The sequence below is a fragment of the Caretta caretta genome, chromosome 3, assembly GCF_965140235.1.
Source record: "Caretta caretta isolate rCarCar2 chromosome 3, rCarCar1.hap1, whole genome shotgun sequence".
Classification (NCBI taxonomy): Eukaryota; Metazoa; Chordata; order Testudines; family Cheloniidae; genus Caretta; species Caretta caretta.
This window is the reverse complement of record NC_134208.1, coordinates 76,554,610-76,626,698: the sequence shown is the minus strand read 5'-3', so window position 1 is coordinate 76,626,698 and position 72,089 is coordinate 76,554,610.

The following is a 72,089-nucleotide window of genomic DNA, read 5'->3' as shown; positions in this document are numbered from 1 at the left end:
ATTTATCTAGTTCTCTTTTAAACCCTGTTATAGTCCCAGCTTTCACAACCTCCTCAGGCCAGGAGCTCCACAGGTTGATTATGCTCTGTGTGAAGAAGAACTTCCTTTTATTTCTTTTAAACCTGCTACCCATTAGTTTCATTTGGTGGCCCCTAGTTCTTTATTATGGGAACAAGTAAAAAACTTTTCCTTATTCACTTTCTCCACACCACTCATGATTTTATATACCTCTATCATATCCCCCCTTAGTCTCCTTTTTTCCAAGCTGAAAAGTCCTAGCCTCTTTAATCTCTCCTCATATGGGACCTGTTCCAAATCCCTAATCATTTTAGTTGCCCTTCTCTGAACCTGTTCTAATGCCAGTATATCTTTTTTGAGATGAGGAGACCACATCTGTACGCAGTATTCAAGATGTGGGCATACCATGGACTTATATAAAGGCAATAAGATATTCTCTGTCTTATTCTCTATCACTTTTTTAATGATTCCTAACATCCTGTTCGCTTTTTTGACTGCCGCTGCACACTGCGTGGATGTCTTCAGAGAACTATCCATGATGACTCCAAGATCTCTTTCCTGATTAGTTGTGGCTAAATTAGCCCCCATCATATTGTATGTATAGTTGGGGTTATTTTTTCCAATGTGCATTACTTTACATTTATCCACATTAAATTTCATTTGCCATTTTGTTGCCCAATCACTTAGTTTTGTGAGATCTTTTGAAGTTCTTCACAGTCTGCTTTGGTCTTAACTATCTTGAGCAATTTAGTATCATCTGCAAACTTTGCCACCTCACTTTTTAGCCCCTTCTCCAGATCATTTATGAATAAGTTGAATAGGATTGGTCCTAGGACTGACCCTTGGGGAACACCACTAGTTACCCCTCTCTATTCTGAAAATTTACCATTTATTCCTACCCTTTGTTCCCTGTCTTTTAATTAGTTCTCAATCCATGAAAGGATCTTCCCTCTTATCCCATGACAACTTAATTTACATAAGAGCTTTTGGTGAGAGACTTGTCAAAGGCTTTCTGGAAATCTAAATATAGTATGTCCACTGGATCCCCCTTGTCCACATGTTTGTTGACCCCTTCAGAGAACTCTAATAGATTAGTAAGACATGATTTCCCTTTACATAAACCATGTTGACTTTTGCCCAACAATTTATGTTCTATGTGTCTGACAATTTTATTCTTTACTATTGTTTCAACTAATTTGCCCGGTACTGATGTTAGACTTACCGGTCTGTAATTGCCGGGATCAGCTCTAGAGCTCTTTTTAAATATTGGCATTACATTAGCTATCTTCCAGTCATTGGGTACAGAAGCTGATTTAAAGGACAGGTTACAAACCATAGTTAATAGTTCCGCAATTTCACATTTGAGTTATTTCAGAACTCTTGGGTGAATGCCATCTGGTCCCGGTGACTTGTTACTGTTAAGTTTATCAATTAATTCCAAAACCTCCTCTAACGACACTTCAATCTGTTTTACATGGCTGCTAAAGTTTAGGATGAAGGAACTTTATTTGTCCCAAATCCAATGGTAAATATGTCATGAACCTGTTCTGATCAGCGCTTGTTCCCTCTGATATGTAATGCTGATAAACTAGTAGAGAAGGTTATTAGTGGCCCCAAAAATAAATATTTGTCTTTGGCCATGACACAATTGAAAATGTCACTGGAGATAACTTTGAAGTTTAAAAAGTCTTTTAAAAATACCAAAAAAACCCACAATTAATAAATAAGAGATGACTATTAAATCATATAAAATAAATAACAAAATATTTCTGCTAAAATGACACACATACAGTCAGGCCCCTCTTCTGAAACACTTTTGCCAGCAGTTAGACAACACAAGAAAACTATGACATATATATAATCTTATACACAAAAATATGTTAAAAGGACATTACGTTTGCAAAGTCAAGCACTCAAAAGTTAGGAAAAGCCACAATTAAGGTTTCAGGTGCAACCTTAGTTCAACCCCCTGGTATGTATGCATTATGATACTGTCTTTAATTATGTGATCACATACTATTTGTTCCACAGTATCCCCTCCTCATTTAGTGCACAAAGCTCATCGAATGAGCAGCTATTCAATATTTTGTTTTCTCCTTATTGTTCAATTTGTGGCCCAGAGCTTATTTACTGCACAGTATACAATACCTGCTGTGAAGACAGAATTATTAATTACTTCATGGGCTTTTCTATGCCATTCATCCCTACAGTATCTGAGTGCTTCACAAATATTAATTTGCTTTCACAGAATCCTGGGTAGGTGACGGGGGATATTACCCCATTTTACAGATGGGGAGCTGAGGCATTGGGATATTAAGATCAAAAGTGTATGCTAACAGTACTTAGCATTATATAGCACTTTCTATGTTCAAACAGAGCTCTCATTTACTTCATTTTCAGCTGTGAGTGCTCAGCATTTCTGAAAGTCAGACCCCAAGGTCTCAAGTTGGGCATCTGAAAATGAAGAACACACAATTAATGACCACGTGTGAAAAGTTTGGTTTAAGTGATTTGTCTAGTATCACATCGGAACTCTGTGGCAGAGACAGAACCGAGTTAGCTCTCCAGGATGCATTCAACTGCCTTAACCACAAGAACATCTTTTCTCCTCCTGCAAAAAAGGCTAATGTAGTGCCCATCTTTAAAAAAGGGAAGAAGGAGGATCCTGGGAACTACAGGCCAGTCAGCCTTACCTCAGTCCCTGGAAAAATCATGGAGCAGGTCCTCAAGGAATCAATTCTGAAGCACTTAGAGGAGAGGAAAGTGATCAGGAACAGTCAGCATGGATTCACCAAGGGCAAGTCATGCCTGACTAATCTAATTTCCTTCTATGATGAGATAACTGGCTCTGTGGATAAGGGGAAAGCAGTGGACATGTTGTTCCTTGACTTTAGCAAAGCTTTTGACACGGTTTCCCACAGTATTCTTGCCAGCAAGTTAAAGAAGTATGAGCTGGATGAATGGACTATAAGATGGATAGCAAGCTGGCTAGACTGTCGGGCTCAACAGGTAGTGATCAATGGCTCCATGTCTAGTTGGCAGCCAGTATCAAGTGGAGTCCCCCAAGGGTCAGTCCTGGGGCCGGTTTTGTTCAATATCTTCTTTAATGATCTGGAGGATGGCGTGGATTGCACCCTCAGCAAGTTTGCAGATGACACTAAACTGGGAGGAGAGGTAGATACACTGGAGGGTAGGCATAGGATACAGAGAGACCTAGACAAATTAGAGGATTGGGCCAAAAGAAATCTGATGAGGTTCAACAAGGACAAGTGCAGAGTCCTGCAGTTAGGACGGAAGAATTCCATGCACCGCTACAGACTAGGGACCGAATGGCTAGGCAGCAGTTCTGCAGAAAAGGTCCTAGGGGTTACAGTGGATGAGAAGCTGGATATGAGTCAACAGTGTGCCGTTGTTGCCAAGAAGGCCAAGTAGGGGCATTGCCAGCAGATTGAGAGACGTGATCATTCCCCTCTATTCGACATTGGTGAGGCCTCATCTAGAGTACTATGTCCAGTTTTGGACCCCACACTACAAGAAGGATGTAGAAAAATTGGAAAACATCCAGCGGAGGGCAACAAAAATGATTAGGGGACTGGAACACATGACTTATGAGGAGAGGCTGAGGGAACTGGGATTGTTTAGTCTGCAGAAGAGAAGAATGAGGGGGGATTTGATAGCTGCTTTCAACTACCTGAAAGGGGGTTACAAAGAGGATGGATCTAGACTGATCTCAGTGGTAGCAGATGACAGAACGAGAAGTAATGGTCTCAAGTTGCAGTGGGGGAGGTTTAGGTTGGATATTAGGAAAAACGTTTTCACTAGGAGGGTGGTGAAGCACTGGAATGGGTTACCTAGGGAGGTGGTGAAATCTCCTTCCTTAGAAGTTTTTAAGGTCAGGCTTGACAAAGCCCTGACTGGGATGATTTAGTTGGGGACTGGTCCTGCTTTGAGCGGGGGGTTGGACTAGATGACCTCCTAAGGTCCCTTCCAACCCTGATATTCTATGATTCTATGATCCTGGCACATCCTATCTGTGTTCCCACACAGTTGTGGGACCTCCTCATCAACGTTCTTCTGGCACTGGCCAATATGGCCATCGATCGTACCAAGAGGACGAAACTGAATTGGGGGCTGCCCTGCGACTGTAGGGCCTATTTCCAGTCCCTTCTCAGATCATGTCTCTGGGCAGCATCCACTGACTCGTTAGACACATTTGAGGAGCAGTGGATGCTGTTGTGGATTCTCTGTTCGGTGTCCCCTTCTTGTTCCCTATTATTCGCCCCCTTGGACCTTCATTCCCATCCCCGTTTTTTCATTTGTTGTCCCCCGCAATTACTTGTGGCCTGGGTTCACTGGCACCTCCCACACAGTTGAGGAGGAAGTTCCATTAGCTCTGGGTAGGCTTAGGGCCATCATTTTCCCAAGACCTACTATAGGTACTACAGCAAACAAGACAGGAGTCCCACAGACAACAGCCTCCTTCACTACACAACCCTGCTCAATCCCCAGAACAGGTCCATCCTGTGCACTGAAGGAGACGGGGTCCTGTGGAAAAAATAGCATGTGGTTATGTAATTAAAGAGATTGGGGCATACTTGAGGCTTCAAGGGATTTTTTCAAGACTGCCTCCAAACTCTCAAGACACTGAATTACTTCGCAATTGCAGATGACTGTCCCTAGGCACTGAAACTATGTGTAACACCGACAGACCCCCGGTTGTAGGCAGGATCAAACCTGGGACCTCATGAGCCTCTATTGCATGAGCTAAAAGCCATATGCTCCTTAGCTAAGGCTGTAGAGCAGACTCATTATAATCTCTCTCTCTCTCTCTAAGTGGTCTCGGTGCCACTAAATGGGACAGAACACCACACCCAGGAGGTGTATGGGTTATATATGGAAGTGTTCTATAAAAGTAAGAGTGGGAATAGAGAAATTGGTTCTAACCAAGTAGGCAACAAAAAATATGTGTTTAGAATTTTTGAGGCCCCACATTGTCCAAATACACCTTATTTATAGGGAGAGTTTTATGTTTCGTTTTAGCTTCTTTTTTTCTTCAAATGGAACAGGATATAGTATATGTGAACTTGCAGGATATTTTTCAGCCACTAGATGTCTCTGCAGTGATTAGAGTTCCAAACAGGGTGTGCTCCCTGGTAAACAAGAGAGGCAAAGTTCGAGTTCAAGCTGTGTGAAAATCTGTTTATTTGTGGGTGTAGTTATAACTATTTCCTTTAATAAACACCTCCTGTTTATGAAAGACTGTGATTCTATATGTTATGGTGGATGGAAACCCAGAAAAAGGAAGTCAGTGGAGAGGAAAATCTCAGCCTTTTCCCTTGCCTATTGAAAGTACACAGACTGAGGCAGCAGGAGTTCAGAAGAGGCAGAAAGTAAACTAAAGGGGCCTCCATGATGAGAGACCTCTGTGGTGTTCCAATAAAGTAGACGAGTAAGTCTGTCTAAGAAAGGAGCATTTGGCAGACATGACACTGAGAGCATTTCCAAATATTTTCCATCATATGGACTACAACGCAGCAGAAAATAGAATGTAGGAAACAGAGGGGAGATATGACTCCACTCGGTGTCATGACAGGGAAAACAACAGAGATTACTTTTCAAACGAATAGAGAGGCTGAGTATCCTGAGCTTTGTGTTCACAGCTGCATTGGAGGGAGAGAGTGTGACAAAGGGGACCACTGGTACTAGCTGACAAAGGGTTCAGTACTCTGGGTCAGCATTTCTTTTTAGGCCTGACAAACTAACTATACCTAACACACCACTTTCATGGTATTTATCCCTGAACAGTGTCTTGTAAGATATCAAATGAAAGCTTGTGTCACACTGGCCATTACTATCATTGTGACTTGTATTCACTGACAATAATTTAAAAGTTTTGTGTATATACTGAAAATATAACCTGTATCCTTTATATCCCCTCCGAATCAAGATATGAGTCACCAGCAGAGACAGATTTTCTCTTAGATCAGGAGTGTTTGTTCATCTAGCTGACATGTAAATTAAGTATTGTATTGCTTCACAATAGGCCTTCAATTCCCAAGTAGCTGAAGTTCCAAACTCTCTTCATCAGAGGGGAAAAAACCTGACTGTTATCCAGAAAAAAAGTGAGGTGTGATTTCTTAAAACCCTGTATTCCCCTGTAGGCAGGAAAGGCAGCTGAAAGGATAGAGAAAAGAACCATGATCCTTTGTGTCCAGTACTTACACACAGAGCCATCATCTTTCAGATAAACATCAGAAAGCATTAATTTCTGTTGTAGAGGCTCAGTACAGAGGGGACATTAATGATTTTCTATTTTGTATTTTAAAGTCTATAAATCCAGGATTTTATGTGTAATGACTTCTAGGAGGCAAACTGGCTATCATGATTGAACTTGTGTGACTCTGCCAGATTACCACTAGGTCAGAGACTTCACCTGCCAATCAAATACTGAACTTATTTTCATGATATCCACATTTGTACAATTATTCCACAATGCAAATACACTGAAAGTAAACAAAGGTATCATAATTAAAAGCCATATGACATAATATTTCACTTCTACATAAATACATGTATTTATGTGTGTATTTTCTTTTCTGCATATGGTGTATATTGTTGGTACTAAAAGTCACGGTGTTGTTTTTATGAATTTGGATTTTAAACAATATTATTTCAAGCCCTGTGTAAAATGTTAAAATCTTTTTACATGCACTGTGTCCAACTGTATTTTAATGAAATATCACTGAGGACAAAACAGAATAAATATAAAGAAATCAGAAATTACTCTCTGGGAGAATGAAGTCTACAGCAAATATTTTTACTCAACTTTTAAGTTATTTACCTCAGCTGAACATAATAAGACTTAGCATAGCTCCAACTGCCATTTTGATCATTTTTTAATAAAATAAAATAATAAAAATAATTAATAAATTCCTTAGAGATGCTCTTTCAGGAATGTATTAAATGGTCAGTCAGAGTCAATGATTTTCTGTGCTCTGGAATTGAGTACGGCATATCTGCCAAAAGTCATCGCAACATATTCTAAAGCATGTTATTATGTTCCTGTTAGGTCTTGAGGACAGACTAGTGTTCAGCTGGTTTTATCTAGTCCATCTTTCTATTTATATTATATTAGTATCTAAAACTTCTATCTCAGTAAGTTTGTTTTTCATCATCTGAAATTGTGGAATGAAAGTAATCCAAATCCTTTTGAGGCTCATTATTTTCTAACATTTCATGTTGATTTTTGTTAGGCCAGAAATGTTTCAAATAAATTCAAGTCTACATCTTTGCTTGGTTGAAACAAAAGTCTTAAATTGACTTATAATGTTTGGACCTCACATTGCAGACTAAAATAAAACACAAGTAGGCATAAGTCCTTGCTGGTTGGTTTTAGACTTGTCAGTAACAGAGGATGTGATTTATTGGAATTCATGGACTTGACTAAAAATATATTCTTATTTCCATCAGTTTATTGTATTATAGCTATGTCACAGTTCTGGGTTAACTGGTCTTCCTTGAGGGCACCCACTTAAGGATTTAGTCTTCCCAGCTGTCATAAATATAAAGGGAAGGGTAACCACCTTTCTGTATACAGTGCTGTAAAATCCCTCCTGGCCACAGGCAACATCCTGTTACCTGTAAAGGGTTAAGAAGCTCAGCTAACCTGGTTGGCACCTGACCCAAAGGACCAATAAGGGAACAAGATACTTTCAAATCTTGCAGGGGAGGGGAAGCTTTTGTTGTGCTCTTTGTTTACGTGGTTGTTCTCTCTTGGGACTGAGAGAGGCCAGACAGAAATCCATCTTCTCCAACCCCTCCTAATCCAAGTCTCCAATATTGCAACCAGCACAGGTAAGCCAGGCAAGGCGGATTAGTTTATCTTTTGTTTTATGTGAATTTTCCCTGTGTTAAGAGGGAGGCTTATTCCTGTTTTTTGTAATTTCAAGGTTTTGCCCAGAGGGGGATCCTCTGTGTTTTGAATCTGAATACCCTGTAAAGTATTTTCCATCCTGATTTTACAGAGATGATTTTTACCTTTCTTTTTTTTTTAAATAAAATCCTTCTCTTAAGAACCTGACTGATTTTTCCATTGTTCCAAGATCCAGGGGTTTGGGTCTTTGATGATTTTGTAACCAATTGGTTAGGATATTATTCTCAAGCCTCCCCAGGAAAGGGGGTGTGTAAGGCTTGGGGGGATATTTTGGGGGAAGACGTCTCCAAGTGGTCTCTTTCCGTGTTCTTCGTTTAAAACGCTTGGTGGTGGCAGCATACTGTTCACGGACAAGGCAAAGTTTGTACCTTGGGGAAGTTTTTAACCTAAGCTGGTAAGAATAAGCTTAGGGGTCTTTCATGCACATCTCCACATCTGTACCCTAGAGTTCAGAGTGGGGAAGGAACCCTGACACCAGCTATCACTTCTCTTGGGGCAGAGGACTGCAGCTGTCTCTCTTCAGAGCAGGGATTTAGACTCACAGTCCCTCTGCACCTTGCTGCAATTTCCCAGCAGATCTGACTGGGGGCCAGCATCTGTGGTTAACTCTTTCTCCAGGGGCGATAACAGCGTACACCAGTATAACTGGATGGCTTGCCCCTTAATGGCTGTAGGGCCTGGGACTAGCCAACTCTGATTACTAAAGGAGGCAGACCTGTGTGAGAGTAGCTGATTCTCCATAAAGAGAAGAAAGTGGGAGTAGGGGGATGCTCAGAAAACATAAGCCTGAAAAGCTGTAGCTGGCTTGAAGAAGCAGTTGCAGCTGCAAGGAGCAAGAGTGGTTCTTGCAGAGACATTGAACCATGCCCTGGTTTGGGGAAAGAGGGCAGGAACCCTCCCCCACCCCAATTACAGGGAGAGAGAGAAAGACACTGAACTGGTGTTGGGGACTGGAGGACCAATGTGTATTTGAGGACTGAATAAAGTGGACCCCAGGTAGGGAAATGTTTTAATTTCCTTTGAACTGTGTTGAGTTTGGACTGTAAACACCGAAGAAGTGGAAAACAGAGGCAGGGGGCTGTAGAGTGACCTCTGGCCATGAGGGAGTGCTTGGCAGAGCAGCCAACCCTGCTACAATCAGTAACCAACCAGTCTTCACAAAGCAAACTGCAGTTTTTCTTAGGGAGAAAGCATTACAGAGAAAATAAAAAATAAGGGAACCTACATACATTCTGAAACCTTACCAGAGGTCACCCCTATCTCCAACATAGGGCTCCTGTAGGTTTCAGTCTTTCAAACAGCACAGCTGGGTTTTCCTCCTTCGGTACAAGTTCATGTCAGTTTTTAGCTCAGGAACAAGACCCCAACTGGACAGATCAGCTGTTTCTTTATACAGTTTGGGCCTTTGATCTCCCATTTCTGGGAACAGGTTAATGGCCCTCTCCTCAGGGCACAGGTTCAAAAGGTTGGGGTTTTGTATAATTGGCTTTGTGGAATTTGCATTAACCACTGTTCAGGAAACCCACTGAACATTTAATGTCCCAAAAGTCCACATCTTTCTGACACAGTTCAGTAGAGTCTTTTGAACTCCTTACATTTCTTGAGTCTAACATCTATCACAGGCTACTATCAGTTTAATAGTTCATTCTTTGGTGTTTAATCAATCGGGCGATCAAGATAATTGAAGGTTTTAAACCATGATCACAGATAGCCTTGTGCATTTTTTTTTTTTTTACTTTTATAGTGATCTGTGCTCAGCATTCAACATACACTAGGGCCTTATTTCTGTTCTATCTTCTTATCACACAGTGATCATCATCTATAGGCCTGGAGTGACTCAAAACTAAGCAATTGGTGCTGCAGTGCATTAATGAACTAGCATCTTCCCTTTGGGCTTATGAGTTCAGGAACCTATTTAAGTCACAAAGGAGGTGATGTTTTTAATCACAAACTAACCCATCAGAAATCATTTTCCATTATAAACTACCACAACATTTGACTGGATGGGCAAATTCTGGTTTGGGAAAATTTAAAACAGAAATAAATGTGCTACCAGACCAAGAATGGGATACATTTTTAGAGTTGAGGGAAGTTTGCCTACATCATGTGTGGAGCTTGTCACTTTATTTTCATGAGATGGTGGAACACATGAGATGGAGGAAACTAGCCCCTCAAAGGAAGCAATTGCTTCCATTAGTATGGTTCTAAGACTCGTGTGGGAAGTCATGATAGGGGCATTATGGGGCATATTTGGGAATGGGCCTGAGACCCATGTTTGTACAGATCCAGGGACTGTAGTACCCCACCAGCGTCTGCCAGTATTCCATCCTATAGGGACAGCAGCTCCACACACCCTGGTCCTTGCTTGGGTAGGTGGATACTGTAACAGATTGGAGGAAAGACTGTCTCAAACTGTGAACTCCATTTTGTGTTCTGAATGCCATTTTGTATTGTAACCCCCATGTTGGATTAAGTCATCCAGGTTGCGTTGAAAAAAAATCTAAATATTGACAAGGTTCATTTATTGTAGACGGTGCATTGCACATGCTTGGTTGTGGGACACTCAGGAGTGGACTAATGATGAGGTTAATCAAGCTCCATAACCTTGAACCTCCCCTATGGGATCAATGGGTTTTTTACCAGAGGGCCATTGATTTTGAATAACTCTCTTCATAGAAGCTGATGAGGAGAGATGGAAGGAAGAGCCAGACCCTGGAATACCCCCAGCTGAAGCACCTGTGCAAAAGAGGGACAGGGATTGTTTTAAAAGGTAGCTGTTTCTCTGAGCAAAAGCCCAGTCCACCAGCAGACCAGACTAAAGAGAAAGACCTCAGGCTCACAATGGGTTAGATCAGACTGGGGAGGGTGGGATGCAGTTAGAATTTTGTTGTTTTTAAAAAAATCTCTGGCTCTCTAGTGCTTTCAAAAGTAAAAATGACAGTGGTTAATAAATTCCTTTACTAAGCCTGTGTTCTTTGCTTTTCTACCAGGTTGTCCCTGAATGGTTTGACTTGAAACCTGAGTTCCCACAGACTGGTGGGCTCTGGGAAAATGTGTGTAAGCAAGTAGGGGCTCAGGAGCGCTGAGGCACTGGTTTTGGGGTCTGAGGCAGCTGGATACTGGGGTCCCACTGCCAACGAAGGGTGTCAGAATTCGGGTCTGTACCTGGGAGTCTGAGGGGGACAGAATTAGGAACAGTGATTCTCCCATCCCAAGATGCATAAAAGCATGTGGATCCAGGATTTGGGTCCTATGATGGAGCAGAGAAACGCCACATCATCAGAGAAGGTTTTAAAGACAGCCTATGGGCCCACTTAGCCTAGCCCCACTATACCTGCAGCCAATGCCAGGCCTGCAGAGCAAAGAAAAGGACAGAACCTGGCTCAGTTCATGGCTCACTGATGAAGAAGCAGGATGTAGCTCTGCCTCTCTGAATGAGGGGAGAATTATTACAAGCCTGGCAGCTGGGATAGCCACAGTGGGAAAAGCACTGCATCCCTGACTGGAAACAACTGTTGAGGAGACTGGGGAACACCCAGTAGTGAACAGACTCCACTATTTCCTTGAAGGACCTTGTGGGGCCAAGCCCTTCCAGCTTCACCCCGTTCCCCTGTGCCAAAGAGGTGAAGGTTATAGAAGCAGCCAATGAACACAGAGGATAAAGACTTCCTTCTGCCCCCTCCCCCATTGCGAGATACCTGTGGCTGCAACAGAATGTTGGAAAAGTCCACAAAGTGGCACTAGTCTAGGCAAGCTATTTACAGGTCCATTTACTACAGATTAGTGACCACCCAAAAGGAAGAGGGGGCCAGGTTGTAACCGATTCCACCTCCCTCATATACTCCTCACTACTCATTTACAGCCCAAATGCTCAGGTTTTACATGAAGGAATTAATTTCACAAAAAAGTGATCCAGTTTTTCAATATAGCCTATGATTCCTGTTCCACAGGGGATTTGTTGTATGGGACTGTTATGTGTGGAACCAGGAAGATCTGAAATGCTGACAAAACCAGAGTTTCAAAAATTAATATCTTGCTGGTGGGCGGGGGGATAATCTGGCCAAAAGATATCCAGAGAAGCACATCTTTGTCACTGGTTTACCGTCTTTTTACCCCTTTGAGGTGACATACAGAGAGCCATTTTTAACTAACTTTATCACCAGGTGGTAAGAACTTTTCCACAAATTAATTCCTATGTTATTAGAAGCATCATACAAATATTCAAGATTCCTGCTTTTCACATCAGAACATGGTTCTTCCTCAGGGGAATGATGGTTTTGTGGTTAAGGCACCAGACCTGGTCATCAGAAGACCTATGTTCTATTGCCAGATTTATCATAGACTTCTTGTGACCATGGGCAAATCATGTAACCTCTTTGGATGAAATCCTGGCCCCACCGACTTCACTGGAGACAGAATTTCACTTTTTGTGTCTCAATTTCCCTAATTATAGAATGGAGTTAAATAATACTACCCTACAACATAGGATGTTGCAAGGCTAAATTCATTAATGTATGTGAAGTGCTCAGATACTCGGTGATGAGAGTGATCACCTGGATCACCTGGATCGATCGGTCTTCAGCTGTTAAGACTGTGCACAACACGTCCGCCATTCTTCTCGCACTCTTGCCTTTCTTCTCCACGTTCGTCCAAAACGTTTAACAATGTCATCTTCCCATCCTCCCATCTTCTTGGAGGCCGACCAGGCGGTCTTTTCTGTTCTCGTGGGTACCACTCAGCAATGATTGTGGTCCACCTATTGTCCGTGAGCTGTGCTGTGTGGCCCGCCCATTGCACCTTGTTATGCCTGCTTCCCACGATAATATCTTTCACACTTCTGCGTTCTCTGGTCATTTCATTTGGGATGCGATCCGGAAGGGAAATTCCCAACATAGCTCGTTCCATTGCCCTTTCAGCTATCAACAGCCGCTGTTTTTCTCTCTTAGTCAGTGCCCACGTTTCACTGCCATACAGCATGGCTGGCAGCACTGCTGAATTGAAGATATTTGTACGTGTGGTCTTGTCAATTTTTCCTTTGAGGACATCCTTGATGGAATTAAATACACACCATCCTGCCCGAATCCATCAAGCTGGAAGGAGTCAAATACCATCTTGATGCACAAGAAGGGCGATCGAGGAAAATCTTAAGAACTACGCCCTATGTGCCTGCTCTCTCACATCTACAAGCTTTTTACAAAAGTGATAATGAACCGACTCTCGCAGAGTCCCGATGAACAGCAGCCGAGACAGCAGGCAGGGTTTCAAAGAAATTTCCACACGATCGACCATATATTTACCCTTAGCCAGCTCCTAGAAAGAGAGAGGGAATACAAACTCCTGCTGTGCATTGCTTTCATCAACTATGAAAAGGCCTTCGATAGTGTCGAGTTTAAGGCAATATTAAAGGCGCTCGCAGAGCAGAGCATTAACATGCAGCACATCAGTTTGTTGAAGGAAGCAAATACTGGATGTACATTACTCTCCTTGAAACTCCCCTCTGCATCCCAATCGAGAAAGGCATAACGCAAGGAGATACAATTTCACCGAAAGTATTCACCGCCTGCCTCAAAATGGTTATGAACAAGATCAATTGGAGGAGTGGTGTCAACATAAACAGAGAATGATTATCCCATCTCAGATTTGCAGACGACATCATAGTAATTGCTGAAAGCACCAACCAACTGCAGAGCATGCTACGAAGACTCGACAAGAAAAGTAGTCAGGTCGGCCTGAAAATGAACAGCTGCAAAATGAAATACATGAGATCAGACGTCTTACAAAAAGACCAAATAACTGTAACAGGAGAAGAAATTGAAGAAGTGGAACAGTACATATATTTGGGCCAAGAAGTCAATATGTGCCAAGACCTGAACGGAGAACTCTTGCGAAGGATGAGAATAGTAAAAACCCTATAAATAAATTATCACCATCACCAAAGGTTAATTACCCACCCTTTTCTTGTCAATAATAGTGTGCCTATAGTAGTAATAACCTGAGCTGAACAAACAATATATTTTGAAAAGCTTGTGCTATTAAATTTGCCCTTTTGGAATTTGTGAAGCTTCTACAAAAACAGAGCTCTTTTTGCATTTATTGGATATCGCATGTGAAATGTGCTTAACAATTTGGGTTAAAGAGCCATTTTTTGTTAAAAAAAAAAATTCACACCAGTAATTCTTGAAAAACATGGCCCTTGTACTGTCCTCTCTCTTTATTCTAAGCCCTGACCACACTGATGCAGGGGATGTGTAATGATACACATGTAACTTTGATGAATGCCAACTGAGACATGGAAAGCAGTCTTAATTTGCCATTTCAGTTTTCCAGGGCTATTGTTCTGGGTTCCTCTTTATCCACAGACTTGTTGCTCTTTGTGCACTCTGGAATACCAACCACCCAGAGATTATTTTGTCTTTCATGATTTGGAAGATCCTCCATTTTGTAACTTCACCAGCTAACCTCTTTTTGTTGGTCATACAGCTGTAGAGGAAGAAAGATGACAGTGCCTCCATGGAAAAGAATTTCTGCTTCATTGAACCATTGTGTTCCTTATGTTTTGCAAGTCCCTAATGAAGTTCTCTGCTGTGCCTGAAATTCCATTTATCCTGGGGGTAAGGGCTTAACTGCTTTGTCTGCGATAGCTTGGGCCCACTCCTCTGACAGGGTGAAGCCTTGGTTGCTGTCTCCATGTCTCAATTCCCTTCTTTAGCATGGTGGCTTGTAATCTTATTAGTTTTCTCAATAGTTTGGTCCAACAATCTTCTAGGGACTTTCCCTGAGGCCCCTGAATCAAATTTAGCCCTAGTCAGTTATATTAAAAATCACTGAAAACCATGGCCTTTATTCGTAGCTGGTAGAGAGATAAAATTCAGCTCCCTACCAATTTGATGCAAAATATACGCACACAGTCTTCTTTGTAGTCTTGTGGACTTTTGGGGGGAGAAAAAAAATCATAGACAATAAAATGCTGGTTTAGACTAATATTTTCAAAGAATAGTTGCTGAATTTCACTGGGAGTTGTGAATGCTCAGCACCTCTCAGAATCAAACCACATGTCTAAATATGGACTTAGGTGCCTACATTTAGGATTCCACATTTAAAAACAGATTTTTTCACATGCACTTTTATACAGTGCACTCTCAAACTGGGAGTTAAACATGCAGTCTGATAAAGCTAGCCCTCAGGTTGCTATATTTTTGTATTACTATTACATGTACTTTTCCTGCACTTTAAACTCTGTGGTATACAAGAGTTAATGCACGCTTGAAGTCTGTAAAATTCAACTTAATATATGTATGTATATATCCTGATATTTTTACGATAAACATTTACCCACAATTAATACACACTGATATCTGAGATGTCAGTTATTTTCTGTATTTATAACAGTGACTACTGTATGCAACTGTGCTGGAAGTATATTCCCATTCATTCAATACTGACAGTTGAGAGATGTATTTCAATGGTTTCATATAGTATCTTTCAGGCTGTTTGGAATTTTAAAAGCATGCTTAGAAATATGCAATAGATCTGCATATTAATAACATGAATTCCATCATAATTTTATATAATCAAATACATGCTACTATTGTGTTCTTCCATTTTAAATCTTAGACGCTGGAACCCCTGAAAATGCTAGTACAACCTTTGGCAACATATTGTCAAATATGCTATACCTTAGAATGACTGCAAAATGACTAAGCAGCTCTATGTATATTTCTCCTTGTTAAATACAAAAAAAACAAACAAACCTGGCAGTTAAACATAATATTGTCCATCATATGAAATACATTATCTAAATATATGCATGCTCAATATAGAGTACAGTAAATAATTCCTTGACCCTGAATTGGTGTACATTTACACTTCAAAACTGTGAAGAATAAATCTGACAGAGCTATTTGATCTCTGCATGAAAATGGACTTCAAAGCCCACAGTGTATTTCTGTTCATTTTACAGCTACAGATATCTAGCAGAAAGTGATTATACCTCTGATTGCCTATGTCTATTGTTGTAGCAGTTTCATCTAAAGCTTTTTTAGAATTTAATCATTGTCTTTTGTTGACCAGCGCAATGGTACAGAGGGCTTTGCAGTACATGTGTAAGTGGCCAGTGTAATTGAAAAACAGACCAAATCTACTGGATTTTTGTAATGCAGTAAACTATGAATAGAAGAATAAAATGTCCTCAATGGCTGGATGTGTATTGTTACTTTGAAGCTTCTCCCGGCTACCACCACCAGATCAGAGTAGAAGCTAACACCCACTACTTTAAATAATTATTGGATTAGTTTTTCTCATTATTTCTCATTCATTTTCCTTTGAGCACCACCCCACTTGATGTTCTAATTAGTTCTCTGAAAAACCTTTTGCAGAATAAATGGTTCTGGCTTTGTACTATCAGAGATATGAAAACTATATTTGTTTGACAGGGAAACAATTTGGTCTTCGTAACCAGGGACAGAATATTGATTTGAATATTAGTCAAAGATAAAGTAAGTGACATTTCCTGAGCAAATTTTTCTATTAATTAAACTGGAACCAGAGAAGAGATTTGTACTTTTATCCTTTTCATATTTTACATATTATGTTTTATGGCTCTGGATACAGACTTTCCCAAAATCGTGTTCTAAGTGGCTGGTTGGGCCTTTTAGATGATGTCATAGCCATGCATCAGCTGCCAAATGTGCAGCAATGGGACTTTGTCACCAAAACCGAGGGGAAAAGGCCTGTGCCTGGGGTGTAGGTTGCGCAGTTTAAGGAACGTAGAGTGGGATGTGGGGGGGGGTTTCCCTATCTTCACCATATTTCCCTCCCACCACTGCGTAATCTCTCTGCTATTTTAAATGTTACAGGCAATGGCTAAGGCCGTAAGTTGCCCCATTCCAAATCTGATTTTCCCCCTTATTTCTGCCCTCGCCCTCTCCTCTTTCCCACCTCCCCCCCCACCCCCCAATGTGTACATCTTCAGAAACTGGGAGGTTTAAGACTGCTCCCAGTTCAGGTCTCTGACTGCACCAAGTCATGCCAACTTTTCCAACTGATCGTTCCACAGGGGTGCGTGGTTTTCTCAACCTCCCATGGAACAGAGGGAAGCCTTGGGCATGCACATACCCCAAATCTAACAGGGATATCCATCCTATGTTGCCATGCATCTTCTGACATCCTCACCATCAGCCCAGTTCCTTCAGAGCCTGCCAGTGCCCATAAACAAGCCACCACCAACCCCTGCAAAGAGTTAATGCAGCAGAGGACAAACCTGTATGTTCTAGGAACTAATTTACATCAAATCTCAACAAGGCTAACAGGAGATAATGCCCCTAAGAATGGCTGTTCCCTCTCCCCAAATGAGTCCACCCATAGAGAGGCTTACACGATGTTGGGAGAAAATGCCATGAAGACATGGCTTTTGGCTCCCCTCCACCCATGGATGTGAGGGGGACATTTGGCCTCTACATGTCAAACATGTTCCACCACCTGTGTGAAATGTGACTGAATATGTCAGTCTCCTTTTCAAGGATTTCAACTGCTAAGGGGGCAGCAAGGCTCATGTTGAAGACAGAAAGGTGAAAGGGTTCTGAGTCCAGGGAACCTAAAAAGGGGTGGAGAAAAGAAAATTGAATAAAGCCTGGAGAAAATGGTCTTCTCAATTGTATTACACCAGTTTTACTCCCCTATTTTGAGTCACGCTGGCATAAAACTGGACTTAGCCCCAAAGTGTTTATGTCAGTTCCCTTGTTCTTTTTTCTGATCCTTCTACTGGAAATTACTTTTCATTGTGGAAAGAATTCATGTTTTACTCATTTTCTTTGTCTATATTCTAACAAACAAAAAACTAACATAAACTTAAGTCCTTTGCACTAGATTTTTTTATGATTCATTGAATAGTATGAAGCCAATATTAGTATTCACATCACATTCAATTATGTCCCTAGCATGTGTCCTCATTTGCTTTTCCATGTGTTGGTTCATCACACAATGCTAATTAGGTCACTTCAAATGGCTCATAATTGACAATGGCACTTTTGCAGGTTTATATTTTCACACACAAAATCTGAAAATAAATTAATGACCAGCAATTTTGACAATTACGGTCAATTAAATTTGTCAACATAACATTTGACATAAATAATCTATATTTAATATTGAAACCTTGAGATTAAGAATATATTTTTAACAAGCATGCCCAAAGTTACTGGGCTTTTTATTTTAAAATAATTAATGAAAAAAAATCTAATATTGCTTCAAAGCTATATAAACTTTTATAGCTTTTATAGATTCTTTCCCCCGCCCCTTAAAATTAACATTTTCAGTTCTCACTGCCATATGGTATCACTAGCAACCAGCATTCAGGATCACTTTATATGCTTACTTTTAATAAAAGCTACTGTACAGAGCAAGAGAAAGTATTTTTCTAAATCTAACCACATATCCAACAACATGCAAATAACAAAGATGTTACTGAAGTAAGCACCTGGTGTTGCCACTGCAAAAGATAATTTTGTCTTTAAAGTAATTACTGTGCCACTTTGCACACTGTAGTGAAGTTACAGAGAGCTATACAGTTAAATGCATTACTTGTATAAATACTTTGTCAAATACATTAGCTAGTGTTGCAAAGATCCCCGCAACATGAGGTAGCAAAGGTGGCTTTTTCTCATTTTTAGCTCCAGTGTATCTTGCTGTAGGCAAACCAGGTTACACCTTGGCAAATTATTATTAATTTTATTGGTAGTCTTGTACTATGTAACTCCTACACCAAAATCACATCGTTTGCTTGCAGTGCTGTGAAATGACTCCTATCAATAGCATTAGTCACAGCAAGACACACATACTTTATGTTCACAACAAATAAAATACTAGAGTTAAATGTCATGGTGACATCAGAAATGTAAACTGGAATTTTATACATTACACATAGTTTGTTATGCTGTTATACAAGTATCAAATACACTGTAAAAGATTCCTTCCCTGAAATCTTGACATGACATCCTGTACCAAAAACAGGTACAAGGATTGGCAGCTGGACCTGGAATCAAAATGGAGAGAAAATTAACAGTATTTTAGTATTGAAAAGCAAAACAGACTGAAAATCTTTTTATTTTTACTACAACTTGCTTGACCACATTTTGCCCAAGGGTATGCATAGGTCAAATATTTACATTAATGCAATTCAGACAGGCATTTTGAAATTAAGGCCCCCACACTTTGCAACACCCTGGGAGACTTGTGTGTTTTGTAGTCATTTGGAAGTCATTAGTCGAGCTAAATGGCCATGAAAAGTATGGATGGGACATGATAGTAAAATGGACATGAGAAATGCTTATTACCTAGGAAATATTAACTAGGTGTTTAATCTCTATGGTGATAGAGCTACATAAAAAAATTGTAAAATTAGAAGGCTTGACAGACTTAGAATTAGCTGGAATTACATTACCAAAATGAAATGCAAGGTGAGGTTGATGGTTTGCAACATTTGAGAAAGGGCCTTCATTAGGCTTTTCGGGTATGCCCATGTATGAGAATAACATGTTCACATTGATTTTGATCTCAAATGGTTAAACCAGTGCAAAAATGAAGTGTGTTGTATATCAATGCATTATGTTTGCTACTTTAATTGTACAGTTTAATTCACTATTTCCATAGCCTACATGCTTCAAGAGGAGGGAATCAAATTTAATTGGGAATAGCACATTAGAGTAAAAAGAGGTACAAATGCTGTATGTTTATGTTTGTATTTCTGAAGATATACACTAGTGATCTGTGAAATATGTTGCAATGAATAGATGAGCAAAATGTAATATTCTAATACTGAATACAAATGCTTTTTATCTTTTTTTCCCTTTAACAATTGGTCTGGCTAGAAGATTCAACACGCACAGGAGCACCAGTATTCCTTAGGTACAAAAATTAAATCAGTAATTTTAAAAAAGAAATGATGGGGGTCAGATAGGAAAGAGAGATGGGAAGGAAGAGAGAGAAGCGATAACTGGCAGACTTCAAAAGATTTTGGAGATTCAGCCCAGATAAGCATCCAAGTGCGAGGTTTTCAAAATAGCTGCCATGTAGGCACCTAAATGAAGTGACCAATATTCTGAGTGCTGAACTCTTTTTTGAAAATCTGGTTATATGAAGTAACCAAATGTGAGCTGAGAGTTTCTGATAATCTCACCCTAACAATAGGTGCTGAACATGTCTGAAAATCTGACCTCAAAGGTTATCTGAGTTTATACTTCTTTGGTCTGCAAATTGGGCTAGGCCTTCATGAGAACAGGCTTTCTGATGAGTCTTTCCTTATTTTTAGCCACTTTTGAAATATTGAAAGAAAATTCTGAGGGCTATTTCAGGAGATATTGGTTTTTCCCTCTCCCAATTTCCACATGTGTAAACCCATAAAATCTAAACTAATCTAAACTAAAAAGTACCAGAGGTGCGTGACATTTTTTTTTCTCTTTTTCTTAAATAAACCAAACTTTTACCAAAAATTAGAAAAGGCTGGTTTTGATAATGGCAATTTGGTACAAAGCAGCATACGTTTATTTTTCATATTGGAAAAGGAAGCAGTCAGGAAGTGGGATCGGGGCACAGCTGCCAATTTTCATTGAGTAAATAAGCACCTTGACTTTCACAATAAGCCAAAAATAAAGGTAATCCCTTTTCAAAACAAGGCAAAACAAGCCAATCCCTAAGAACGCCAACATTCCATGTGACTAGATCCCCGCAGCGTGCAGTCTGGGGCTGTGGTGGGCCTGCTGTGCACCCCGACTCTCTCCCCACCTTGACCCTGCTTGCTGGGAGCTGATAAAAAAAAAAGAAGCAACAAGCTACAAGCCAAACAAGCAACAAGCTACAAGCCAAAAACTAGCCAACAAGTAACTCACAAGCCAATTAAGCCAAAAACAGGCCCAATTTCTGTGTTTTTCTGCAGGTTTGGCATGTCTGGTCAGGGGTAGTGTGTACAAGGGATGTGATGCAGGTTGTTCACTAATTAGAGGTCTCTGCAGGTTTTATCAGAGCAACTAGACAGGACATTAGTCTGTGGATGACTCATGCCATGGTTTCTCTCCTAAGAGAAGATGGTGATGACAACATAATTTCAGTTTGAGGGAAAAGCAGCACAAGCATAACGATTGAAGAAAAAGAGTATAGGGAGGAAGAGAAGGATAAATAACATAGAGGGATTCTTTGAACACTAAATGTGTATTCAATAATGGAGAGACAAGGTAGGTGCGGTAATATCTTTTATCGGACCAACTTCTGCTGGTGAGAGAAAGAAGTTTTTCAGCTTACACAGAGCTCTTCTTCAGGCATGTCTCTCACCAACAGAAGTTGATCCAATGAAAGATATTACCTCACCGACCATGTCTCTCTAATATCTTGGGACCAACTTGACTACAACAGCACTACATACTCAGTCATGGACACAGTTCCAAAAACATGCCAGAAATTGTCATATTTACACAGAGACAAGACACATGGTGGGGGACCACAGACGTGGGTGAAACTGAGAATACTGGAATACACAGTCTCTTTGGGGGATTCTCCAGCTACCCCATCCTCATGAGAATATATTGGCTTTTCCCTCTCCCAATTTCCCCATGCGTAAGCCCATAATATCTCTAACAGTCACCTTCTTCCAATTTCACAGGCAGAATGATATCCCCACATCCCAGCCACACCAGAATTAGAATACTTAGTCTTCTTGCAAGATCCTTCTCTTTGCATCTAGCTACTTCTATTGCCCTAATCACCATAGTATCTGAGCACCTACCCTGTCACGTGGTGTGCTGTAAAATTGTAACAGAGGGAAACAACCCAAAACTCAAGAAACACAAAAACAAACAAGATTCGATCTGAAGACATAATCCCAATCCCATACCCATTCAGACATTTGATCCTCCTATCTGGCCCTATCTTTATTTCCTGCCTCTCCTTTTTGTTGTTGAAGATGCCAACATTAGCACTCTCCATATGAGGACAAAATCACCCTGTCAGGAACTAGGAGAAATTGCTACGAGCAATTTAAATTATTTGTAATGATAGCAGCAGCACGCTATTATGTGGTTGTTTTGTGAGAGGTCAGTCAGAGAGGCTGTGACCTGGAACTCAGCTTCTCTGACTTGTTTTCAATCCAACTCAAATGTCTACTCCCACATCCACCCAAATCAGCCCTCTCCAGTAAGTGCAGCTGCAGCAGAAGTCAGGAAACTTCCTTTGTCTCTCCTCCATGCCAGCTCAAACACTATGCTCCAGCAGCTGGACTGGGACTTCATTAGCATAGGAAGCTATGCCCTCCACCGAAGCATGTGGCTGGAGGGGCAAGAAGAAGCTGAGCCTACATGAAGATATCAAAGGGATGGAGTTTGCTCTGAAGATGTCAAAAAATATTAGGTGTGTTCCTTGTGAATTCGCTTTTCAATTATTTTTGTCATCTTTAAATGATGCATGTGATAAATTGTATATAAGTGGGACTGGAATTTCAACTTACTTTATTGAAGTCTTCCTTTTGCACCAGCAATTATGTGTGAGAGCAATATAGCAACGTCAGAGTGGCTTAAGGGAATGAATCCGTGCATTCCTTTGGAATGTATTACTTATTAACTCATAGATCATCATCTAGATATATTTAAGAAGATATGGGCAAAACCCAGGCTACTCTGGCAAGTTAGATCTAAATTCTGCAGCAAGTTCTGAGGTACTTTGGTGCAGCAGACTAGAAAGTCTGTGGCAGCGTCATTCCAACTTTGAAATGGAGGTTTTTAATTAATCACATATGGAAATTAATAATACAATCAGCACCATAGCCCCTTTGTTATTTATTTTTGTATTGGTACATTTATTTTACACTGTCACATATATCCATTTTTGATATTTTGTGTTGGTTTTTGTATTGGCAGTACATTGTAAAAGTTGTCAGGGAGAAGGTGGAGGTTTTAGTAGATAGATAGGACAGGTGAGGCTTCAACACCTGTGAAAGCATGAATGGCAGATTGTAACTCTCTAGGATAAGCACCTAAACCGAATCCTTCAGCTGAATGATTGGCATAGGAATAGTTGATAATGTTGATATTTAAATTGTCATTTTTTAAGTTTCAGAGTTAATAACCCATTGGGATGAGTGAGTCAGTTCCCACCTCTCACAGCTAGCTGCAGATCCAAGAAGACTACACTGCAATGGTTTACAAGCAGTTCACATTTTTAAAGTTATCTTCACAACTAGAAACATTTTTTTTAAAGGAAAGCTGAGATTCTGGAGCACAGTTATGCAGAAACGGGTGAATTGCATGGCTGTTGGCTTATAGAAAGGTTAGGACCCTGGATATGAGACCCATATTTATTCCTAAATTTGTGGTTGTTTTTCTAATTTGTTGTTGCTGTTTTTTTTAATGTGCAATGTTTGTTTCTTCATTATAATCGGATTGGTTCTTTATATTATTTTGTTGTTTGAATTATGTCATTAAGTATGAGCATTGGAGGAGGATGGTCATGCAGTTGAAACATAAGCTTTACAATCAGGAGATCTAGCTCTCCATTCCCAACTCCTCCACAGGCTTGTACATCTCTCCATGCTTCAGTTTTCCCATCTATAAAATAGGAAAGATAATATTTATGTGACAAAGATGTTGTGAGACCTAATTCATTGATGTGCTTTGAGAGACTCACTTGGAAGGTACAATAGAAGTGCAATAATGATTATTACTTTATTTTTATAATATAAATGTTTTATATGATATAATTTGTGTGTGTTATTTAAGAATGTATAATATTAATGTTTTAATTGCTTATAGCATAAAAACATAGCAGTAACTCTTTAAAGGGCAGAGATGCAGCTATGAAGCTGCTTTCACACTTACACAAAAAAAACTAGCAGTACTTCTGCAAAGATTCGTATGAGTCTGAAATTGCTTTCATGTAAGTAATGTTTCTTCTGATGGAACTGAATACTTTTTAGGTGGTGTCAATGAGATGTAAATATTGAATCTTGAGTTACACAGACATATACGAGGAAATTACAGGAAACAGAGACCTTCAACGAAAGGTCTAAACCCAATATTTTATATCATTCTTGATTCAATACAGCCATTTTTTCTCCATACACTCATTTTTTTCTTCTTGTTAATAAAACTCATGCATCAAATCTCTGCAGCTTACACTTAGTTGTGATGACCAAAAATTCTGTCAGCAGATACCAGTGCTGTGAATGCTTCTATAGCTGAACTTCCAATTGATCTGTTTCTACTAGCTATTGTTGGTGGCAACAAGGCCTGGGTTCAAATAGCTAACAAACATCACCAACTGCTTTGGCCCATAAAACACTGAAATGATTAATTTGCTTTACCCAGAAATTAGATTTGGCAGTTCCAAGATATGCTGGATGAGTAACGCACATTTAAAAATAAATAAGTAATTTTGGAATTAAGGAATAATGATGCAAGGAGAAATATTAAACAGGACAGCTTGGTGGCACAATGGTAATTTGTTCAAATTAATTTGAAAGAAGGTACAAGTTTATATGACCTTCAGCTGGCAAAGGCTGGGTGAGTCATGGAAGAGATTTTTACTCCCACCTACACCATCTACTTCAATAGAAGTAGAATCAGGTCCTTACCCTTTCAAAAAGGGAGGAAGAATGTCATAGCTTGTTCTGTTCACCAGTCCCGGCTGTCCAGCCCAAAAAGCATATTGTTACCTGCAAAAAAAATCTAGGGCATCCCGCCTATACCCTACCAAGGGCTCAAAAGGTGACCCAATCAATTTAGGCACCCCCACCCTCTCCCTTCCAAGGGCTCAGGGAGTAAAGCACCTATCCTTACCACAGGGCTCTGGAAGAAACCTGGTCCATTTAAGTACCCACCCTTTCCCTCGGAGCTCAGGGCTTTACGGGTCTGCAGAACCTTTTCCCAATGACAGGTTTCAGAGTAGCAGCCGTGTTAGTCTGTATTCGCAAAAAGAAAAGGAGTACTTGTGCAACCTTAGAGACAAACAAATTTATTTGAGCATAAGCTTTCATGAGCTACAGCTCACGTCATCGGATGCATGCAGTGGAAAATACAGTGGGGAGATTTATATACATAGAGAACATGAAACAATGGGTGTTACCATACACACTGTAACGAGAGTAATCACTTAAGATGAGGTATTACCAGCAGGAGAGCGGGGGCAGGAAAAACCTTTTGTAGTGATAATCAAGGTGGGCCATTTCCAGCAGTTGACAAGAACGTGTAATTCCACCATGGAAATTGTTGAAATCATGGTGGAATCACATCAGCCACACTATCAGAGGCTCATTCACCTGGACATCTACCAATGTGATATATGCCATCATGTGCCAGCAATGCCCCTCTGCCATGTACAATGGTCAAACTGGACAGTCTCTATGTAAAAGAATAAATGGACCCAAATCAGATGTCAAGAATTATAACATTCAAAAACCAGTCAGAGAACACTTCAATCTCTTTGGTCACTCGATTACAGACCTAAAAGTTGCAATTCTTCAACAAAAAAATTCAAAAACAGACTCCAACGAAAAACTGCTGAATTGGAATTAATTTGCAAACTAGATACAATTAACTTAGGCTTGAATAAAGACTGGGAGTGGATGGGTCATTACACAAAGTAGAACTATTTCCCCATGTTTATTCCCCCCACACACACACACCCCACTGTTCCTCAGACTTTCTTGTCAACTGCTGGAAATGGCCCACCTTGATTATCACTACAAAAGATTTTTTCCCCCTCGCTCTCCTGCTGGTAATAGCTCACCTTAAGTGATCACTCTCGTTACAGTGTGTATGGTAACACCCATTGTTTCATGTTCTCTATGTATATAAGTCTCCCCACTGTATTTTCCACTGAATTCATCCGATGAAGTGAGCTGTAGCTCACGAAAGCTTATGCTCAAATAAATTTGTTAGTCTGTAAGGTGCCACAAGTACTCCTTTTCTTTTTCTCAATGAGAGAGCCTTACACAGCTGTGCTCTAAACATCTATTTATTAGCAACACACAGAAAATATGTGTACCAAGCAAATCTCTTTTGCTCACCACTCCCAATATACAGACAAAATTCACCCAATGGCCAGGTAGGATCTTCTCGTCTGGGGGTTCCGGCGATGCCTCTGCACGTCACGGTAGTGCAGGTTCTAGCAGCTTGATGTTAATTTCCAGTCTGGAGATGGTTTCCAAAGAGCATTATTTTTTGTTACATTATATAGGTACAAGTAGCTACCTCCTTTAACTTCACTAAACCTATCACATTATTCAGTACCCCTAGGTAACACAATTTAACAAATCACGCACTGGCACCTATGTTTTCTCCTTCCTGCTCAACTCTTTTTACATTTTATTTCTCATGTCCAAATTGTAATTTATTTATGACCTTCTTTGTTTGTGCAGATGGTCAGCATAAATTCACTGGTCAGAGCTTATCTTATCTATTTTACCAATTCTTGAGGTCTTTCGGTTTCCTCCCTAAACTTCCCAGCACCTGGGAGGCTCTACTTTACAACTTCAGTGTTATAATGCTTGTTAGGGGCATTCCTGAGGTGGGGGTACCTTAGCAGCAGTGGAGCATTTTTTCCCTTAATTTTAGTGGTGAAATCCCTGGGTTTCACCCAAGGCTGGTTTAGTATGGGGTGAGTTAAATCTCAGGCCTACAATATGCTCTAGAACAAATACAAGAACTGCTTTTGCAATTCTGCAAACATGCATGAATACTTGTCAGGCTAATTTATAAAACTGTACTTAGGATATCAAAACTAGTCATGTTTATCCTGACACAAGCAATTTGGAATTGCAAGTCTTCTGTTAAAAAAATAAGAACCTACTAAAAGTAGGTCTGATCATAATAAAATCTAACAGTGGTGTCTGATCACACCAGTATAATTAAGGATCATCATCTGGACTTAGGATGACCAGCCAGCAACTGTGAAAAAACGGGACAGGGGTAATAGGTACCTATATAAGAAAAAGTCCCAAAAAATGGGACTGTTCCTTTAAAAACGGGACATCTGGTCACCCTATCTGGACTTTTAAAAGTGCATACTTGAGTTAGGAACACAAATCACACTTTCAATGGGACTTGGGCTCCTAAGACGCTTAAGTGATTTTGAAAATCCCACTCCATGAAAATATTTTGACACATTTGTCACTCCGCTTTAAAGCATTGTTCTGGGATGAAACTGGCACACAAGGTCTCAGCCACGGAGTGGAATTTTTAAAGAGGTTTTTAGATTTAGCATCCACATGAAGATTAAACTGCTCTTTCATCATCCCTGGTTCCTCCAGGTTAGAATTGGGATAAACTGGAAGGGCAGTTCTTTGAATCCATCAACCTCTAATCACTAATGTCCTGAGAATATCCTCACAGGATTTCTTTCTAACACTCTAGAACAACCAAAAAGAGACAGTTGCTAAAGGAATCTACCCCCATTGTACACTGAGCACAGTGGATGCTGGGACAGAACTTCGGGAGTTGTTAGTGTTGTATGAATACTCAGACAGTGCAGACATGATTGAGAATGCTTAAAGTTATAAGTCTTAGTGCTTTGATCCAAGGAGATGCTGGTGTACAACCACCACTACATTCAGAAAGTCTCTTCAAAAATAACATGAAGTAAAATAATAAAGTTCTGACAAACCAATATAAGCCTGGAACCATTCTATCCAGTATTTCAGCTAATAAGGATTCTGAACTCCTTCCTCATCATGAAACATATTTCCCCTGGATTTGCATGTGTTACTCACATTGAAATAATGGGAGTTCGGTGTCCAGAGTGAGGCAGGAAAAGATCTCTTTCCCTGCCACAAGCTCTGATTGCTAATTTAGGAATTGAGCATACAGTTTCAGTCTTGGATTCTTTAATTATAGTGAAGTCTGTCTGTTTCTCATGACAAAAAAAAAAGAGAATAGTCAGAAACTGGAGGAAAGTCAGACTGGATGATTACAGTGATCCCTTCTGTCCTTAGAATCTATGAATAACCAGCTCTGAAAAAAATATCTGGAGGAGTCTTCCTCAGTTCGATAAAAGGTCATGTCTTAATAACCCTAAACGTCATGACTTTTGGTAAGAAATTCATGCTTATGACAAACATGCGACCTTAATTATAACTGACGTCTTCTGCAAGCAAAGAGCTCAATAAAACTTAATGTTTTTTTAAAAAACAGAATAAAATGAATTACATCATAACACACTGAAAGGAAACAAACGTCAGATGAATACACTTATAATTTCTCTTCCAAATTCTCTTTCCAAGCAAAGCTGTGCTTGTACAGTTTAGAAGAATTTAGAAATGAGGTCAGCGTCTGGCAGATCAAGTGATTCTGACTTTACTAAGCCACTGTTCTGTGATCAGCTCCGTATGTGTCATCCTTCTGCTGTGTAATTTTGTTTTCAAAGTCTAAAGATGTCACTAAAATGACATGGCCGCAGTACAGTCTAAAAGACTGAACACTCTAGAATGTAATTGCAAGCAAGTCACAAATTTGATAACCATTACAAATACACAGAACATGATGTCATTGTGATTACAGTCCAAAAATCATAAACACTGTATCGCTTCCTGGATGGGTGAAGTCAATCCCTGGGTTGTCCTGCGCTAAACCCAATCTTAATTCAAACATATTTCTTAATGTAATCTAGGAGGTTCCTTCCAGATCTTAAACCTTGTATCACTTTATCATTTCCCTGCTGCTGCTTACTCAGGCAGCCCATCCATTTATTCAAAATGCATTACAAGGCAAAGTGTGATGAGAGGCCTGGACAATGACTCTCTTCTAGCAGCTGTTTTAAGGCAACAAACAAGAGAGCTATGACCAAAAATCTGTTATTGATTAACAACATTGTGCCTAGGTATTACAACACAAGAAACCCTAGACTACTGCATATCAGCAGCCACAATTTGATAAAATAAGATAAGCGAAGGCCAGTGATTGGTCCTGAACTCTGAATTTCGTGTAAACTTGTCAGACCTTAAGCATTATTTTTATCTTTGTATATATTATCTTTTTCTAAGTATAAATACCATTGGCCCAGAACTCATAAATTACCCTGCTATAACACGCTAGTATGCAGAATTATGAAGAAGTAAAGCATTTTTTAAAGGAAACAGATTTCAGAATTGTGTCACCAGGATTACTGAAAACAATTGTGAGAAAAGGAAATTATTTTTACAAATGTAGGCACAAGTGTAATCCCACTGAGTTCAGTTATACTACTGAAAAGTGTAACGTTACTCAAATGCATAAGTGTTTGCAGGATTTGGGCTTTAAAGATTAAAATCCCTCAACAGTGGTTTTTTAACTCCTGCATTTCTTTATTCTTTGTAACCATATTCAAAATGCCCCATTTTGCAAAAAGACATGTACAGTACAGATCATACCTATGTTGTATTTTAATACATATATAAACTATAGTAATAATAGGATTTTTCTTCTGCCATATATCTACCTTTAAATAATCTAACGGATCAAACAAATTAAGAATTAAGAGTTTCAATCAGAACTTCAGGTTCACACACTCTCCTTAAGTCATCCAGTCAACTGGTATTTTAGGTTGCATGTGATCAACAGGAACTGTTACATGTGAAACACAAAGCAACTCATCAGGATGAGTTAGCCTAATTTTTAATCCTTGCCTTTAAAATTCCTCTCTGTGTGTGGGTAGAAGAGATTTTTTTTCCCCAAAAGAAAATGTTACTTGAATATAGAGAGGTTTGGTGATTTTAATTCCCTTTGTTATTTTAATGGAGTTTATGGAGTATTTGTTAGAGTCCATCATAGCCACTTAAGATTACATTACAAAAACAATGCACATTGTGAAAACTCTAAATTTACGGTCATTTGTTAACTATAATTTAGGAATTATCTAAATTCCACTGTAACATTTTCTTTATATTTCTCCCTCACAGGGTTCCAAACATGACATCCATGTTTTCTGTCAACTTTAAAACACGATGAAAGAAACTAATACGTCATATCTACAATATAAGCTACACAGACCCTTTAACTATTCACTTTGAAGGCTCCTAATATGAGAACATAAGCGCCATATTGTAAGGGCCAGGTCAATTACTGACTCCCTTTTCATCAATTTGAATCTGGACTCCCAAAGTGCCAAGGAAAGTGACACAGGAGCTCTTATATTGTTACCATAAGGTAACATTTCAAGAAATTCCTCTGAAGTGGCTTTAAAACACCTTACTTATTTATTTGACAGTCTCCACTACAAAACTCGTCCTAGACTGCTTGTTAAAATGCTATCGAGAACTACTTAAATCTGTATTATTTCCTATAAAAATACTTCAATTATAATTTTTAGAATTACTCACATAGGGCTAAATTAATTACATTCACAGGAAATAATACATCCATCCACTTCAGTATCCAAAGTCATATATGGTTAACACAGAGATAGCTTTTATGTACTGCACAATCTGCCACGGCATTCGACTGCTATTTGTGAGGATTGTAACAGATCATGTGCTTATGCTATGCAGTTCTGTCTTTATACATACAGAGGCAATGACCCTCTCAATTCATGGAGGTGCCTCAAATAGACAATTTAAAAGAACTGGGGTGGGGGGAGGAACCCTCAGCCCAACACATTATAAACAATTCTCAGCTGCTCTTCTCTTCCATTCCCGTATTCCTGAAAAAGATCAATGATTAACTCTCAGGTGTATGCCCATCATAAAACTCATCATTTCCTTAATGTCCTTATCTTTGAGTGAAAGTCACTACAATAGGGTTTACTGACCCCACACTAAACCAGGGAAAGGCATAGAGGATTACTGAGGTAGGGAGCCCCTCCCCTCAGCAGCAAGGCATACACCAGGTGGAGGGATAGTTTAACAAGACCCTGGTAACCCAGGGGAAGGAGCTATAGGCTGTACCAGAAAATAAGGTTGATGTCTGAAGCCATGAGATGAGTGGCTGCAGCATTAAGAGACCTCTGGAAGCTGTGATGATGCTAATTCCCATCCCTCCTCCTTCTCTTTGAGTTTTGAAACTCACAAGAGACTGCAAAGAACAGGATATTGTCCCACTAATAGACTAAACGCATACTCCTAAATCTGTGACCACACCCCAAACAGAGGAGACACAGTGGAAGTGACCCGGGGGGACTATTGAGTGATCCAGACTCTGTTTCACCCCTCTAAGGCCCTGGGTCCAGAGCAGGTGCAGTGGGTGGGCCCAAATCCCCCATCTGGCTCCCCTGTGATAGAACCCTAATGGGTGTGGAAGAGATATAAGGAGAGGGATTGAGGCTTACCGCATATGACCCAGACAGGTCCCCCTCTAGAAAGGTCAGGCCAGAAAGAAGTATGGAGCCACTGCCTGACCACTAGGCCAGCTGGCTATCAGACTGTTAAACTATCCCTCCACCTGGAGTATGCCTTGCTGCTGAGGGGAGGGGCTCCCTACCTCAGTACTTGTTTATGCCTTGCCCTGGTTTAGTGTGGGGTCAGTAAACCCTATCAGAGTGACTTTCACTCAAAGATAAGGAAGTTAAGGAAATGATGGGTATTATGATAGGCATACATCTGAGAGTTAATCATTGACCTTTTTCTGGAATAGGGGAATGAAAGAGAAAAGCAGCGGAGAATTGTTTATAATGTGTTGGGCTGAGGTGGTTTTTTCCCTTGAATCCATCTTTTATATCTTCTTCACACAAAAAACTAGCTGACAGGTTCTGAACCCATGTGGACCTTCCTTTGTTGGTTGTCTGCGAGGAATTCATATTGAGTTTGTGAATATGAACTCAATGGTCCTTGATTTGAAGTTAGGAACCTTCTTCATTTTCATTTCCAAGGCTCCAATCATGTTTGATAGGTAAATGCAATTACCAGAATATATGCTATGTAAATTGTAATGTAAGAGCATACAACAATCCTTCATTAGTTTTCATGAAGTTTATACATCAAGTATATTGTCATCTTAATACTAACATACGCTGTTGACCTAGGGTTAATTAAGTACCGGGATACACATAATGTAATGTGATAGTATTCAACAGGTTACAGATAAATGAAGATAATATCATTCACATTTCCTTTGAACCAAATTAACATTTGAGTGAATTCATACACTTAACATGTCTTTGATATTCATACACGTGTGAATTTGCCTATGGCTCTGACCTGCTGGCCTGTCAGCATCACACCTCTCTACAAAGAAACAGATATGCTGCTTCCTGGGGCTAGTGGGGTACTATAGACAATTTATCCATGATTGCCACCCCTTTAATGGACCTGGTGCAAGATTAATGGAAGCCTATGACAGAGTTTTCCAGATACTAAAAATAGACTGATCTGGAACCCTTTTTTATTCCACCCCCTGACAGACTATGCAGGTACTCCTAAATCTGTGACCACGCCCCAAACAGAGGAGGCACAGTGAAAATGACCCAGGGGGGAGTATAACTTGGGGTGGACCAGCAAGTGGTCTGGCCTCTGTAACAGTCCTCTGGGGCCCTAGGTCAGAGCCCAGTGGAATGGGTGGGCCTGGATCCCCCTACCTTGCTCCCCTCTGCTGCCACTGTGACAGAACACTAAGGGGAGTGGAAGTGACACTCAGGAGGGATTGATGCCACTTCATCCAACCCGGTAGCTGGCCTCAGTATTATTTCTATTGTGGTAACGGCCTTGGAGCCTCCGTCATGGCCCAGGACCCCACTGTGTTAGTTACTGTACAAACCTAGAACAAACAGGCAGCCTCTACCCTAAAGAGCATATAATCTGAGTACATTTTTCATTCCGTTTTGATGGGGGAAAATATCCACTTTCTCTCATTTGGGGGAGGGGAGGAGTGAGCAAACGGTGGGAGAGAGTTAAAAGTTTAGAGGAGACATCCAGTTTCATTTAGAATTTTTTTGTGAAAATTGTTGAATGAAACAAAAAAATATTTTGTTTCAAATTTTTTGGCAAAATTTCAAGCTGTTCTAGTGTCTAGCTGTCCCAATTCCTCTCCAAGCAGGTAACTTTTAAGGTGGACTTTTTTTCTCCAGGCAGTTTTTCAGGATGTGAAATCATTGCTGCAGTTCATCTCTGTACACAAATTCCATCTTGGTCAAAACTTTCTGTTTCTTTCTATTAGTGCTGGTTATTCTTCAGTCCATTTTACCAGTCCATTCTGCGTCTGAGAATCCAGGACACTTTGAATCTCCTGATCCAATAGAGATTTTATTTTCAGCTGACTGGATTTAGTCATCTCTCGATTCCTTCTGAGAAGCTTGCAGGCCCAATTTTAATTATTCTTGGCCTGATTTTACTGCTTCTCAGATGGCTTTGATTTCTGTAAGCATCACATATATTTGTTCCATCTCTGTATAGAGACATATACCAGATCACAATTTCTATCCTTTGAAAATGTATACACACTCCTGACATAAGTGTGTCTCCTTTGCCAAGAGAAAACAGGATTTTGGTTGTGGTGGGTTTTTTGGGCGGGAGGGGAAGAGTAAATCATGGTTTCATTGGAAAAGACAGGATATTTTCAAGTCTTATTTATTTAGAATAAGTTCATAAATCCTATTTGCCTTGAACTGAGGTGACAAATATAGCCGTAAGGCTACTCACAGTTAATTCCACTTACATAAACCCCAACCAAGGCACCAGTGTCTAGCCCTGTAGTCAGAAAAACCTTTCTGACCTTTCATTTCTCCTGCTCTGAGCACACTGATCCTTCTAGAGTAGTACTGCCTGTTCCCTGTAAGTCATACAGCATGAACTCAGGGGATCTAGGATTGTCAATACTGAGCACAGGCTGGTTCAGATGGACCTGGGTGTCAATCCTCCTTTCATCCAGCTGATTTACAACACAAAGGAATTCCTCAGGCAGGTTCAACTATAACCAGTGGGCACTGGTGTTCACTTCTCTGTGAGTCTCCATTTTAATGAAAATGAGTGCTTAATACAAACAATATCCTTAATGCGGTGGCAGAAGACAGCCCTTGTGGGGGTTTGTTAGACAAGGTTAAATAATTTAAACTCTTGATGCTAGAATTTCATTTATGCTGAGGCCCCCTTACACTGCTTTGGCAACGTAAAGGTACCTTAAAGGGTATGTCTACACTGCATAATATATCTGTGCTCTAACATGTGTTTAAGCTCAAACTCCCCTCACCATCCACACACCAAGCCCTCTGACATGTTTCAGATAAAGTGCTTTGGTTGCAAGCAAGAACAAGCCTCAGGTTATATGAATAGGTTTTATTAAATTTATAAAAATCAAACTTCATGGCAACAGTACAAGCTGAAAACAGAGCTACATTAACAGGTTTTATTAAAGTAATAAACTGCAATAGCCCCCAAAATTGTGGAATAAGTGTGGCATAGCTATATTTCTTCACTCTCCCCATCAACAGCACCCCATAAACCCAGCATGTTGGCACACAAGACATTCTTCATTTTCCTTGAACATCGAGATTCCACCCCATTAATGAAAGGTGCACTTCTTGGTTGTATGTACTATTCCTGCAATCCAACAGTGTTGAGTCCACTCCTGGCAAAATGGTTCTCCTTTTGCCTTGCAGATGATGTGCAGTGCACAGCAAGCCACAGTAATGCTGATGGCACTGGCAACACTGGCATCTAAACAGTTTGAAGGGAGCACCATCTTGCTTTCCACCTCCCAAATGCACATTCCACCACGATTCTACAGCTACTAAACTTGCAATTAAACTTCCTTTTGCCAGGCTGTCTGAAGTCAGGATATAGTTTCATAAGTCACAGCAGAAGAAAGTACACAGGGTTCCCTAAAACAACAGTTGGGACAGACACTCCATTGATAACAATGTAATTTGGAGGGAATAAGGTCCCTGCTTGTCCATGAAGGTGAAGTCCTGATCTCCAAAAATCACTGGCATCATTCACCTTGCCAGTAATCCCACATTGGTGTCCAGCCATTAACCTGCCTCTGTGGTCAGCCATGGCCTGCATAACAATGGAATAGTGCCCTTTTCAGTTTACGTACTCATTTGCAACTTGTGGCTGATAAATTATGGGCATGAGTCCCATCAATAGCCCCAGCACAAATTGGGAAGCCCATTTGCTCAAAGGAACACTGTTTATGGTCACCACTTTTGGTAAACAACAGTCCCGATTGCCTCAAAAACTTCTACAACCCCCACAACTGACGTGCCAACATCAAACTGGTCAGTCACTGACCTGTAGCATTCGAGGGTAGTCAGTTTCCAGATGGCTATAGCAACCTGCATTTGGACCAGTATGGCATCCCTCATACGTGTCCTGGTACTAAAGGGTCAGTACAAGCTACTCACACAGGACCAAGAATATCTGCTTCTTCATGCAAAAGTTCTGGAGGGACTGCTGGGCATCCCAGGTCTGCATGACAATGTAGTCCCATCAGTCTCTGTTTGTGGCCCTGCTCCAGAAGTGTCGGTCTACATATGGGGAATCTGTAGTAATGGCAGCAAGAATAAGCTGCATTAATCAAGTCATGGCTGCCATAGTTATTCATACCTCTCAGAGGAGCCTTTGATAGGACGGATACTGTCACCGAAATGTCCACCAGATCCTCCGTCTTGCAGATCCTCCACCTAAAACAGCAGCAGAAGAGTGAGCAGGAAAAAGTCTTCTACCGGTGCTGGATCCATGTCTCTGATTCCAGTTGCAGGGAGCATGCAGACCTGAAATGATTCAGCTGGATGTGTTGGCAGGCTAAGAGCACTTCCGATCAAGTGCCATGGGATGGACAAACAAATTCTCCCACAATACACTATGAACCAAGTCCTAAAGCAGCTACAGCTATGAAGGGCACTAAAAACCCTGGGATATGCCCCCAGAAGCCACAGCATCTGACACATGTCAGCATACCACAGTATGGAGGTGCTGGCTCATGTAAAGGATACATATGAGCTGTGCAAACCAATGCAGTGCGAACGCTCAAAGGCAAGCTTGGAAAGCCCGGGTTTGCATGGTGGGTACAATGTCCTGGATATAGTCCGCAGTGTACACATGGCCAAAGTGGGTGAAAATTACAGGTACCATTACAACCCAAAGCAGCTTTAGCATAAATGAGAATCAGCCCCTTTCCATGCAGAGTGTCATAACAAGTACTCATATGGTAACATAATCCAATAAGACAATAAAGTGCATTTTATCCCCACCTTTGCCATAATAATATCTACAGTATATCTGTGCCATATATTTTAAATTGGCAACGCTCCCTTGAAGTCAATGGAGTGCTGCTGATTTACACCAGCTGAGGATATATAAAATGGAAATAATAATGCTACCTCTGAGGGGTGTTGAGATTTAATTTCAGAGTAACAGCCGTGTTAGTCTGTATTCGCAAAAAGGAAAGGAGTACTTGTGGCACCTGAGAGACTAACCCATTTATTTGAGCATAAGCTTTCGTGATGCATCCGATGAAGTGAGCTGTAGCTTATGCTCAAATAAATGGGTTAGTCTCTCAGGTGCCACAAGTACTCCTTTTCTTTTTGAGATTTAATTTGTTAATATTTGATTAGAGTTTTGAGAACTTGAGTTAGAAAGTTCTATAGACATTCCAAGTATAATTACGGTTTTATTATAACCTCTATTATGTGTTTACAGTGTGATTTATACATATTACTTTTACAAAAGTTATCAGAGATATTAAATTCCGCAGGGTTTTAAAAGAAAGAGCACTTTAACCTTAATTATGGGTGGCAAACATGGTAAATACACACAAACACACATACACACGGTGGAATTTAAGGAGGCGTGGGTGCTGACCAACAACGTCCTTGATGATTTGGGAGCTGGCTACGGGAAGGGTCACTTCTCTCCTGGTAGGATACAATGGCAGTTGCAATCAGAAGCAATTAAATTAATAGCACTCTAGATTGAAAGAGAAGGGGTTCATAGTAAAACATCCTGCATAAAGACTGTCTAACTTCAGAACTTGTTTCCCCATCTTACTCCTTGCTCCAATACAGCTTGGGTTTACTGACCTTCAGGGCATTCGGCATTATGTAACTATTTTCTCCATTTTTTTTCCCAGAAAGGGCAAATTGAGTGCCATTAGGGGCAAGTGGAGTGGTTTGTTGTGGGGTATTAGTTTTACTGTCTACAAATGAGTCCACACGTTTATTAGGCTGTTTGTGTTGCTGAAGAGACACTGAGAAAGGATGGTTTATTTATGTGTTGGATATTTATCCTTGATTATTGGTATGAAATGACCAGCACAACAACATTATTTGAATGTCTGGTCATTTATTTGCATCCCTGATTGCTATTTTGATTTCTGTATGAGCACACTGTTTAGATAGGCAGTTTAAATAAAAATAAAATATTCATTGATAAGGCTGATATCCCAGAATCAGAAGGGACATAAGAGGCCGGTCAGTTTGGTTTGTTTAAAAGCTGAAGCAATTAATCCTTATAGATTTATTATCTAGAATATTTTGTTCTTAGTTATAGGACTCCTTGGAAAACAAGAGATGATGTCTCATGGACATACCAGCAGATATTTAACTATAACATCCTGACAGATATAATGAACACATCAATTTACATATTGGGTATTTCATTAAGCATTTTTTAGAGCACTTCAGTTTACAACTACACATGCCAGTGAAGTAAATATCCCTTGCTAATTTCTGTGGACACAATATTTAAAAAGGTTCAGAATTTTTTGGAGAATTTTTAGGATGTAAAAGATTAGTATTACTTAGCAAACATGGAATTTGAGTGTTTTTGTCTTCTGTGTCAAAACATTTAAGTAATTTTCATTACTGCTGAACAAACCTATTGTACCATTATGGTCTTTTCAAAATAATCTCATTTCATATATTTAACTTTCCTTTTTGTTATTATAATATGTCTTCAGCCAACAACAGTAGTAGTTTAATTTTTTCTAGGATGATTTTAAAATGTTGGGTAAACAAAAGTAACATTCCTTCTAATAAGATTTTTCTTAATCTCTTGCTTAAAATAAGTGTTTTTTTCTACAACATTAGTTGTTTTAAAAGATTTCCAGACATCAGCATTTTTTATATATTTTTGATGTCCTGCCTTTTTATGAAAGTCTGAACAAGTGTAATTAATGCTTTCATAATTCATTGAAGCATAGCCCAAATTTCAGGGAAAATAACACAGTATTTGGAAAATAATAGATCAAAGGGAAGTTATGAGGTACCTATGTGCTGTGTTTCTTCTCTTAAAAAATCAAAATACCGATGAAATGTCTTCCAGTCCAAATATGAGATGCCACAAAGTCAAGAGCTGGTTGCATTTATACTAAGATAAATATTTTAACCTTCCTTTTCTTGGTTGTTCATACAATATCCATGCTTTTGTTTTATTAGCAATTATTCCTACAGTCCTGATGTTGATAAGCCTGTGTTGCCACACTGAAAAGTTAATTTTCAAGAAATCACAAGATCTGCTGTAAGGCCTCATTATAGTAATCATAAAATGTAAAATATCTGCTACTAGTTTTAAGTACACTGATGGGTACAGCTTATAAATCTGGTAATAATTATTTTTTCATTTAAATTTGGATATACCTAAGAAGGTAACACTTTAATTTTATTTTTCCTGATTAGGATATACCAACAAAAACTTTCATGACAAAAATATTATATATTCAATCATTTATCAATATAACCAAAATACAGTAACAGGATTTATGTTAAAATTAGACTTTATTTTCTTGCTTCTCTAGGGATCCATCTCAATCAACTGTTTAGTACAATACCTAGAGGTAATATTCCTGTGTTTTTAAACCATAGTAATGCATTCCACACACATGCACAAACTTGAAAAAAAAGTTTGAATACTGTGTATGTAGAATCCATATTCTGAACACGAGCGTTTCATTTTCTGTCGTTATTTGCTGGTGGTATATTTACATCATTTATTAATATTTTCAGAAAGGACAACTTAAAATGAATGGAAACATCAGGAAAAAAATCCATGTGCTGTATATTACTGAAAGACTTTTTAAGTTATAAAATTATATTACTTTAATATATGTATGAATATATATTGTAAGAAACAGAGAGCTCAGAAGATGGAAAATGAAAACCCATAAGCTTCTTACTTATAAAGCTACATACCACTGATGTGAATTTATTACCTTAATCATCAATTCAAATGAAATTCTAGAAATACTACTTTTAAAATGCATAAATAGAAAAAAAACAAAATGGTGCCTGAAAAGATTTTAATCCAGTAGTAATGACCCTCTTTGAGTGAACAGGTATAGCTGGATGAAAACCTGGTTTTGAGTATAAAATCAAATACAAAATAAATGTGTGTATATAGATATATTCAACTGGTGTTTTGAATAATTGTAATAAACTTAAATAGTCCCAGTTTTATAAAATGAATTCTTCTGAAATTATATTTTCCATCTGTACTAAGTGGGTAGTAGCTATCACTGTGTATATTCTTCTACTACATTATATACCACTCTGGTTTAACTTTTCAATGAGATTTCACTTATATGATTTCACTTGATTTCATTCTTAATATAAATCATTTGAACAACACTCTTATTTAAAAGTAATAATGCACAATGTATGATGAAGTACTACTAACTAACAAATTACATAGGACATGTCTAAATTATCACAAATGTATGGAAAATCTATTGATTGTTCTCTTGGGTACTACATGCGATTTAAAATATGTGGTCAACTGTTCACCTCTAACCCATATTTAGAAAAGAAAATACAGTATATGTTTTCATATGGATATATGGATAGACACACAACAATATACCCTTAGTTCTGCAAATGGAACAAACTTCAGAGTTGAAATGTAGCATGATATTACATAGTACAAATCTGTGTTAGAATCATTATCAACCAATATTTGAGCGGTGGAATAAAAAAGTAAACTTCTCTTGAGGAAGAAAGAGATATCTATAGGGCACTATATCTGAAGCTAAGCAATAATTTTTAAATATAAATATCTTTAGATCAATATTAGGAAACTGACATTGTAAAAAATTGAAATAATGTAAAAGTTATACATAATACATTTTAAAGATTTGTTAATTACTTCCCTGCTAATCAATCTATTATTTTCTGTTCAATCATATTTGCAATAGGTTTCTTGGTTGTAATAAACTGTGTACTCTTACTACAGATCATAAATTGTTACAGATCCCTCAAAATAGCCTTTTGAAAAGAAGCAGTAGGTTAGCAATTTAGTTTTACTGAGATCAATTATTCTTATCTTTAGCTTACCTCTGAATGAAGTTCTCCAATATATGTTCTCCTTGGATTCCTTTATAGGGCATTTCTACTTAACTAAGACCAATAAATATGCTCTGGCCTTAGCTGTATGGAATTATATTTATGTTAAAGAACCTCATCACAACAATGTAGGAAAACTGTGGATGGTAGTTAGAATACCTTGTAGATGAAGACTCACATAAAGCATAAGTTGTGAAGTAAGCATTATCTTGAATTCTGACTTCATCTAAATAAATCTGAAAGCTTGTCACAAAGTTGAAATGATATCCTAGCAAATTGACAAAATTAATATATTATTATAAGTCATGAATTGTTTAACCATAAAAAATAGCTATACAGACTTGCTGTTATTTTCTTTTTAATTAAATTAAAAGTCTCTCCATTCCAATCATTGATGTGTAATCATCTTTCCATAAATAATTATTTAAATAATAGGCTAGGCATTCAAATATAGTTATTATTTAAAATACATTCATTCATTAGTGTGGTGTTCTAATATAAAATAAAAAATATAAATGCTGCCATAGGTAATTATTAGTGGCTTAGCTGTCAGTTAGTCAAATCAACTAAAAGACCAATTATTCTGATGATACACAGGTTGAAAGGCTGGTTAAAATAGAGTTCATTGTTGACATTAGGTCATGTTTGGTGAGTTCAGTTTCTACAATTTCTTGTCTTTGACTCAGTTATTATAATGAGGATATTTTGTATTTAAATTCCTATACAATTACTTGTTCTCGGCTTTTATCTTTTTAACCTTGATTTAACACTTAAAGCGTAAACAACCATTTTTAGAATCTAAGCACTACATAGGTATTCTGTTTCCAGAAAAAAAATAGTTTAAAAAAGATATGGACAGCAATTTTAAAATGCTTCCTGTAAGTTTTCTTCGTTCCATTCACATCTCACTACAGACAACATGCTAGAAATCCTACATTAGGAAGTGCATTTAAACTTCATACTTACAGTTTGTTGTCCCTACGTATACACTGAAGGAAGTATTCAAAAAGTCTATATATGAGGTAAACTTTTCAGATGTGTGAAAGTATTTCATAAGCAAATATTAACAATGGGATGAGCCTGCTATGTTCTGCAGTTGGTGATTTGCTTTCAAAGAGCAGCTACAAGAACACAGGTTACTTTAAAGGCTAACTCCGACATATCCTAAAATATCTAAGCTAACAAACCATTCAACTTGAATTTTGTTCCACATTTTATTTTTAAACACAGTACCAGAAGCCAATGGCATTGAATTAGAACAGTATGTCAGAAAATCTAGGCCTCTGAAAAGGGGCTAGACAAAACATTTTTATTTTATATGGGCTGTATGAAACATTTTGAACTTGTTCACACACAAGCAACCAAGGAATCCAAAGAATATCTAATTTTATTCTTCAGTTAACCTGCAGTGTTCCAAAAGATATAATGTAAGGATAACAAATAAGTCTATTTGGCTTCCATAGTCATCATGTAATTTCAGTATGACAACTGAGAAAATATACTTGGCTGCTAAAATGATGAAAGAAAAGAAATATGAAAATTTTGTACTAAAGTCAAATATTAAGCACAACACAAATAATGGCTAGGTTCTTACTGTGCATATTAATCTTCTGAGCCATGTCTCTCCTTACATGTACACTACACTGTAAATTAATGTAAACTTTGTCAACTGATTTTTGTTACAACAATTGAAGAAGAAGAATATATTCACATTCTGTATTGTATATCTTTATAAATCAAGGATAATAAACAAAGTACTTTTAAGCATAATATGATTCTTCCTCCACTTACCACAAAATAAAATTCTGCCACTGGTAAATTCTACCATTAGAAGCCATCTAGCAATTTATAGAAAGTCAAATGTATAACAGAAGTTAAATTAAAGCTAATTAAATGGACTACTTTAGCTATGAGTACTGAAAATTATATAGATGTTTTTCAAGACTTTTATTAGGCTGCAACTGTATAATTAACAATGCAAACTGTTAATGGTGTCAGTTTATTCTACAGTATCACATAATTATCAATTATTTTAATCTTGTTTGCAAGCATTTTATGCTATTTTCCCTGTATAATACTAAGCTCTAGAATGAGGGACATCATTATTTTGGCCAAATGATGCTCTAATTGTGATTTTTAGTGAAGTAAATTACTTTTACTAGCTACTTATATCTTACTTCAGATAGAAAATCCCTTAATTAAAATGTGATCAGTTTGTAATATAAACTTCAAATTCTCCTAATTTACAGTGAAACGTCATTATGAATGATGGAGCATTATATGAAACGGTGTGATTTAGAATTCAAGTTTTGACCAACAATTATTTGCCCTTGCAGCTCAGCTGAGATTTTATGTAATTTAATTTGTTCCATTAGGTTTACTCATAAAAATCAGACAGGGAGAGTAGAAGACAACATTAAGGTAAGCTTCAGTCTGCTTTCCTTTTGAAGAATTGAAGATGCATCCCTTCAAACTGTTTTACCTCATCACTGGGCCTCAGTGACAAAAAGTGAGATCATTACTAAATCCTAGTTTACATTTCTCAATACGTCTCCAGAAACAGTTAGTTAGTAATTTATTTAAGGGAGGGGAGGGGCGGAACCTAAACAGTTGTAACTTAATTTGTATATGGGTGGTGTTCTGTGCAGTGCGACCCAGGAGCAGAATATGTAAATCTTCTTCAAAACTCTATGCAATAAAAAAAGGCACAACTAACTATAGCCATCCTACACCACTATTCTTTACTCAGTGTTTGTGTATCATGACTTTGCATGATTATTTTGTAAATAAATGTGTATTGTCTATTAACCACCACTAGAGAAAATTTCTCACAAATCTTCCAGGGCCATTTGATTCAGGATTATCAGATCCTAAATAATGTTATAATTATTTAGACTGCAGATCATCAAGAGGGATAAACAAATAATCTCTTTACTGTTATGGGATATAGTCTCTTCCGGGGAAAAACTGCAAAACCTTTTCCTAGGAACATTTTATACCAAAAAATAATTGGCAAAGAGAAAGAATTTAAATTCCAAAAATGAATAGTAATGAACTGATAACTAGAATATTGCTTTAAGGTCCAAATACTCAAAGATGATATGAAAACTGTTATTTCTGTATAAGCTAAGTATACTTCACGGAAGCCAGTGGAAAGGAAAACATACCATATCACCACCATACCGCAGGCATTTTTCATACAACCTAGTGCAAATTCAAAGCTTTCTATGACTGTCTCCAATAAAACAGCCACAACTATTTTTAAATACATCAGGAGTCCATGACCCCAGAAGTAGTAACTTCCCTTTCTTGATGGAGTGCGCATCTCACTTTTGTAAGTGTCAACAATTTCTGGCTGGCTGGCTAGATACCAAGGCATACTCTGTTTTTTCCCAAAAAGGCCATGTCATTCTTATACAACTTAATCAGTGGCTACATATAGGAAAGCAACACTGAAGCCTTTCTGATCATTTTAATGAGGACCCCTGGCTATTCAGTCATTGAAATATAATTGACTTGCTCTTCTCTTATTTTCATAATAGACACTCCAACCTAGACCACATTTATTTTGCTATAAGAAATGTCAAGAAAGATTGGAAGTTTTCTGAGTGTCCCCATTAAAACTGAAAACATGCCACCCTGTCTTTTACTTGAGCTGCAATCATTTTGTATAGGACTCATTATGCAGATAGGTGAAACATTTGCATCTTCTATCTCACATCTAACCAAACTGCAAGTGCCAAGAAAATAAGCACAAGAAACATAATTTTCTCATTATTATTTCGCATTTGTGCTGTTTGCAGTACATGTGGGTGTGTGACACACACAATGCAAACATCACACACACATAATTCAAGGGCCTACATTCATTTTATGTAATGTAAATAAAGTTATAGGGGTTTTATAGCATAATTGATCATTATCAAGTAATATCATTTATCAAAACTGACATAATTCTACAAATAACTATTTTATTATCAAATTATTAGCAAAAACTGCCCAGATGCAATAATGATATCTTTGTACCTAATCAGAATAAGAATCTACTAGGTGTTGTTTGTTAAATACAATAATAAACTTTTATATTTCAAATCTGTGATTTTTATATAGGTCCTAGTTATAGCAAATGGCCACCTTGTTCCTGAGATAAAAAATTATTTAGTATGTATTATTTTAGCCCAGATTCCAAATATATCTGGTTGGATTGTGACCAACTTAATTCCTAGTACCTGAATTACTATAAAGTATGCCAAAGTCAACAGCTTAATACCTGTAAATGCACAGTCTAGTATAAATCTGTGCTGCAAAACTGATGGTACTTCTTCTCAACAGTTATTTATACATATGGAATTTCATTTACCTGATTGGTAAATAGCACCATCGCCTTGGGCCCTTTTCAGTATTTTAAAGCCATGACTACACAAGCATCATTTCATAGTTCATTACAGAAAAAACAAACAAGATCTCCTTTATCTTATGATTCCTAATGAGATTTTCAGCCTTCTATGTTCCTCAAACTTTCTCATATTGGACTAATCATGGCATAGTCTTTATAACAGAGGACCATCATTAAAGTAATTACTGTAAGGTCTAGTAGTTTCAAACCTACGTTTGAACAGAGAAAATGAATTTTACATTATTATTTTTCCAAACAAGGTTTAAATTATTCCATACCTACCCATTATACTGGGTTATGGACAGTGGTCAAACATATCATGTGTTTTACATGGCAACTGTAAAATGAAATGATGGGAAGGGACCACCAAACAGATTTTTTTTAATTCATGAAAGTATGTGATCAATTCTCATTATTCTCATAGGAATCAAGATAATTCCCTCACCCATATTTTTGAGGCTCAAAAGTATGAAACTATCATTCTCATAGACTCATAGGCTTTAAGGTCAGAAGCAATCATCATGATCATCTAGTCTGACCTCCTGCACATTGTAGGCCACAGAACGTCACCTACTTCTGATATACACCCCAACCTATAATTGGTTACATAATCATGTTACAATATGTTAGGATTGGTTAGTTAAATTTCAGTAAAATGATTGGTTAAGGTATAGCTAAGCGGAACTCAAGTTTTACTATATAGTCTGCAGTCAATCAGGAAGTGGATGGGTGGGAAATGGGAACAGGGAATGGGGTGGGGAAATTGGAATCATGTTTAGCTAAAGAGGGAAATGGGAACAGGGACACAGGTAAGCCTCTGTGGTGTCAGAGCTGGGAAGGGGGACGCTAAGGAAGGAAACTGGAATCATGCTTGCTGGAAGTTCACCCCAATAAACATTGAATTGTTTGCACCTTTGGACTTCGGGTATTGCTGCTCTCTGTTCCTGCGAGAAAGACCAGGGAAGTAAGTGGGTGAAGGAATAAGCCCCCTAACATCTTGGTGCTGGTGACTCACTCGGATGCATCGCATCGGATGGTGAGTGGCAACCTGTAAGTCCCCCTCCCCAACAGTCCACGCAGCTGCTTGGAGGGGGTATCACGAACTCTCGTGATGGTAGTTGCGGGTTCTGGCAAGCCAGGGTAAAGGATTTTTGGGATAAATGGATAAGGAAGAACCAGGGCCCATACCAGATGCAGGGGTCAACCGGGGATGAGATTAAAAAGGAAATGGAGGAAGTGTTAGGGGACCCGGAGGGATGGGGGGTGGCTGAGGAGCCCACCCTCCTTGGTATATGGGTAGTGGAAGAAGGTCCCTGCCCATGGAGACTGAATGCCTTCCAGGGAAAGGAGGCACTTCAGTCTGCTTGTGAAAGGTTTGAAGTAAGGGCAGCATTATGGGAAGCTGCCAGTAATCTTTCAAGTTTGGTGCTGCTTCAGCAAGGGCTGCTGAAGGGTTGTAAATTAGTTAGGGGTAGTTAAAGATGATTTGGCACAACAGGGTTTAAAGTCAAAAGCAGAGTTAACAGACTATCTTTAGAGACTGAAGCTGGGACTTGGTCCTGGGGGAGTGGAGAGAAAGAAGTGGGGGGGGAAAGTTTCAAAGTGCAAAATGGCAGGGTTTGCAGGAGCAGGTAACAACCCCCACTCTTCTCCCAGAGCCGGAATGAGAACCTGGGGATAAGGGTTCCCAATTGTTTCAACCCAGGGAGCCTACTCTTGGCTCAGAGCTAACTATATCCTTTTCTTCTTTTCCTTCTTCTTTTTCTCCGTTTACTTAATTTGCTGCTGGTAGCCTATACTTTAAACTGACCTGACAGGCTTAATTGGTTTCTCTCCACCTCTTTCTCCCTACCTTTCCAGACTCTTTTGTTTTTCTGAAGTTTTAATGGAGGGTACTTTGGATACTTATGTGAGATGTTTTGGGTTGTTTTGGACAAAGTATGATGGAGGTCTGCTGTATTCCACTGGAATTTTTGGAGTAAAAGATCCATGGGCATCCATGGACACAAATGTTTTACTGCCTCTTTGAACAGTCTCAAGGTAAAGACCGCACAGGTTAAGGCAGCTGTGTGGCAATAATTGTAGTTGGTGGCGAAATTGTTACAGACAAATTGCACTACCTTAAAGAACTAAATGTAGGAGTAAGTGATTTAAAGAAGTGAGTGAAAAGTTACAAATAGCTTTTGCAAAAAATTGATAATACAGGGTTTGGAGGAAAGTAAACATTTGGTAGTTGTGGAAATGGTAAAAGGTAACTGTTGTAAAGACGTTAAAAGAGTAACAGTTGTGGTGTTACAAGAAGGAAGTTTTTGTTTAATGATAAAACCCAGTTATATACATGTAACTGTGTGTGCAACTCTGTGCGGTCACATTGGATGGAAGCTTGGTAATTAAATTATCCAGGGGGGTCAGGTAGAGTGGCTACTACCACCACTATGCTTCTGTCCCCAGAAGCCTTTACAGCTATTCTGAGGGGAAATGGGCCCTTTTCCCACAGAAATGGTCTATAAGGGACTGCTGCAGGCAGCAGGCGGAGAGAGAATCTGATCCAAATTATTTGACTTGGGTAATGTAATCAAAATCACTAAAGGATGTAAGGGGTTTCTATTGGAACTTAACTTGGCTGCCCCTGGTTGTGTCTAGTTGTATAAGATGGAAGTGTAATCAGGGTACAGTTGTGTAAAAGAGTAATCACAGTGCAAGGGATGTTAGGCAAAAGAAAAGGAAAAGGGGAGAAATGATGGGAACACTGAGCCTTGGGGTGGCTCTGGGGGATCAGATTGTTGCTTTGGTGGGTGTGCATGAAAACTCTGTGGGCATGGGAGGCAGTTACACCTTGTGTAAAATTAATATGGCTAATATAATGTTATGGAGGTTAAACTATATGGAAGGAATGTGCATTTTCCCAGGACGTGTGCAGTGTATATTGGAGAAGGGATAAAAGAAATGCAAACAAAACATGTACTTAATTAAAATCCTATTAGGGCTCCAAAAGAGGCCACAAGAGGTTGTGCTTTCTTTTTCAGATCTCTGTGTGATTTAGAGCAAGAGATGAAAGTGGAAAGTAATCAGAACTCTGGTGGAAGTAAAATGTTTCCCTTTTAAGACAGTCTCTGAGCTGCTAACAGCTTTGGATCCAGAAGCAAGCTAGTAAGCCTCTGTGTAAATGCAAATTACCTAGCTGATGGGCACAAAGAAGCTGCAAATAATGAATACATCTGGTCAGCAAATAAGCTACTAGAAGACTCAGATTATGGCCGTCCAGGAAAGGGAGGTGAAAAAACAGGTCAAGCCTGAAAATAAGGGGGACAGGTTAACCTTAAGGGGGGGGTGGGGGGGGGGTGTACAGTGCTAAAATCTGAAGCTGTGTCTCAGCTATTACCTGAGAATAAACTTAAAGCTTGGTACAGCAGAGAAACTATTGCAAACATGGTCTGTTGTACAAGAGGGGAAACTGAGGTACACCACATCATGAATTTCATAAATGACCAGTGAGTGGGGTAATTCACTAGCCTGACTATAGAACAAAATAAGGACAGCGTGGAGGTAATTTTTCTGTTTTTCCTGCAATTAGCAAGGAAATTTGTAAAAGAAAGTGGTATTATTATTAAGCAATAATCTGTCCCCACCAGGGGGGTGGAAATTGTTTCTTTTGTTTTTCAGACACTCTACAAGGGAGCTGGCACCAGAGGGAAAAATAACCCACAATACCATGAATCTGTGTATTGTGTTTGTCTGTGGTGTTTGTCTTGTTGCTAGCATTGTTGTGTTTTAATGAACAGAAAATCTCATGATGTGGGTGGGGGATGGCTTCAAAAGGCTGACCTTGGGGGGAGATGTGTATGGGAATGCAAATTCTCAACTAGGAGGCCAGCAACTGTGTAATAGCTACCATGGTACCTGGAAATGGAATGGCAACTAAGGCGGTCCCCACAAGACCTATGGAAATAATGAGATGGGGAGGAGCTCACTGGGAATCAAATAGTGTAAATCAACAGAAGATGTTTGGATGTGCCCCTCCCCTATGACTATGGTGGAGCAGAATCAATGGCCTATGCAAGGGGTGGATAATTGGGTGTACTGTGTATAAGGTGTTTTGCTGGGAATATACATATTACTGGAAGCACAATTACACCAGCCCATAACCAAACTACACACATCTACATGCTGCTATCTGGACTTTGGTGCACAAATGGATCTGTGAATCTTACTGCTGTGAATAATCAAACCAGGGCATACTGCCTGATTCCATGCCAAGTGGTCAAGCCGGTTTGGACAATATCCCATTTCTCTGTGAACAATCAATGGACTTGATATGGACAAAAGCAAGTAAAACCTGCAGAGGCAGCTTGTTGCAACTGCCAGCAACTGGACACATAAGATCGTGACCCTGTCGAAGGAGGAGAGGCAGTGTTTTGGGGGTGTCTTGGATGTTGGACCATACTGCAGTGGTCAGGACTCGGTGTTGCTGTGGATTTTGTATTGTTAACTGTACTTGTGTTACGTTGCATATGGAGATAACCTATAAGTAATGTAGTAAGCCCTCCAAACCCTACAGTGTACTAGACAACCCGGACCCAATCTTCTCGGGCCCACTATAATGGGAAGTCTGGAACACTAATTGGAATAGGTGTGGTATGCCCGTACGAGAGAAGGTACAGGGCACTATACTACACAAGGGGCAGTGGGACAAATGGAATATCGACACCTTCCACCTTGATGTCTGGCCCTATCAGTAAATGTGTCACCATATGTCCTATGCTTTTTCAGGGATACCTGGGCAGGAGGATCCCAAAAGAAAAAGGGGGAAAAAAGGGGTGGAAAAAAAGGTGTTAGGACATAGATATTCAGGCCTGTCTGTAAAGGCCTATACTCTAAGAATTAAGGTGTATTCTTATCACTTAGCTAGTTATAGAGGTATAAAAGAGAGAATCAAAATCCCTGTCTACCGGTGTAAGGTCCTTCTCTTACTGTGACAGTCTGAGGCCCTGTGCTTAGGCTAAGATCTTTGGCTAAGCAACAGAGGCAGCCATAAGCTGGGAAGCGACCGGTCACATCCTCACATTCCAAGCTCGTCACACTGAAATAAGGTGCTATTGGGCTGTTAGGAATACAATCCTGTCCTAATAATGCCGATCACCTCCAGAGAAAGGGAAGTGCCTAGAAAATGTAAAAGGAAACTTAGTTTGATAGCATCCTGTCTGGCAAGAACTCACTTATCAATAGCTGGGATGTGAAATGCTCATTTCTGTGTTTGTTCTATCACTGTAGTCCCCATTTCCCCATTGTTTGTCTATATAATCTCTGTCTGGTTCTGTGACTGTTTCTGTCTGCTGTATAATTAATTTTGCTGGGTGTAAACTAATTAAGGTGATGGGATGTAACTGGTTACATAATCATGTTACAATATGTTAGAATTGGCTAGTTAAATTTCAGTAAAATGATTGCTTAAGGTATAGTTAAGCAGAACTCAAGTTTTACTATATAGTCTGCAGTCAATCAGGAAGTGGGTGGGTGGGTACGAGGGAAATGGTAACAGGAAACGGGGGTGGGGAAATTGGAATCATGTTTAGCTAAAGGGGGAAATGGGAACAGGGACACAGGTAAGCCTCTGTGGTATCTGAGCTGGGAAGGGGGACACTAAGGAAGGAAACTGGAATCATGCTTGCTGGAAGTTCACCCCAATAAACATCGAATTGTTTGCACCTTTGGACTTCGGGTATTGCTGCTCTCTGTTCATGCGAGAAGGACCAGGGAAGTAAGTGGGTGAAGGAATAAGCCCCCTAACATCCTCCAGTCATGGTTTAAAGACCAAGTTACAGAGAATTCGCCATTGACACTAGTTTAAACCTGCAAGTGACCCGTGCCCCATGCTACAGAAAAAGGCAAAAACCTCCCAAGGTCTCTGCCAATCTGACCGAAGGGAAAATTCCTTCCCGACCCCAAATATGGCCATCAGTTAGACCCTGAGCATGTGGGCAAGACCCACCAGCCAGACACCTGGGAAGGAATTATCTGTAGTAACTCAGAGCCCTCCCCATCTAGTGTCCCGTCTCCAGCAGTTGAGGATTTTTGCTACTGGCAGTTGCCAGTGGGCCACATCTCATTGTATGCATTCTTTCTGTCCTTCATATTTGTATAGCATATTTGGCACGTTCACATATAAGGCTTGAAAAGGCCACATTCTAGCAGAGTGTTGTAAATACATACTCCCCTGAAAACTACCACGCAGCCTGGTGGGGCTAGTTTCACTGGAAAGCACACTCACAGCTGCAGCGTAGAAGTAGAAAGTCATGAAAGCCACATGTTTGTTTGTACCTCCCATGACCCAGCAAAGGCCCCCATACATACACTCTTATATTATTCTTGCCCTAGCAGAAAAAAATCTGTGTACAAGGGTGTTGTTTAGTGCTCTGTCTGTTCAGAGCATGGACATATTAATGGTATTTTATCAGCATAGGTAGGCACCCGAACAGGGAGAGTTTATGCACAGTTCTAATATTTGGGCCATAATGTATGCAGGCTTCCACATTTTCATAAATGTGTATGTAGAATTTCATTTTAAATACATTTGAAACAATGCTCTATTATTTAAAATTAATAGATTTGTTTAAGACATATAAACAAGCAATTTTCATTTACACATTTAGCCTTTTGCTTAAACCGCACAGAAATCAAAATATACTGTATTGCAACCTTCTGTGTATTGATAGTCCCTTTGAAAAGCTTTTCTAAAATTCAGTGAAATCCTATACAAAGCCTCTTTTGTGATGATTATTTCATCTTAAATTAAAATCTTCAGATCCCAGGAATGATCATACAGCTATTGTGAAACATAATTGTTAAATATTTAAAAATAAATAAATATATATTTTTATGTCTAATCACTCCCAGCCAGCGAACTCCTATGCACACAGCAAACTATAAACAGTAATTCTTAAAGGGCAACCAGGCTCTAGCCTCATATAAAATAACTGAACTGTCATAAAAGACACAGTGAGAGAGAAAAAAAATTATGTGAGGGAGAAAGAGACAGAGAGGTCCTATTTTGATTGTTCTTTTTTTATCTTCTCTCATATGTCCGTGTGTGGATCCTTGTGCTTCAATACCCTCGAGTTTCCCAGAGTTATTATGAACAACTTTTTAAAACTTAGATGCATACAACTTTGCACAAAAAATTGTGTATACATTAAATATGAATGCAAATATCCCTTGTACAGATATAAATAAGCTATTTGTACCTGCCCCTGCTGGTTAGGCATTTGTAAGCTTGGAGAATGTAAGCAGCTCCTCTGAACCGGCCCAGCACCTTCCCAGCCAGGTTGAGCTTCCTCTGCTCCGCACTTAGAGCTGGTGTGGAGGCAAACAGGAGGGAACTGGTGTGGTTCCAGACAGCAGTCCCTGGAGGCAGGAGGTAGTATCTGCAGCTTTTTCTACCAGAAATCTCAGATTCCTCTGATTTGATCCTTCCTTCTTCCCTCCCCAAGAGGGGAGGGAAGAAAGTTGAAGGGGAAAACAGTGTCATCCCCCACAGGCTGTGAGTTTGGAAGATTGTATCCGTTTGTAAAATGGGGATCGTTACTTCTGCATAAAACACTTTGAGTTCTCTCAATCAAATATTAATGCTAAATATTATTATTACTTGTTGATCGTGGTCTCAATACCAGGATGTTATTGGTGTTCAAACCTTCCCTCAAAATGGTAAATATGAGGCTAGTAAGCAGCAGATACTCCAGTGTCAAGAGATGGTTTATTGAGTGGAGATGATCCCTGCATATTTCGTAGAGCTGATTGTAAGACAAGATGAATTATTTGTGAAAAAAGTCCCTTTTTAGTTTGAAATATTTCTAAATTCAAATTTTTTTGACCAACTGTTTATTTTTTTGACCATCAAACCTTCACTGATTGAGATGTTGATAATGTCTGCCAGTAATGGCACCTCAGCCATGGCATCAAGCTGGATAAAAGAGAGAGAAATGGATGACGGATCTCAGAGAACCTTATAAAAAAAAACAAGTCAAAACCAAAAAAGAAAAAGGGGAGTAATGGGGGAGGGAAAGTCTAAAGGAATCTCACAACTCCTGAAGTCAAACCAAAGACCCAGCAAGAGACCAAACTCAAGACTGCTTGTCAGGACAGTTTCTTCCACCGATTACTATTGGGACAAGACACTCTGGATTAATTAAACTGTGCACCACCCAAAAGAATTCAGCTGAATAGTTCTTCGTGCTGTCGATGTATGAGGTTAAAGCTCACTTGGTCACAGCTCTCCTCTGTGCCAACACAAAGCCCTTGTACAGAAGATCAGACTATAGCCCCCAGATCCTGAAAGGTATTTAGATACCTAACTCCTATGGAAATTAATGAAAGTCAGGCACCTAAATACTTTAGATCTGGGCCTAGGTGACTTCCCAGTTAACTCTTCTTCAGTCTGTGGCTCAGCTGCTTCACTTCAAAGAGACCACCATTAAATAAAATTGCCACAGTTTCAAAATAAAATCTGGGATAGCTTTTTACAACATTTTTTAGGGTTGCAAAATAATTTATAAGAAACAAAGTTAGACTTTTTTTTTAAAAAGTGGGCTGAAGTCTCTACTGCCAGATTTATTCAATAGCTACAGAAATGGAGGATTTTTTCCAGTAACTTAGTATTCTGAATAAGTTTATCAAGAATCATTGGGCTGGAAAGGAGCTCGAGAGGTCATCTAGTCCAGTCCCCTGCACTCATGGCAGGACTAAGTATTATATAAGAAAAACTGAATAAGTGTCATTAACCTCTTTGAGCAAAAGAACAGCTTTAATAGTGTCTAAACTCATTTGATTTTTCTCTTCATTCAAAGCACTTCATTATACTGAAAACCCATTCCATTAGATACGTGGTTCCCCAACCTTTTACTAAGGTGAAACACCAACTGCATTTTGTCTTTTTCTGCAACCCACTCAGAGTCCAAATTCATGGAAAGGGCCCAAAATCATCATAAGCCAGCATCTTTCACCATCACTGCCTCTTCCTCACCCTGCCAAGAGGCATGGCAGCACCTTTCACCCCAGCACCTAATTCCAGCCTGGTGCAGAGGGGTGGTTTCAAGGAGGGAGGGTCTGAGAGCAAGCCTGCCCTCATTCATCCTGCAGTGGCAGCTTCTGTCCTGTGGGGCTGGCTGTCTCCACTCTCTGGGTGTTGCAGTCCAAATAGAAGACAGAACAAGGCTTTAAGCAAGCAAGCAGGCTGGTCTGCCGACGGGCTGGTCTGCCTGTCAGCTTTCCACCCTCTCTTTTATTTCTCTCCCTCCTCCTGCGCATTACATACTCCAACAGATAAAAGGAATACACTGGCTTTGTTTAATATTCTTATTTACCAATTTCTATCTATCGCATTCCTTGCTCTCGGGCCTTGAGCCCAGTCCTGGGAGGCTTCCCACGGTTCATGTCATCTGGGCGAGATTCCAAGGTTCATGCCCTTGAGAGGAGCCGTGTGTGCACTGCTCCTACACAACACTCTGGGTTGCCCTGAATGTTGCCAAGTGCATGAACCTTGCATGAATCCTACATCTGGGCATTGCAACCTGGCACACAGACTTGCAGCACCACTTAGGTGTGGCTTGGCCACTCCTGTGTCATGACAGAGGGGCAAGCTGGGCCAAACCTGAGTGGCACTTTGACCCCAGTGTGCCAAGGCACAATGCCCACAGCAGGAAGTCAGGCTCAGCCCTGCAGAAGAGACGCCACCACTGCAGAGTGAGTGCTGGGCAGGCTCTCTCTCCAAAGCCTCTCCCCCAGGGCCTTCCCTCAGCACCAGGCTCACAACCCATATAGAACCTTCCTGCAATCCATTAGGAGGCCAGGACCCACTGTTTGGGAAACACCACACTAGATTGTTCCCAGTATACGCAGAGCAAAGCCTACTTGGTATAGCAATATGTCCTGGTTGAATATTTTGTTATTGAAAAAGTAAATGTTCTGATCAATTAAATGAAAAACCAAGAGCTTTCAGGTGTCCTGAAAGAACCATGGGACATCATGTGAAAATCTGGGATATATGGTTACTTTACAATTCCACCACATTGGCCACCATGCACAAAAAATAGCCAGGGCACAGTGACGATCCAGGGAATCTCTAGCCTCTGCAACACCCTGGCTGGCAGGGGAAGTCACATGTATGCTACAGCAGCTGTAAGAAAGCCAAGCAAATCCTTAGTGTTCATTAGTTCCAGAGTGACTACAAAAACAAACTCTGTGGCCAGTATAAGTGTTAAATACCACTGCACTGAATCGCATAAGAGAAGATGGTTAGACCATCTGTCAGATGGGACCCAGATAGCTGCAATATCCTAAGCAGTTTAAAAAAAAGTCAAGCACATACCTGACCCTGTGAGAATTCTCCTTAAACTTCTCATTAAATCCTTGTGTTGATCACGTCCTATCAGACTCAAGCTGGCCCATCCAAACTGCATATCTGAGACAGCTCAGCCATGAAATCCTCCATACAATCTAGTGAGCTACACATCAACATTATCATGAAGTCTTATGTAAAAGTGACATATCACAATAATACTTAGCTGTCATATAGCACTTTTCATCCATACATCTCTACCACGAAAATCAAGTTTTAGTCTCATCATTAGTAGAAGTGGGTGTAACATTAACAGGATGCAACTTTTGTTATTTTTCCCCACTGTGACAGCAATGTTGTTTTACTTTTAAAAGATAAGAAATTCCATGTGAACCTAGGAGAAAAGGATTGCACTTTAACTGTACCAAGAACTTATGGTTTAGCACCTAGCAGAAGAATCACCTGAATTCAAGTGGTGACAAGGAAAGTCATTAATTTTCATAGGGCTGGAATCTATTTGAAATGTCCCAGAAAAGTCACAGAAAAGAAATATCTAATGCCCAGGAGAAAGAGAAAAAGCTTTTAATACAATGAAGTGTCCTCATTCTTCTTCTCCCTGGGGCCTAAGTGAAGTCATTTTTGTGTCAGAAAAAGCTTGCTAAGGGTCACCTGACTGGGCTGGAGCTCCTCAAAGAAAGGGGGTGGGGTCTGTAAATGGGGAAGACCACATAGTTAAGATTTGGCCACATGATCTACCTTTAGCTCTCCCTAGTCCCTAAGCTACCATAAACTATCAAAAAGAAAGAGTCAGATCCATTAAGTAAGTCTTTATATTTCTTTCTTTTGTAACATGTATTCTGCCAGGATTCTCAGTTTCTGATTAATATATTGTATTTTCATATTTCTTTTATTGTGTTTTGAACTTGGAAATAATTTCATATTTTAAAAATGATAAAATAGCATTATTTTTTACTGTATTTTTTCCAGTAAATTCATCATTTCCACCCCTGAATTCTCAGTTTAGAAGCAGAAATACAAAACCAATATGCCACAAGAAAGGATACTCCTGAGGTGATGCTGGTCACCTCAATTTTGAGGATGATGTTGACAATGATAGTTTGTACTAAAGGGTCTTTGTGTGACTCTGAGAAGAACATTTACTGCAGTGGCCAGCCATTTGCCTAGTTGCGTGGATTGAGCTGCACATTGTTTCTGTCCCTGGCACTGTGTTTCAAGCTTCTCACGCAATTCTTTGCAAAGCTGTGGACGCCCAGGCTTACGATGTGGCAAGTGCAAGTGGTCTTCTCGTCCATCCTCCCTGTGGAAGGAAAAGGCCTGGGTAGAGACAGTTGAATTGTGGAAGTCAACGAATGGCTACGCAGGTGGTGTCGGAGAGAAGGCTTTAATCATAGGATGGTGTTCCAAGAAGGAGGAGTGCTAGGCAGAGATGGGCTCCACCTAAGGAAGAGAGGGAAGAGCATCTTCGCAAGCAGGCTGGCTAACCTAGTGAGGAGGGCTTTAAACTAGGTTTACCGGGGGAAGGAGACCAAAGCCCTGAGGTAAGTGGGGAAGTGGGATACCGGGAGGAAGCACGAGTAGGAGCGCACAAGAGGGCAGGGCTCCAGCCTCATACTGAGAAAGAGGGAGGATCAGTGAGTTATCTCAAGTGCTTATACACAAATGCAAGAAGCCTGGGAAACAAGCAGAGAGAACTGGAAGTCCTGGCACAGTCAAGGAATTATGATGTGATTGGAATAACAGAGACTTGGTGGGATAACTCACATGACTGGAGTACTGTCATGGATGGATATAAACTGTTCAGGAAGGACAGGCAGGGCAGAAAAGGTGGGGGAGTTGCATTGTATGTAAGGGAGCAGTATGACTGCTCAGAGCTCAAGTATGAAACTGCAGAAAAACCTGAGTCTCTGGATTAGGTTTAGAAGTGTGAGCAACAAGGGTGATGTCGTGGTGGGAGTCTGCTATAGACCACCGGACCAGGGGGATGAGGTGGACGAGGCTTTCTTCCGGCAACTCACAGAAGTTACTAGATCGCAGGCCCTGGTTCTCATGGGAGACTTCAATCACCCTGATATCTGCTGGGAGAGCAATACAGCGGTGCACAGACAATCCAGGAAGTTTTTGGAAAATGTAGGGGACAATTTCCTGGTGCAAGTGCTGGAGGAACCAACTAGGGGCAGAGCTCTTCTTGACCTGCTGCTCACAAATCGGGAAGAATTAGTAGGGGAAGCAAAAGTGGATGGGAACCTGGGAGGCAGTGACCATGAGATGGTCGAGTTCAGGATCCTGACACAGGGAAGAAAGGAGAGCAGCAGAATACGGACCCTGGACTTCAGAAAAGCAGACTTTGACTCCCTCGGGAACTGATGGGCAGGATCCCCTGGGAGAATAACATGAGGGGGAAAGGAGTCCAGGAGAGTTGGCTGTATTTAAAAGAATCCTTATTGAGGTTATGGGGACAAACCATCCCGATGTGTAGAAAGAATAGTAAATATGGAAGGCGACCAGCTTGGCTTAACAGTGAAATACTTGCTGATCTTAAACACAAAAAAGAAGCTTACAAGAAGTGGAAGATTGGACAAATGACCAGGGAAGAGTATACAAATATTGCTCGGGCATGCAGGAGTGAACTCAGGAAGGCCAAATCACACCTGGAGTTGCAGCTAGCAAGAGATGTTAAGAGTAACAAGAAGGGTTTCTTCAGGTATGTTAGCAACAAGAAGAAAGTCAAGGAAAGTGTGGGCCCCTTACTGAATGAGGGAGGCAACCTAGTGACAGAGGATGTGGAAAAAGCTTATGTACTCAATGCTTTTTTTGCCTCTGTCTTCACGAACAAGGTCAGCTCCCAGACTACTGCACTGGGCAGCACAGCATGGGGAGGAGGTGACCAGCCCTCTGTGGAGAAAGAAATGGTTCGGGACTATTTAGAAAAGCTGGACAAGCACAAGCCCATGGGGCCGGATGCGCTGCATCCGAGAGTGCTAAAGGTGTTGGCAGATGTGATTGCAGAGTCATTGTCCATTATCTTTGAAAACTCATGGCAATCGGGGGAAGTCCCAGACGACTGGAAAAAGACTAATGTAGTGCCCATCTTTAAAAAAGAGAAGAAGGAGGATCCTGGGAACTACAGGCCAGTCAGCCTCACCTCAGTCCCTGGAAAAATCATGGAGCAGGTCCTCAAGGAATCAATTCTGAAGCACTTAGAGGAGAGGAAAGTGATCAGGAACAGTCAGCATGGATTCACCAAAGGCAAGTCATGCCTGACTAACCTAATTGCCTTCTATGACAAGATAACTGGCTCTGTGGATGAGGGGAAAGCAGTGGACGTTTTGTTTCTTGACTTTAGCAAAGCTTTTGACACAGTCTCCCACAGTATTCTTGCCAGCACGATAAAAAAGTATGGGCTGGATGAATGGACTATAAGGTGGATAGAAAGCTGGCTAGATTGTCGGGCTCAACGGGTAGTAATCAATGGCTCCATGTCTAGTTGGCAGCCAGTATCAAGCGGAGTGCCCCAAGGGTCGGTCCTTGGGCCGGTTTTGTTCAATATCTTCATTAATGATCTGGACGATGGTGTGGATTGCACCCTCAGCAAGTTTGCTGATGACACTAAACTGGGAGGAGTGGTAGATACGCTGGAGGGTAGGGATAGGCTACAGAGGGACCTAGACAAATTGGAGGATTAGGCCAAAAGAAATCTGATGAGGTTCAACGAGGACAAGTGCAGAGTCCTGCACTTAGGACGGAAGAATTCCATGCACCGCTACAGATTAGGGACTGAATGGCTCAGCAGCAGTTCTGCAGAAAAGGACCTAGGGATTACAGTGGATGAGAAGCTGGATGTGAGTCAACAGTGTGCCCTTCTTGCCAAGAAGGCCAATGGCATTTTGGGCTGTAAAAGTAGGGGCATTGCCAGCAGATCGAGGGACGTAATCATTCCCCTCTATTCGACACTGGTGAGGCCTCATCTGGAATATTGTGTCCAGTTTTGGGCCCCACACTATAAAAAGGATGTAGAAAAATTGGAGAGAGTCCAGCGGAGGGCAACAAAAATGATTAGGGAACTGGAACACATGACTTATGAGGAGAGGCTGAGGGAACTGGGGATGTTTAGTCTTCAGAAGAGAAGAATGAGGGGGGATTTGATAGCTGCTTTCAACTACCTGAAAGGGGGTTCCAAAGAGGATGGATCTTGACTGTTCTCAGTGGTAGCAGATGACAGAACAAGGAGTAATGGTCTCAAGTTGCAGTGGGGGAGGTTTAGGTTGGATATTCGGAAAAACTTTTTCACTAGGAGGGTGGTGAAACACTGAAATGCGTTACCTAGGGAGGTGGTGGAATCTCCTTCCTTAGAAGTTTTTAAGGTCAGGCTTGACAAAGCCCTGACTGGGATTATTTAGTTGGGGATTGGTCCTGCTTTGAGCAGGGGGTTGGACTAGATGACCTCCTGAGGTCCCTTCCAACCTTGATATTCTGTGATTCTATGATTAATTGCCAGTTGCTCAAAGGTCACGACAGAAATGTTCGTTTTATGCAGATTTTGCTTCTGGTTTTCTTTGAAGCATTTCATCTGCCCTCCATGCTTATGAGTGCTGGAGCTTTATTTGGAATACAAGAATTGTTTTGATAGATGGGTCTCAGACATACGAATTACATGGCCAGTTCATCTCAGTTGGGTGCAGCTCAAATGAGCCTCGATGCTGAATAAACCAGCTTTCATCAGGACTTCCATGTTGGAAACCCAGTCCTGCCATTTGATGCCCTGCAATCATTGTAAGCATCGCAAATAGAAACTAACAAGTTTTTTAATGTGCTATTTCACACCCATAAAGTAATGTGAAGAGGACATAAGCATTATAGACTTTGATTTTATTTAACATGCTGCTGAGATAAGTAAACTGTTTGACAGTTTGGGGCATGGTACCTTCCAAGCTTATTGACAAACTTGATAAGGATGTTGAAGAGCTCGCTGGTCTATAACCTTGATTTTCATTTGGCTGATGATGAGGCCAAAGTTATGAGCTGCCACAGCAAAGAAGTTTGTAAGATCTTGTAGTGCTGCTTTAGAGTATGCCATCGAGGCACAATCAGCAGCATAGGGCAGTTCCTGAACCAACTCTTCTGTCCTTGGTGTTTGCCTGGGGATGGGAAAGATTGAAGAGCTTATCAGTACAGAAGCATACAAAGACTCCATTTGAAAAGCCATGGAGGGCTTCCTCTAGCAGTGCAGCAAAGAATAGACCAAAAAGACTAGGAGCAAGGACACATCCTTGCTTCACTCCATTTGTGAGTGGAAATGGGTCTGCTGGATCACCATCAGTGCTAACTCTTCCAGCCATGCCTTCATGGAATTGCCAAACTATGTTAATAAATTTGCCTGGACATCCAAATTTAGTAAGAAATTTCCAGAGGGCAGTGTGATTGGCCATGTTGAATGCCTTGGTTAGACATGAGTACAATGGTTTCTATGATGCAGTCAAAACTGTTCACAGCCCTACCCATCTAGCCTTGCCACTGCTAACAAGTGCTGATGGCGAATCTCTAGTCACAGATCACTCTGCCAGCCACCAATCTTTTCTGTCAAAGGAAAACATAAAAACATTTTAGTGAACTACTTAATCATTTAGATACTGTTCCTGATGAGTTGCCAGATAACATATGTAAATTGCCCACATCTAATGCAGTTGAAGATCCATCCACACGAGCCAAGGTGTTGAACACTCTTGAGGTATTCCAAACCTATCTAAAACCTTGGAGTACTAAAAATCTACCAAAACATTCTGTCTCAAATGATTTTCAGCTCAATTTTCTACAGCAAAGGGCAGATTCATCCACCTTTACTGACATTCTGTGATACCTTATGCCATAAGTAGTCCTGTTGAAATAAGCTGGGTGACTGTCAGCAAGGAAGATAATGTCCCTAGCCTGGAACTCAGGATACCCAGATTCAGTTCCGTGCTGTACCACACATTCTCTTTCTCTTAGACCTCGGACAAGTCACTTTGTCGCTCTGTGCCTCAGTTCTCCATCTCCAAAAGGAGGATAATGGCACATTCCTGCTCAGAAGGGTGTTGTGATGATAACTATGTTAAAGACTGTGAAACACTCAGATACAACAGTGCTAGGGCCCACAGACATAAATACGATTCAGCATGTGGAAAGGTGGCTCAAGCTAGCCCTAAGTATGAATATGTTCAATTTGGGAGCCAAACCCTCTTAAGGGTTCAATTGTGTTAGTTAGCTGCATGAGAATTTCCACTGGAATCTATTTGTTTGAGTAACTGCTCACCAGTGAGAGTAAGGAGTTCACAGTTTGGCCCTTATAGTTTTTGACTGCTCATTGGAACATATCCATACATGACACCAGATTGTGCCACCTTTACTCACAGTGAGTAGCACCTTATTCCACCAGTAGCTCCACTGAAGATAGTGAGTCTTTAAGTTCCTGAAAAGGAAGAACTGCAGAAAGAGACAAGTAATTAGAAATGAATTCCCTTAAATAGTTTTTGTTCCAAATCTTTAAGTACGCAAGTGCCTCGCTCTCCTGCATTGAAGTCACAGATATACACTACTACCGTCTGATTTAAGGCTTTTAAAGAGTAGTCATCCTGACATCTATCTTTTCTGATTACACTTTAAAAGGGGAGTAGAAAATGGTGGAGGTAAGAGCAAGGCTCTTTGCTTTCTCTTGGCTTCAGATCTACATTCCATGGGGCAGGTTGTGCCAATGGATGGTGAGTAAGGAAAAGGAACAATTTTGAAGGCCTTATATCTCAGAGACACTTTTCTGATGCACACTTTCCTCCCTGATTTCTGCTTGCTCCCAGGGCTAGTAATTTGCTGATGGTCTATTCCAGCAGCAAATTACAACCACCCCTAGGCTAGTTCAAGTTGGCTGCCTGGCTTACTGAGGGGAGAACCCATGGCTTCACCCACTCCCTGCCCACCTACCTGTGCAGGGGAAGTAATAGCCCTTTGAGGCTGCATTCCACCCACTCTGTGACCCCTGATGTATGTGGCCCATGCAGGGGAGCAAAGAGGATATCTTGAATCTCCCTAGTCCCCTGTGTGCTGTCATCAGAGAAGATCACAATCCTGCCTTTCATTTTGCTGCTCACAACATACATCCAGGTAAGATAATTTTTAGGAACATGGTTAAAGATCCAAGCTCTGGCAGAATCCTTGTACTTAACAGTATATCAGTTTTCATCCTGGAGAGAATGTGTACAAGCTAATTCTAACCCCTTGAAAGGATGTTCAGAGTAGAAGCACTGACTGTTTTAGTGTATTTGTGTAGCATCCAAATGGCAAATAAAGCTCATCTTTGCCTCTGACCTAGCATTATTATATAGCACTGCAAATGACAACACTGTAATATCACATAATATACCGAGTAGGTCTGACAAGTTACTAGCAAATCTTAAATATACATTGATTTTTTATTCTCTCTTTATGATTGCCATTTGGTCAGGCCCTCATTTTCAGCTCCTTGCATGATAGTTCTGCTGGTCTATACTGTGATTTGTACATCATATGGGTTTAAAATCATTGTTACACATAGAACTCTGTCCTTGTTGCCAAAGGCACTAAATAAAGAAGATCAACTTATTACAAACTGGTGTGCTAACAGATTACTTTTCTTACTGGTTTGGCATCTAATGCACAGGACAGGGAGTCAGCAAACGTAGGCTCTGTTACAGATGTGCTGTGTGACCTTCCACAAAACCCCGCGGAAGAAAATTAACCCTTTCTCTGCCTCACTTAATTTAAGCACCCACATTTGAAAATGCTGACATAGGTGTCAAAACATGGGTATCAAAAAACTGAGACACACAAAATGAGAGGCCACTCTTGAAAATGTTGTTCTATGCTGTGCAGCTGTATTATTCATATCAAATACATAGAGAAAGATTTTAATCTTCTTCCATTCCTACTTCTCTGTTCCTATTATTATAACCATTATTTTTGTCTGAATTTGATTCTTTTCCTTTTGTACAAATTTGCAAATACAAGATTACAAAGGGCAAACATTTGGCTATTTCTGTCTGGGAATCCTGCCCTCAGCTAGCACACTTGATGCACATATAGTACGTGATCTCTTGGCTGCCTTCACTCACATCCATCTGTTAGACTGGCATCATGCCTGCTCACAAGTTGATCAGACTGTTTCACAAGGACACAGGTGTCAGACTATGATGTACTTAGATGGGCAGCATGCACAGTACTTCAAAATTCCATATCTCCTTTAAAACAATTCCTCCCCCATGGCATCACAGGCTACAGCAGTTTCTGGATTTTTATCTCATACTAACATCTGTCTGCATTTGAGGGGGTTACTTTAAAAAACAAGAAAGTGGCATGTGGAGGGACAATCAGCCTGTCATCTATAGCATTAACCCGGAGGCTTTGGCCTGTATCTCTCTATTTTACAGAATGAAACAGAGAAAAGTGGTCTCCTTCTTACCTATTTCCAGGATAATCTACATATTCAATGATTTTCGACTCTTTCCTTGACAGGTTTCAGAGTAGCAGCCGTGTTAGTCTGTACCCGCAAAAAGAAAAGGAGGACTTGTGGCACCTTAGAGACTAACAAATTTATTTGAGCATAAGCTTTCGTGAGATACAGCTCACTTCATCGGATGCATGCAGTGGAAATCCCCACTGTATTTTCCACTGCATGCATCCGATGCAGTGGAAATCCCCATTGTATTTTCCACTGCATGCGTCCGATGAAGTGAGCTGTAGCTCACGAAAGCTTATGCTCAAATACATTTGTTAGTCTCTAAGGTGCCACAAGTACTCCTACTCTTTCCTTGGTGGCTCCAGCATTCCATCCTGGAAGTTACCATGTACACTTTCCCCTGCTCTATGTCAAATGAAGCAGATAAACACAAAGTTAATTTAGCTGAACATACATGAACAGTAAAAGCAGCAAAGAGTCCTGTGGCACCTTATAGACTAACAGACATATTGGAACATAAGCTTTCGTGGGTGAATACCCACTTCGTCAGATGCATGTAGTGGAAATTTCCAGAGGCAGGTATAAATATGCAAGCAAGAATCGGCCTAGGGATAACGAGGTTCGTTCAATCAGGGAGGACGAGGCCCTCTTCTAGCAGTTGAGGTGTGAACACCAAGGAAGGAGAAACTGCTTTTGTAGTTGGCTAGCCATTCACAGTCTTTGTTTAATCCTGAGCGATGGTGTCAAATCTGCAAATGAACTAAAGCTCAGCAGTTTCTCTTTGAAGTCTGGTCCTGAAGTTTTTTTGCTGCAGGATGGCTACCTTTAAATCTGCTATTTTGTGTCCGGGGAGGTTGAAGTGTTCTCCTACAGGTTTTTGTATATTGCCATTCCTAATATCTGATTTGTGTCCATTTATCCTTTTATGTACGGACTGTCCAGCTTGGCCGATGCACATAGCAGAGGGGCATTGCTGGCACATGATGGTGTATATTACATTGGTGGACGTGCAGGTGAACTAACCGGTGATGGTGTGGCTGATCTGGTTAGGTCCTGTGATGGTGTCGCTGGTGTAGATATGTGGGCAGAGTTGCCATCGAGGTTTGTTGCATGGATTGGCTCTTGAGTTAGAGTTACTGTGGTGCGATGTGTAGTTGCTGGTGAGAATATGATTCAGGTTGGCGGGTTGTCTGTGGATGAGGACTGGCCTGCCTTCCAAGGCCTGTGAAAGTGGGGGATCGTTGTCCAGGATGGGTTGTAGATCACTGATGATGCGTTGGAGAGGTTTTAGCTGAGGACTGTATGTGATGGTCAGTGGAGTTCTGTTGGTTTCTTTCTTGGGCTTCTCTTGCAGCAGGAGGCTTCTGGGTACACGTCTGGCTCTGTTGATCTGTTTCCTTATTTCCTCATACGGGTACGGTAGTTTTGAGAATGCTTGGTGAAGATCTTGTAGGTGTTGGTCTCTGTCCGAGGGGTTGGAGCACATGCGGTTGTACCTCAGCGCTTGGCTGTAGACAATGGATCGTGCGGTGTGTCCAGGATGGAAGCTGGAGGCATGAAGGTAGGCATAGCGGTCGGTGGGTTTTTGGTATAGGTTGGTGTTAACGTGACCGTCACTTATTTGCACCATGGTATCTAGGAAGTGGACCTCCCGTGTAGATTTGTCCAGGCTGAGGTTGATGGTGGGGTGGAAGCTGTTGAAATCGTGGTGGAATTCACCAAGCATTCTCAAAACTACCATACCCATATGAGGAAATAAGGAAACAGATCAACAGAGCCAGACGAGTACCCAGAAGCCTCCTGCTGCAAGACAAACCCAAGAAAGAAATCAACAGAACTCCACTGGCCATCACATACAGTCCTCAGCTAAAACCTCTCCAATGCATCATCAGTGATCTACAACCCATCCTGGACAATGATCCCCCACTTTCACAGGCCTTGGGAGGCAGGCCAGTCCTCGTCCACAGACAACCCGCCAACCTGAAGCATATTCTCACCAGCAACTACACACTACACCATAATAACTCTAACTCAAGAACCAATCCATGCAACAAACCTCGATGCCAACTCTGCCCACATATCTACACCAGCGACACCATCACAGGACCTAACCAGATCAGCCACACCATCACCGGTTCATTCACCTGCATGATCACCAATGTAATATACGTCATCATGTGCCAGCAATGTCCCTCTGCTGTGTACATCGGCCAAACTGGACAGTCCCTACATAAAAGGATAAATGGACAAAAATCAGATATTAGGAATGGCAATATACAAAAACTTGTAGGAGAACATTTCAACCTCCCCGGACACACAATAGCAGATTTAAAGGTAGCCATCCTGCAGCAAAAAAACTTCAGGACCAGACTTCAAAGAGAAACTGCTGAGCTTTAGTTCATTTGCAAATTTGACACCATCATTTTAGGATTAAACAAAGACTGTGAATGGCTAGCCAACTACAAAAGCAGTTTCTCCTTCCTTGGTATTCACACCTCAACTGCTAGAAGAGGGCCTCATCCTCCCTGATTGAACGAACCTTGTTATCCCTAGCCTGATTCTTGCTTGCATATTTATACCTGCCTCTGGAAATTTCCACTACATGCATCTGACGAAGTGGGTATTCACCCACGAAAGCTTATGCTCCAATACGTCTGTTAGTCTATAAGGTGCCACAGAACTCTTTGCCGCTTTTACAGATCCAAACTAACATGGCTACCCCTCTGATAGTTGACATACATGAACAGTTTAGCTTTTTTTAGGTACCATCCAGGAATGGGACATTAAACTGTGAAGCAAATTTTGACTGTTACTGTGTGTGATGTTTAATGTGTGGAAATTTGTGTAAAAAGTATGGTTTGCTGTGTAATGTTTATATGAGTGACTTTCATGGCCTTTGAGCAGTGTCTGGTACTGCAAGGTGATAGGTATGTATACTTAAGTTTGTAAAAAAGATTATATTGTACTATGTGATAATGTCATTAAAGACACTGTTGTAATCAGGGTCAATAAGGTCAGAAAATGCCAACCAGGTCCTCCTACTGGGTCACATTGTCAGTTCTCTTGGTTAACAGTTTCATATGGTAGGGTGGTAATCCTGATGGAAGAGGTTGCAATTAAAATCAATATTAAAATCAATATGGGGATGGGACTGATGCACCTTGTAATGATGCTGTGGTGAAGAGTTCAGAGATAGGCCTTGTCAGTTAGTTATCAACCCATCATTCTGAGCCAAAATGGGGCTAGGTTACTGGGGCTGTCCAGCACGGGATTTGATGGCAATCTTTTATTAGACTGCAGCCTAATTGCTATTTGATTGCAGCGTATTTTGGATTTGAGATTATGTGTTACAGTTAGGCCGCAAGTGTGCTGACGCTATTGCCAATCTGGCTGACATATACTGACTCATTGTTTCCTTGTATACCTCCATCAGTCTATCTGTATTCATCTATTGTCATTTGTCTTGGACTGTAAGCTGGAGCAGGGACCGTTTTCATTTTATTTTGGGGGGCTTTGTACAGTGTCTAGCACAGTGGGGTCCTATTTCATGACTCAGTCTCCTAGGTTTTATGGTAATACAAATAATAAGTAACAATAATAATATGAAATATGGTCCACTTGGGGCCTGGAGTTGTATATTTATTGTTCTGAGTATAGAACAGTGTTTCCCAAACTTGGGAAGCCGCTTGTTCTGGGTAGGCCCCTGGCGGGTCGGGTCGGTTTGTTTACCTGCCGTGTCCGCAGGTTCGGCCGATCGCAGCTCCCACTGGCCGCAGTTTGCTGCTCCAGGCCAATGGGGGCTGCGGGAAGCAGTGCAGGTCGAGGGATATACCAGCCACCACTTCCCGCAGCCCCCATTGTCCTGGAGCGGCGAACCGTGGCCAGTGGGAGCCGCGATCGGTCGAACCTGCAGATGCGGCAGGTAAACAAACTGGCCGGGCCCGCCAGGGGCTTTCCCCGAACAAGCGGCAGCCCAAGTTTGGGAAACGCTGGCATAGAACATAGGGGCATTGACCCCAAAAAAAGGCTTCTGTTGCCTCCACTCCTTTCAGCTATTGCAAGGACCTGTTCTCAGGACTGTCTTGCTTTATTTTATTTTAATAATGCTGCAGACTTTCCAGGCCCTTTCCAAACAGTACATCTGTGTTCATCCTTTTTATCTGTGCTCTGCAAAGAAAGACTAGCTGGAAAAGATGAGGAAAGGAAGACTGAGGGGTTACTGGCACTTCCAGTTGCTAAAAGGCAGATGGCAAAGCGTGAAGTAGGTTTCTTTTGCAAACACTGAAGATAATTCAGTAGCACCTAAAACATATATGGCAAAGAACTCTCCTGGGTGACAGAGAGGTGGAGATAGATGAGAAATTAGCTTATCCAATTTTTTTCTCTCTTGTTAGAACCCGTAGAATTAGAATGCTTATTTGGAATTGAAGCTGATATTCTGAGCAAGCATGTGGATTGTTTAATAGGAAAACTCTTAAATGGAAAACTAAGGACTCTTTTTTCATTTAGCTTAATGGCAACATTTCGCTCCAGTGTATTCCCTCCTTCTTTGCCTTTGTTTGGGAATCAAACCTGAAGACTCAGTGAGCAAAGGGAACTGTTAGTAGAAAAAATGGGCCAAAACCTGTTCTGGTTGCTTCCGTGCACCCTGTTAATGTCAAAGACATTTTGCTGGTGTAAGTGAGAGCAGAATTTGGCCTGGTGTGTCTGGAAAAGTCATCTAGTCTAGCAGTCCTGCAGCACCCAGCCTAGGTCAAATCAGACAACATTAAACAGCTCAGTAGAGTTAACATGCTAGGGAATAAATGGATTTACAATTAAAGACAAAGTGTTACTGCTTATGTCAAGTTGAGGAAATCAGCTGTTGATGGGCTACAAGTCGAATTAGTCCTTTAAAAAGTAGGGCAATGATGAATAATAAAATCTACAACCAATATAACAACAAAAAATAACACTGGAAATCTAATGAAGCATAGAATAGTACCACATTTGAACAGGGTTTCACCTGTGTATTTCCAGTTGAAATTCTGAGCATTTAAAAATGGGAGTAGGAAGAGAATTTAATAGTCCATAGTGATAAGCTTACAATTATTCCTGTCCCGGGAAAAATAAATGTTGGTATTTAAATACAGAACATCCATTTTGCATTCATGTTGTACATTACACAAAATCACAGCAAATCCGCTGTAAAAATAAATTATGACAGCATTAGGCAATTGCTAGCATACATTTGCACATGCCTAACTTATGCATATATAATAACCAGAGTGCTCACACAGATCAGATAATTACACATGCTCAAGACCAGTTAGGCACTATAATAGTATTTGCGCCAAAAATAAACTAGCATGCCCATTGGTTATTGTGTACATATATTGTCATTACATTCACTTAAATTTATGTGCATAATTTTGAAAAATAGGCCCTGAAACTTTTATTCATCTAGTTGTGCCTAGTTATTGCAGACACACACTAAGATACAGAGTAGTGATGACTCCACTGTGCTAAGACTACAATACCAAGATATAGCCAGAAGAGAGGGAAATTAATGATCAAGTAACAGCCTAGTTATGAATTTTCCTGCTTTGAGGGTTTAAGTTTGGAGCCATAACATTAATTAAATACAATATTTTATATTTATCCTTTTCTTGTGTAACATATTGCCATTGATATTACACTAGCATAATGATAATCTCTCTGAAATTGTAATGCATTGACAGTTTCAAAGGTACATGCCAAATGCTATGATATTTAATAATACAAAGCTCCCATTGTTCACTTCAGTGTCATTAACTGTAACAACATTATAAGTAAATTGGAGTTTCTTATACATGAAGGGCATAATCCTACATTCCTTGGGCATCCAAAATTCCTACCAAAGTAAATACACCCTAACAAGCAAATGTACAGTGTAGTGAGCTGTGATTTAGCTATACAACTCGGAGTGTACTGACCTGAAATTTTGTCCTTAATGATTTTTATTTAATAAAAAATAGGTTTTCAGGCAGCTATGTGGCAAGTGAATTTTGGGGGTTTCCTCCTACTCCCTAATAGAACATTGCTCACCTCATATAATTGGTATGACTGGCAGTCTATGCTCAAGAATGGATGGAATGGAATGGAATAGCCCAGGTGTTGCAGATCAGGTCTGATGTGCAGTGACAGAGCTGTATAGGGAAGTTTGCAAAGTGATTGTCTCCACTACTCCTGATATTAGTCAGTGCTATTAGCCCCTCACTTTCTTGAGCATTAAATTCACATTAGACTACAATTGCAAGAATGCCACATGCAACGTCCAATTCTTATTTATTGTCAGTTAGTTGTGTACAACTAAATTAAGCTTTTCAAAAATTGATAGTCAAACAGGAAAATCAGTTAGCGATAGAGTTTGCACCCAAACAATGGGAAGTTGCTCTAAATATCATGCATAAAACTCTCCAGGAAGCAAAGCTAAAGCTGATGCATTATAAGATGTTACACAACAATTATTGGAACAACCATTCTTCAAAAAGATTGGAAAGATAAATCTTAATAGATAAGTGTTGAAATTTGAACCAATCTGTGTGGAACTTGCCTCATATATTATTGTCCCCCAAAAAGATGGGGGTCCGGCCAAAATATTATCCTTCTACGTGACTTCTCTTTAATAATAACCTGTCTATCAAAAGTTAACAATGTGTGTCTACAGCTTTATTTTGCTCAAAGATACTATGGTTGTACAGGTGGAACATCTTCAAAAATTCAAGATGAGTACACTGAAATAGCTGAAGTCACCTATTCTAAATCATAAATTACATAATAAACTACTAGACCTGAAGAAGAGCTCTGAGGAGCTCAAAATCTTGCCTCTTTCACCAACAGAAGTTAGTCCAATAAAATATATTATCTCAAATTACCTCACCCACCTTGCCACTCTTACTAGAATTCAATATAATGTGGGGAAGTTTCTTGGATTTTTTTAAGCAGGATTCGAAAACAGGTCTTACATGTTCATGACAGCTTATATCACAATATTGAAGCTAGTGTATTTTGTTTGTGCATATTACATTATTTTGTGAAAAGATGCAGCAGACTCAAACTCTCTGACTGTTTTGTATTCCTTCTATTACAATGGGGCAGTAACACTACCATTGTTAATTCTGAGACTTGCTTACTGTTTAACAGTTGATTTTTGTAGGTGCTTATGATGCATCAATTCTGAACAACACAATCTAACATTTCTTGGGTACAAGCTTATATTTTTTTATTCTAAATTATTTCTTTTAGTTTTGTTAGTGTATGGATGTAGCTAATGTTTGAGTGCATTTGTAACTTAAGTCTGTATTTGCTTATGTGCATCTAGAATGAATAAGAGTTAAATAAAAATACACACTTTTTTCCTTTCAAACACAAAATCACCAATCACATTCAGGAAATACAAAAGCTAGATGTCATCCACATACAGAAAACACAGCTCCCAGTGTCTCCTTACTAACTCTCCTAACAGCTTCAATTGCACACTGAGCAAAAGGGGTGGCAAAATATATGTAACTTCTCACTAAAATCAGAGGTCAGGAAAGTAGCCAATGTTTTACTTAGCTTTGCAGAAGGAAGTAAGGGTGATCCTTGGAACTGCAAACCAGTGTACTTCATTTCAGAACCAGGTAAATTAACTGAAATAATAAAGAAACAAAATTATAACACAACAAGATAAGAATGATATGATAGGAACAAACCAGCACAGCATATGTAAAGGAAAATCTTGACTCTCCGCTCTATTAGAATACCTTGAGGTAATCAACAAAATAATGTAAAAAGGAGGACTGGTTAGACACAGTTGATTTGGGCTTTCATAAAACCATTGGTAAAAGCCAGGAAAAAATCTATTAAAGAAAGTAAATACAGTCCTAGTATTGGGAATAAAGTTCCATCATGGATTAGAAATTAAAAGGGGCTCTCAGCCCAGCAGAAGCAGCTGTTCTATCTCGGGGCCTCTCCTTCTGCCCCTCCACCCCCACGAACATGATACAGTTCTGTGGTGACCTAGAATCCTATTTTCGACGTTTCCGTCTCAAGGAATATTTCCAAAATACCTCTGAACAACATACTAATCCACAGAGGTCTCCCTGCCAACACTACAGAAAGAGGGATTCTAGATGGACTCCTCCTGAAGGTCGAAACAGCAGACTGGACTTCTACATAGAGTGCTTCCGCCGACGTGCACGGGCTGAAATTGTGGAAAAGCAGCATCACTTGCCCCATAACCTCAGCCATGCGGAACGCAATGCCATCCACAGCCTCAGAAACAACTCTGACATCATAATCAAAAAGGCTGACAAAGGAGGTGCTGTTGTCATCATGAATAGGTCGGAATATGAACAAGAGGCTGCTCGGCAGCTCTCCAACACGAGTTTCTACAAGCCATTACCCTATGATCCCACTGAGAGTTACCAAAAGCAACTACAGCATTTGCTCAAGAAACTTCCTGAAAAAGCACAAGATCAAATCCGCACAGACACACCCCTGGAACCCCGACCTGGGATATTCTATCTACTACCCAAGATCCATAAACCTGGAAATCCTGGGCGCCCCATCATCTCAGGCATTGGCACCCTGACAGCAGGATTGTCTGGCTATGTAGACTCCCTCCTCAGGCCCTACGCTACCAGCACTCCCAGCTACCTTCGAGACACCACTGACTTCCTGAGGAAACTTCAATCCATCGGTGATCTTCCTGATAACA